Consider the following 66000-nt stretch of genomic DNA (forward strand, 5'->3'; position numbering starts at 1 on the left):
TTTGTCTGGCATCAGCCCTGGGGCCGTCCCGTGCTCAGCAGCAGCAGCAGCAGCAGCAGCAGCAGCATCCTGTGCTCTGGCAGCACTCGCTGCTCCTTAGGGAAGGCTTTGGCATTTCTGCCGGGCACAGACACTGAAGCTCACCCCGACCTGCCCCGCTCCCATTGCTGTCCCCTGGGCGCTGGGCAGCTGCTGTGCCAGGGCAGCCAGAGACACAAAGGAAGCCAAGTCCAGCCCAGCTGCCCGGGCTGATGCAGACGAGCCCCAGGGCCGAGGTCCTGCAGAGCCCCACGGAGCCCTGGGCTCCTCGCTGGGAACGGGCTGTGCTGCGGCTGCCACAGCGGCCACAGCGAGTCCTGGGGCTCCCCCGGCGCCGCTGCAGCAGCACCCAGGTTCCACCTCCTGTGCCAGGCCCTGGCCAGGGGCCATCAGATCCATGGGCTCCGTGCCGAGGGGGAACACAACAACAGTGGATCGGATGCAGCCCCCAAGGACCTCGAGCAAATCGTGCAGGAACATCCAGACCTGGAGCTGACGTTTGCAAAGCTGCAGCCGGCAGAGTTCTGTGGCGCAGGAGAGCCGGCACGGGGAGAGGAGACCTGCAAGGAGCTGCAGGAGAAACACCCTGAGCCTCAAAGGCCGCCACAGCCTGAATCTGTGCTGGGGAAAGTTCTTCCTGTCCGGGAAGAGATCCCGGGATGAGGCAAAAGCCAAGTTCATGGCTGGTGACACGATTGCCGTGCAGGGAGGGCAGAGGAGGGACTGCGGGCGGAGACTGGGAGCCCGGGAAGGAGGGAGGGGTGGGGAAGGTGTTTCTTTAGGATTTGTTTTAGTTCTCCTTGTCCTGGTGTGATTGGTTTGGAAATAAATTCCATTAATTTCCCCAGCTTGGGTCTGTTGTGGCCCTGGCAGTGAGCAATGAGTGTACTCTCCCTGCCCCGATCCCAGCCCATGAGCCTTTCCTTCAGTGCTCTGTGTGCTGCAGCTGTGAGCAGAGTGCCAGAGCGGCTTTGGTGGCCCCGGGCACCCGGCCAGGGCCAGCCCAGCGCAGCGGTGCCTGCAATTCATTCCCTCGGCTGCAGCGCTGAGCGGCCGCAGGGCGGGTCCGGCTGCGCGGGCAGGCGGCTCCAGAAGCACCAACTGCACCCCACGGGACAGGAGGAGGAGGAGGCAGGGGGTGCCGGGGGAATCTCCTTCCTCCGAGCCGGCAGGGCCAGGCGGGAGAGACTGGAGAGAAGGAAACGGAGAGGAGGGACGAGGCTGGAGCTGTGGAGAGCTGCAGGGATCCGGGGCAGCCGGGAATTTTGTTTTCCAAATCTCTGGGGCGAAAGGAAGCGCTGTGAAATCCGTCATGGAAAAGAGAGGAGAAATAGCGATTGATGGAAAGCGACACCCCTTGGGACTCAGTTTCTCCCTCTGCATTGCAAAAGCTGACAGACCCCGAGTGCCGACGGACACCCGTCCCCGGCGTCACGGCCCAAGGGATCGGAGCTGCGGCTGGCGGGGCTGGAAGCTCCGTCCAGCAGCTCCGCTGCCGCCCCCAACCCTCGGGCTGGACCGTGGGGTCTGGGACACAGCCCCGTGCTGGGGGGCGGCAGCGGGAGCCGCGGGGCCCGGCCCGTGGGGGCGGCCGGGCTGGAAAAGTGCGCGGGGCCCCAGCGCGGTGTCCCGGTCTTGTTCCTCACCTTAACTCAATGTCTTCAACTCCCTGCGTGCCCTTCATTTAATCAGCATTTCCTAAATGCTGACCCATCCCATCATCAGCTCTACCCGGAACAGAATTTCCCAGGCCATTCCAAGTCCTTTATAGTTCTGAAAATACTGGGGCCAAGCCCTACCCGTGATTTCCCCCACCCCCACCTCCATGCAGACCTTGTTGTCTGCCAGCACCAGGATAGTTCCCACTGGCCCAGGTCTGCATTTAGCAAAGCCAACAGTACTTCTACCACTGCTTTCTGCAAGACCCCAATTGAGTCTTTACATTTCAACATAACCAGATGATGTCTACTTAGCATGAAATGTAGTTCCTGTCCAAGAGTTGCATGTCCCAAGCAATTTCTTAGCAGAATAAATTTTAAATCCTTTGGGTTTCAGTGTTTGGAAATCATCTGCTAGCGTATATAGCAACTTCACTACATTCTTATTTTCATTATCTCTGTAGAGCTAAGGAATTCCGATTATGAGAGGCTCTATTCTGTAAGCTCATTAAAAGTTAATATCCACCACAACACTGTCTCTCTATTTCATTGGTTCTTTGCAATTGCTTAGCAAAGATAACAAGCACCAGGCTTTTTAAGAGAGACACACTTTCTTACATAGAAAGACACAATCTTGTTGCCACCAAAGCACTCACACAGGTGAAAGTCACAATTTTCCTGCCTCTTCCTTCCTTTCCAAACCAGTGCAGCATGAGAGAAAGCAGCTGTTTCCCGAGGCCGATGGGTCACAGACAGGTAAGGTGACATTGAGGCTTGTTCCTCAGAGGCAGTCAGCAAGCAGCAGATGATGATCTCAAGGATCCTGGTGACACCATCACCCTCCCAAGGGAGGAATCCTTTAAGCAAGCACATTGCTCATCACTTCCATCCTGCTTTGGTTTAATGAACCAGCTCTTCCTGGCAATGAGCAGCAAGGGGATCTAATTTGACTGTTGCTATCCTTTTACATTTTATTCAATCATTCCATCAGAACAGGCATTTTACTTTTGTTTCAGTTACTCCAGAGGACCTTGGCACAAAGCAAAATGAAGTCAAATGAGAAATAGCTAGCTTAAATTTATATACACCAACAAATCATGCTGTGTTTCAACAAGTGTAAGAGAGACGTGGGACTTTCCTTCCCTCTGAGCAGCTGCAAGCATAAAAAAAGCAATGATGCAACGTTCATTAATAAAACTTTCTTAGAAATCTCTTCTTATGGACAGATTCAACATCTGCAGGAGATACCCAAAACACACTCATTGTGCTGCACTTCCCCTTTTCCATTCACGTGTTATATATACTGAAAATATGTTACCGAGTAGCTATGAACACACCATGCTCCCAGATTTTCCCTAAGTAAAACATGTATCTGTGTATGTTATAAACGATCAAACACAAGGGAGAAAAGCCTGGCACAGATACTGCAGCAAAGGAAATTCATCACATTACAGATCTCCCCTGATACTGAGATTGGCCAGGACTTTCATCAGTGATGGGAAGAAATTTCTCATCTTCCCATTTACAGCACCTGAGGCAAGAAGGACCCAACGCCTTAAGGGGTGTCCAAGATAGCACAGAAATTTAAACAGAGCCATTTACAAAGGGCAGCAACTCATCTGGCCAGTTCACACCTCAGATAACTATCTGCAGAACCCAGAGCAACACAATACTCCAAGGAGCAGTGAGATAGCCAGAAGGTTCTCAGCTCAAGAAAATCAGGCAAGAACAGGATGTTCCTTAGCCTGGCTAACCCAGATAACATCTCCCAGCCATTAGCATGAGATGAAACAGAAAGAGAGAGGCTGAATCACTTGCAGTGTACAGATACTGCCCGAGGGAAATGTGACAGGTGACCTACAACATAAAAAATGCACTTAACTGTAAAAACTAGGAAGTGAAGCTAAAAATGAGAAAAATTAAAAGCTGTTCTTGGATATGCAGTAAAAAGCACACTGACATCATAAACGGGAGAAGGAACACAAAAGCACCCAGCTGTTCAAAAGCTGTGCTATTAAGGTACAAAGAAATCAATGTTTTTTTAAAGAAAAAATCCCTCACAAGGTGAATGAGCTCAGTAACACTCAAACCAATATTATTTGTTAGAAAAATCATCTGCTCCAGTGCCTGAAGCAAAAGGTTTGCCATTTATTCCATCATTCCTTCAAATCCAGGGATTAGTGAGAACTTCTTAACAAATTCCTGCCTTGCCTTATGGTCCTTCATCTTCACCAGGGCCAAAGCTTGCTGCTCAGAGTCAGTACACAAATCCCTGTGGTGTTACCATCCTCTCTGAGTGAGAAAAGCACTCGAGATGGTGAACAAAGAGATGGGGCAGTTTCCTGATGCCTGAGAAGGATGTTCTTAAGATAAACAAAATTGCCCAATCAAAATTTATAAAGAAATGACATTTATTATGCTACCGAAATATCGGTTTTAAAAGCCACGATGGAGAAAAGCAGCTCCGAGCCCGGGGTCGGAGCTGGGTGAACACGCATAGATCTGATCTCTGTCGCACCAGACCTCCCAAGTTCACGGATGCTGCTTTGGCTGGTCCCTTCTTATACATTTTTTGGGCAGAGTCCAAATTAATTCTATTCTTCTCGTCATTTTAGCATATTCATGAAGTTTTCTTGTCCCAGAGCTGGGCTGCGCAAAGCCTTTCCTGGATCCCAGGAATTGTCCATCCTGGGTGATGAGTGGGCCATTTCTGCTGATGAATGGGCCATCTCTGCTTCCTGGAACAGTTATTTTTAGTTCCCGGGATGTCCGATTCCTTATCAGATGAGATGTAGATATCAGAAGGTGGCAATCAAGTCGTTATGGTGCAAATGTCCCGGTGATAAGATCTAACCCCACCTGGGTGGAATCCTCACTTATTGTGAGAGAACTTCTTTTAGTGTTGTGAAATTTTTCTCTCAGCCGGGCTGGTGAAGGGATTTTGAAACTCGGTCTCTGTAGGGTCTGATTACACTCCAATTTTATACATAATAGCACGAATTACATACCTTATTTATAACGTTCTCAACTCAGTGGCACAAAGTCTGCTTTTGTTCAGACAGGAATGAAGAGGAAAAATGGCAGAAATTCATAACAGGGACGATGAGGAGAAACATTGGGCTGTGCACACATTCAGTCCAAGCAACATCAATGCCAGGTGTGGTTTAAAATTCACGTTTGTGCTTTATTAAAGCCACGCACTGTATTTATGGCTCTCAGTGAATTCTGTATCCAAAAGGGACACGTTAGATGATTCAAAATTAGTTGGATTTCTTTCCTTCTCCTGTAGCAGTGCCAGTAGGAGAGGTAACAAAGGCAGTTCCCTGGCCTTCAGACATTGCACAGAAGTGGGATCCATAGATACAAACTCAGGCAGCCAAACTGCAGGTATTTCATTCAGGGCCTAAGACATGAAGCTAGGCTTCTTTTAATAAATCACGGACAGGGATGAGCTCCTGACATTAATATTGCACTCCTCCCTCTTTCTGCTGAGACAGTCTGGCCAACACAAATATCCCTAATACAGACCCAGGGCTCTGGTATAACAGCCACCCCAAAAAGCCATAGTTCCAGCTACCTTTCCTTTCTTTGCATCATACCAGGAGGAATCAAAAGGAATGAAACCTATTTCATTTATTATTACAGGTGAGAGCCCCTCTAAGTACATAGGAAGAGAAGTTGTAGTTTGTAACCTTGTTCTCCATCTAGAAGTAAAACAGGGGCTGGTGTGAGGCAACGAGGGCAACAGAGAAAATGCTGAAAAGAAACTGAGGAATGTGAAGCCAAATTTTCAAGCATTCCAGGCAATCACACCACTCAGGGACAGTCTACAGCTCAGCAAATCACATGCTGGAATGCAGTGGAGTATGGAGTAGGGCAATAGGGAACTGCTGAACCAAATAGGTGCTACAGCCTCTTGTGCTCAGGCTCTTAGCCCAAAGTATGTTCCAGCTCCAACTGAAGGGCATTCTGAACCAGAAGAGCACTGACCTTTTGATTTTGGCAGTTCACAGTTCTCAGACAGCAGAACGTCTGTGGCTCCTCTCATCATTATTTTTGCTGTTTTCACTACTGGCCATCAAGTTTCCTGCAGTAGCCATCCATGAACCCCGGATCACTACTACATTAATAACACAGAACATGGCTCTCAGAGTGCATTAGTGAGGTACCAAGAGAAAACCCAAATGATGATCCTCCTCACTGAAAAGGTAACAGACAAAAAAAATGAAAGTGTGAAAATACTTTTTAAAAGATGGCTGAAATGAGGCAAATTCTTAAAATTAAGTAAATGTCTGAAATGAAATTTAAGCAAATTTAACTGTTGCAAAGTATTCTGAATACACATACAGTACAATATACTAGAGTCCAAAATTAGAAAAACTTCTGGTCATGGAAATATGGGGTAAGGGATATGTTTATTTGGAACAATGAGTTCAGCAGAGGTCTCTTTGCTACAAATATCTTGAATTTAATTCTTCTGCCTTGATACAATCTCCTGAGAAAATAAAAAAATAAAATAAAAATCCTACAGGAAAAACTTGTGTTGGATGCAATCTCTTCACTCATACCTGATACAAAAGTCTAATTTATTCTCTTGATTTATTGTCTTAAGGAGAATGAATTAATTATTCTTCCACTCAGAAGTCTATGGCATCAATCCTGGAGTTGAATCAGAGAAAATTCAATCTCTCATGAGTTCCCACTCCATTTACTTTTCCTGTAAGTGTTCTGTTTTGTTGAAGTGAAAGCTCCTCTGGACTCAGGCCCAGAGGGAAGCCAAAGCACAGGGGTTGAATTAAAACCTTTGGACAAGCTGAGATACATGAAGTCACACCAAAGTGAAATAGAAATACAGATTTTTTAACCTTTAGTAGAAATATATGCTAAGTGCCTTAAACATTGAAAAGCTGCAGCAGAGACCTTAAACACAGTTCTTACTGCAGCAGTGTTACCTTTTCACAGAATTCTTTACTTTAGACAAAATATGGATAGAATGACACTGTTCACATTTTTTAGATGGAGCATTCACGTAAACAATAAGAGCTGATAGAAACTGCATCCACAAATCTGTGTAATACCTGTGTAACACTGGTGTGAGGCTTACGACTGTTAGAATTAGACCAGGATAGGTTAAGAAAAGGAAAACTGGAATCGTGTGTTAATCTTATTGGCCAATTAACAAATATAATCCACACTTCTGTAAGAAAAAATATAGAGTCTAGAGTATAGAGCATATAGAACATATAGAGTGTATAGAGCATATAGAAGAAGAAGAAGAAGAAGCTGTTTTTGCCTGTTGTTGCTGTTGCTGCTTGCCTTTATCATGTAACCCCCTTTGAACTCTGCCTTCAAGAAAGCTGTGAGACTATGAAATACAGAACTCAGCAGAACAGCAGCCTCCTCTGCTCTCTCACCCTGGTCCGGGAAGGAAGGGTACCCCGTCCAAAGCTCAACAGCGCAGAGCCCCAAGGCTGCTGTGGGCAGCAGGGCCCAGGGGCCGTTCCCACCCGCAGCGCTCCTGTCCTGGGCTGGGCCTGCACAGGGGCTGGGGCACCATGGCTGGGGCAGCGGGGCACAGAGGGGCCACGGAGCCGCTGCCGGGGCTGACAGCGAGGCCAGGGACACACAGGGAATTTCTGGGCATTGCCTGCGCTGGGCAGGGCTGAGTGTGGGGAAGGCAGAGCTCAGCTGGCCTCGGTGGCTGCAGGAAAAGCCGAGAGCCCGAAGAGCCCCCGTGGCTGTGCTGGAGAGCAAGGCTGGAGGAGGGAAATGCGGGGCTGCTGCGGGATGGGGAGGGGGATTGAATTCCAGCAGGCACCGACAGGGGGCTGAGAGACTCAAGGGCTCCTTGGCCTGAGCCTGTCCTGGAAAGGTCTCTCAGCCCTCTATGCCCATGAAGGGCTCCAAGGAGGAGCAGAGCTCATCTTGGCAGGACCCTCATGGAATCCCTGAGGGACAAATGCCAGTGCCTGCCCAGCCTTCCCAATGTCCCTGACACCAAAGGCCTTTCCACATCCCTCGGTTCCAGGTCAGTGCCCAGAACACAGCACAGCCTGTCCAGGTCCTGGGGGCGATTCCCAAGGGAGGCAGCTGTGATTTCTCCCCACAGACCCACCACTCCGGTGTCTCTCTGTGCAGCCCTTGGCTGTCCTGAGCACTTTCCCTGGAGCCTCCCTGCCCTGGACGTTTGTCTCCATGCAGTTCTCAGCACAGCCCAGCAAAGAATTCAGGTGCTTTCCCAGAGGACATTACTCTGGCAGTGAAGTGGCCTCAGGGCACAGTTTGTGCCCCTGGAATTGTGCCAGCCCCGAGTGCTGCTGATGGTGTTTGTGCTCACTCGGGTTCATCTCCCCACACCCACTCGATGCACTGCTGAAGGCTCCTCAGGACACAGCAAACACGGACTGCTGGCCTGGTCACTTGGTGTCCCTCCGTGCAGGGACAAACAACCTCCTGCAGGGGAGGGCAGAGGCCAGTGCTGGGATTGCTGGTGGCAGGGGCTGGTGTGGGACACTTGCCCTGGGCACCTTCCCAGGCTGTGCCTGGAACAAAGGCACAGCCCAGGCCCTGCTCTGCTGCTCCCTCAGGTCCATCCCAGGAGCTCTGGCAGTGCCAGGACACTGCTGCCTGCCCCCCCTGCACACTCCCCCCTGCCCCTGGGCACTGGGGTTTGCTTTGCCAGGGCATTCCTGGGGCACATTCCTGACAGCAGCTCTGGAGGAGAGCAAAGCCTTCCTGCCCTGCCCCCAGGAGATGCCCTTTGCTGATGGAGCTGCTGTGCTGGAGCCCGGCTGTGTCCCAGCAGTGCCCGTGGCCTGTCCCTGCCTGTGCTCACAGCACGGACACGCAGCAGGACAGTGACCGAGCTGCCCGAGCACTCCGGCCTTGCACCCTCAGAAGGGCTGGGAAAGGAGTGTGGAGCTGGGAAGAGCAGAGGTGGGAAGAGGCTGGGCCATTGTCCCTGGCCGTGCTGCTGTGCTGGGAGTCTCTTCCCTCCAGCTCTGCCCACAGGCACTGCCCCTGCAGAGCCAGAGAAGGGCTGAGGAACAAACCTTGGACACAAAGGTCAGGACAGCCCCTTGTTTTTATTCAAATGCACAGGGAAGAAGCCTCTGGAAAGTCTTTGTGTTTCAAAAGAAAGGTAGATGTTCATGCAGAAATGCTAGGAGTAGTACTACAGTACTTTATAAGAAGCAGAATAACACCAGAAAAAGAATAAGAAAAAGCACCAATGAAAATATGGACAAAGAGGAAAAAGAGGCCAAGATTGTAAAGAGTTAAATTCTGAAGGTTCTGGAGCAGAAAAGAGAGAGTTTATTGCTTCTGAGAAGCATCCTAGTCATAATTTTCCTCGCATGGCAGAAGGAAATAGAAAGATTTTAACTTGTGAAAAGTATCCAGTCCTCACTTTCCTCAGGGCATCCCTGAGCTCCTGGTTCCTCAGGCTGTAGATGAGGGGGTTCAGGGCTGGAGGCACCACCGAGTACAGAACTGACAGGGCCACATCCAGGGATGGGAGGAGATGGAGGGGGGCTTCAGGTGGGCAAACATAACAGTGCTGAGGAACAGAGAGAGCACGGCCAGGTGAGGGAGGCACGTGGAAAAGGCTTTGTGCCGGCCCTGCTCAGAGGGGATCCTCAGCACAGCCCTGAAGATCTGCACATAGGAGAAAACAATGAACACAAAACAGCCAAAGAGCAAACAGGCACTGACAGCGATGAGCCCAAGTTCCCTGAGGTGGGATTTGGAGCAGGAGAGCTTGAGGATGTGTGGGATTTCACAGAAGAACTGGCCCAGGGCATTGCCCTGGCCCAGGGGCAGGGAAAATGTATTGGCCATGTGCCTGAGAGCGTAGAGAAAGGCACTGGCCCAGGCAGCTGCTGCCATGTGGGCACAAGCTCTGCTGCCCAGGAGGGTCCCGTAGTGCAGGGCTTTGCAGATGGACACGTAGCGCTCGTAGCACATGATGGTGAGGAGGAAATCCTCTGCTGAGAGGAAGAAGAGAAAGAAAAACACGTGAGCAGCACATGCTGAGTAGGAGATGTGGCTGGTGCCCCAGAGGGAATTGTGCATGGCCTTGGGGACAGTGGTGCAGATGGAGCCCAGGTCGGTGAGGGCCAGGCTGAGCAGGAAGAAGAACATGGGGCTGTGCAGGTGCTGGCCGCAGGCTCCGGCGCTGATGATGAGGCCGCTGCCCAGGAGGGCAGCCAGGGAGATGCCCAGGAAGAGGCAGAAGTGCAGGAGCTGCAGCTGCCGCGTGTCTGCCAATGCCAGCAGGAGGAAGGGGCTGATGGAGCTGCTGTTGCACATTTTGAGCCTCTGGCCATGGAGTGCTGTTGAAGGACGAGACAGTGAGGAGTCAAGGGAGACTTTGCTGAGCAATGTCCAAGCTCTTTCTCCTGGCCCTGCCCCCCAGTTTTCCTTTTCTCAGAGCCCTTCCCTCAGCCCCGTGCCTGGAGCTCTGCTGGGATCTGGCCCCATTGCTGTGACGAGCAGGGGCTGTGCCCATGGACAGCGAGGAGTCAGCTCTGCTCTGCTTCAGCGGGGACATGGGAATGGGGACAGGGGCCGGTCCTGGGGCTGGACTCCATCAGCCCAAAGTGCTCCTGAGGCAGATGAGCTGGGCAGCATCTCCTGTGCCAGGGCTAAGGAACGGTGACGGCCAAAGGCACTTTGAGAGGGTTTCCTGCTGTGCCCAGGGAGAGCAGAGAGAGCTGTGCAAGGCAAGAGCATTGGCTGTTAACTCAGAGAAGGGTGAGGGGAGCTGCTCTGTCGCTCCATCTGTCCCCAGCTGCCCCTCCTGAGATCGAGGGCAGTCACTGTGTTCCCCTGAAAATCAGCCTGGCACAGCTGAGAGCAGAGGGACCCACAGCAGAGCAAAGTGGCTCAGCCTTTCTCAGAGTCTCAGCCCCACTGCTGGCCAAGGACACTCCCGGCCCCAGTGTCCCCTGGAAGGCAGCTCACAGCTGGGATGGCATCCCGAGGGCACAGCGAGGGTCCTGTCCATGGCCCTGCTGGAGGAGAGCCGGCTCATTGCCAGCCTCCCAGCCCGGCGTGCCCAGAGCTCCCGGGGCACAGGGAGCTGGGACACCCCATTGCTGTGCTCAGCCTGCACAGGAGGAGCCCCAGGGCTGGGCCTGAGCCTGCAGCTGGAGCTGCCATTCCCAGAGAGCCCCTGAGCAGCGCCAGGAGCAGCTGAGCAGGGCAAGGAGAGAGAGCCGGGCCCTGAGGAAAAGCCTTTCCCTGCGCAGCGCTGCCCAGCCCCTCCCGGGCAGCACCAGGGCAGGACAGTCGCCCTCAGGCCCCGGGCAGCAGGAACGGGCCCGCGGCCGCAGAGATGCCCTTCATCTCTGGTGCTGCTCTGCCGGCCCAGGAGGGCACCGAGGGCCCCGAGCCCCCGGGCTGAGGGCCCCGAGCCCCCGGGCTGAGGGCTGTGCTGGCTGCGAGGGGACACCGGGGCTGCGCTGCTCAGCGCGGTGTCTGCACTGCAGGGCAGGCCCGGCAGCTGCCACAGCTCCCCTCAGCAGGGCTGCCCTCAGCGCTACCTCCCTCCCTCCCTGCCCACGGCTCTGCTGCTGGAGCTGTCCCAGCCGGGAGCTGCTCCTGCGGCCCGGGCTCCGTCCCTGCCGCTGCTGCCGGAGCCCGGCCCAGCCCCTGGGCCAGCCCTGCCCGGCAGCCGCTCGGGGCTGCGGGGATTAAAGAGCAGCTCCCCCGGGCCTGGGCACCATGGAAAGGTGATGCTGGCTGGATCTGGAGGCCGTGGAGGTGCAGGCACTTGCTGAGGCTCCCAGGAATCCTCAGTGGGATGGTTTAAGAGCCTCAGCCCCTGCTCCACCTGCACAGCTGAGTTTCCATTCCCACCAAGCTGAGCCTGGGAAAAGTGGGAGCACAAACTGAGGAAAGCAGAGACTCAAGCAGGAATCTCCTGCCCTGAATGTGCTCATGAAAATCCCCTCAGGAATGAGCTGGAGCTCTGAGCAGCCCTGGCCCCCACAGCAGCCTCTCCACAGCAGCAGGACCTGCCCTGCAGGAGTCACTCCTTGCAGCCACAGCTCCCCTGCACCGCCCATGGGGAGCTGCCAGGCAGGCTGAGAGCTGCCCCTGGCAGGTGGCAGATGCCCTGGCCTGGCAAAGAGCCCTCAGGGCTGCAGGAGCTGCTCTGCAGGACAGCCCTGGGCACCCCTGGCTGCTGCCCACCTTCACAGCCTGCAGCCGGCCCTGGCAGCAGGAGCCATCCTGCCCTGTCCCTCTGACGGTGCCCAGGGCAGCCCCGCTCTGCAGCACATCCTCCCCCAAGGCAGGAACAGCAGCAGAGCCATCCTCACAGCCATGGCAGCCGTGCCATGGGCCAGCTCTAGAGGATCCCTGCAGCCAGAGACTCACTGTGTCCCACGCTGGGAAGGTTTCTCCAGGAATGAGTTCAGAGCTGCCCTCCCAGCTGCTTTAGCCAGCTCTCTGCTCACTCCTCCCAGGTACCTGCAGGCAGTGCCCTCAGCCCTGCTGGGCTGGCAGAGGAGCTGCTCCTCAGCAGAGCTGCCTCTTTGAAGCTCTCCTTGGTTGCCAGGAGCTTGAGAGTTCCCTCTGTGCCAGGAGCCCAGCCCAGCTCAGCAGCACAGCAGCAGCACAAGGATTTTAATGACCCTCTCGGGCCTTTGGTGTTGTTCACATCAGACTCAGTCCCTCAGAGTGTCTTCAAAAAACTTCCCAAGAACTCAAAGTCAGATTCAAAGTCCAAAGTTTCTTTAACTTTTAATGGGTCCCAGTGAGGGACACGACTCACGTGAAAGTGTCCCCAGGTTCCAGTGAGAGCAGAACTCTGGAGGCAGCGATGGCAGGGGGGGACAAGCAAGGGAAAGGTGTCTCTGGTGCTGAGCAAAGCTGGCTGTGTTCCATGAGTGCAAAGGGCCAAGGCCTGAGCCCCAGCCCCTGGCAAGGCAGATCCTGTCCCTCCCTCAGTGCTCAGGGCTCTTGCCGGGGCACTGGGATGTGGGGATGGGCAGTGCCCAGGGCAGCACCCTGGGGCGGCCCCTGCCAGGCTGCTGGGCAGGGACAAGGAGGCCCTGAGGCCCCAGGGCTGCAGGGGTCACTTGTCCCCTCCTGGCCTCAAGGCCAGGGCCAGCAGCCGTGGCCAAAGGGCTGCACAAGTTGGCTCCGTCAGGGCCTTGCAGCTGCTGCCCATCCCTCTGCCCTCTGCAGCCCAGGCTGTCCCACGGTGTCCCTGCCCTGCGCCTCTGTCCCTGCAGGCTGTCCTCATCCCCCCGGCTGCCCCACCTGGCTGGCCCCTTCCTTTGCTGGCAGCTCTGCGTCCTGCCTGCCTCTGCCTGGGCACACAAAGCCTTGGGCTGCTCCAGACTCCTTCTGGGGGACGTGTTGCAGCCCAGCCCTGCCTGGGAGGGAAATTCCTTTCTCCTGGTGTCCACTCTGGGCCTCCCCAGCTGCCCTGTCACAAAGGCCCCTTGGTTCTTTGGGGCCAGCAGTGCCACAGTGGCCCCTTGGTTCCATGGAACGCCACAGGGTCACAATGGTCCCCTTGGTGCCACCAGCCCTGCAGGGTCACAACGGCCCCTGGGTTCCACGAGGCCACACAGGGTCACAGTGGTCTCCAGAGGAAGGGCAGCACCGAGCCCCAGGGTTTCAGGGGCAGATGAGACACAGCCACCAGAGGCCAAGGCCAGCCACATTTGTCTGTCCTGGCAGGTTTGTCTGGGAGCAGCCCTTGGATATTGGGAATTTGGGAGGTGGAATCCCAATTTTGGCCATGGGCACCTTGTTGAGAAGGATGGGTTTATTCCACATGAAAGAAAAGCACAAAGTCCAAGAGTTTTGGAAGAAGATGAGAGGTGGCCACCATGGGCGAGGGCAGCCAGACCTGTCTCTCATGGCAGCTTTTGTCTGGGAGCAATCCTTGGATAGAAAGAATTTGGGAGGTAGAATCTCAGTTTTGGCCATGGGAGCCTGGATGGGAAGGATGGTTCTCTTCTTTAGGAAGGAAAGCACGGAGCCCCAGGAGCCCCAGGGCTCCTGAGGCAGCCCCTGCTGCCCCGGGAGGGAATTTGGGGAGGGGGCAGAGGGGGTGCGCAGCCCCCGCCGGGGGATGACCCCGGCCCAGCGCCCTTCGTTCAGCACCGAGCTGGGCTTGGGGCCGCAGGAGGAAGAGGCCGATGGGAAGCAGATCCTGCAGGGGGGACAGGGCTTGGGCTCAGGGCAAGGTCCTGCCCTGCACACCTGGCTCAGGTGTGAGCCTGCCCCGGGAAGGGAGCAGGACATTGCCATCCCCAGGGATCAGGGCTGGGAGCAGCGCTGGGAGCACGGACATGGAAATCCTGGGAGCCACTGGGACCGCCCTGGGGGGGTGAATGATCCCCCCCAGCACCTTTCCAGGCCGCCCTGCGAGCTGAGAAATGCTCGCTGGGCCTCGGCCTTGGCCAAGAGCCCCCGGGCTCAGCTGCTCTGAGCTCAGGCGCTGCCGGCTCCCGCAGCCCGCCCAGGGCCGCCCTGCCCGTGCCGGGGCTGTGCTGGAATTCTCTGCTGCTGCTGGGCCACTCGGGGGCTCTGGCCCAGCAGGAAAGGTGACCCTGAGCCAGGAGCTTTCCTTGGCCGCAGCAAAGCCTCGGCACAGAAAGACCTTCCCAGCGCTGGGCCCTGGGCCGGGAGGGATTGTGCCACCACAGCTGTCCCTCCATTTCTTCTGCCAGGCAGCTTTAGCACAGGAGAAGTGGAGAAGCCAGAGCTGCCTCTCAGCTTTCCGCAGTCCTGCAGAGGAATCCTGTGTGGGAAGCAGCCTGGGAACAGGGTTGAGGTGGCAGGGCAGGGGAATTGAGAGCCCTTTCCTCCGCCGTGGGCCCAGGCTCTGGCCCTTGCCCTTTGCAATGGCCCTGCAGCTGCCAGAGGGGCCTTTTTGGCTCAGCTGAGAGCAGTCCTGCTGCAAGGCTGTCCTCGAGCTGCTTGGGCTGCACATGTGCCCAGGGAATGCTCATTGCTTGCAGTCTCAGGCGCTGTGGGTGTGCAGGTGTAACTACTGCAGGAGGGAACAGCTCTGCTGGGGGCAGTTCTCTTTTTCTTGGTGGTTTTTCTGTTGAAGGAACGTTCCCTGCCAGCTGTGGGCAGAGCTCTGTAGCTGTATGTGCCACTTGTGTGTGGCACTGTGGCTCAGGAGGTGGCCAAGGGGAGCTTGGCCGAGGTGTGGGCAGAGGAATGGCCATCAGGCCAGGCTGGGGGGTCAGCGGCCGGTCAGTTGCGTTGCGTGGCCGCGGCTCTGGAGGCTTGTGTGGGAGCGTGTGCAGGGCTGGAAGGCTGGGGCTGCCGCCGCTGTGTCCCAGAGCCGGGAAGGCCGGGGCTGGCCCGGCCCTGGCCCGGCCCCGCCAGCTCTGGCAGCTGCCGGCGGGGACACAAAGGGCAGCTCCGAGCTGCGGCCGCTGCGCTGCGGCCGCACAAAGGCAGCGCCCGCAGAGCTCCAGGGCAAGGTCCTGGCCCTGGCTCGGGGCTGGGCCGGGGCCAGCGGCAGAAAATCAACTTGCAGCTTGGGCCCCGCAGCAGGGAGGAGCAGCAATTGCTGGCTGAGAGAGACTCTTGCCAAGGGCCTGCGGGGCCGGGCCCCAGGGAACGGCTTCCCGCTGCCCGAGGGCAGGCTGAGATGGGATGTGGGGCAGCAATGGTTCCCTGGCAGGGCGCTCAGGGCCTGGCCCAGGCTGGCCCCAGAAGCTGCGGCTGCCCCCGCATCCCTGCAAGTGTCCCAGGCCGGCTCGGCCATTGGGGCTTCCTGCCCAGGAGGGCTGGGCTGGGCTGGGCTGGGGCTGCTGAGGGCGGGATGGGCTCTGCCTGAGACAGCTGAAGGCTGCGCATGATGAGGCTGGGGGGACCCCGTTCCTCAGTGGGTTCTGGGGTATCCCACATTCCTGAAGGGATCTCAGGGTATGTCCCGTTCCTGAGGCAGTTTTGGGGTCCCCCCAATGCTTTGGGAGGGGTTGTGAGAGGGGGTCTCTGTTCCTTGGAAGGGGGACCTATGGTCAGGGATGTGGGGAGCCCATTTTGGGAAGGATGCTGCTGTTTGTGGCAATGTTGAGAGGTTCTGAATGGGCTGTGGGGCCCTGGCTCTCATTTTGGGACTTGAGGTGAGCCCATGGGCACAGCAAGGGCTGAGGAGAGGTTCCAAGCTCCCATTTGGGATGGAGGGATTGAGCGGGTGCCTGCAATCAACTCAATGCCAGCCCCAATGTGTCGATGGCAGCCCCAAATGGCTCGATCCGTCAGCCCCAAGGCCCGGCTGTGGGGAGTCAGGAAGCACAGAAGGGGAACTGGTGTCCAGGAGGGGTGGGATGGGATGGGATGGGATGGGATGGGATGGGATGGGATGGGATGGGATGGGATGGGATGGGATGGGGTGGGGTGGGATGGGATGGGATGGGATGGGATGGGATGGGATGGGATGGGATGGGATGGGATGGGATGGGATGGGATGGGATGGGATGGGGGTGGCATTGTGGGGGTGGGATGAAGTTTGGGATTGATGGGGTGGTTTGGGCACTTGGAGTGGGGCATTTCAGGAAGGGAAAGAAGGAGCTGCTTTTGGGGAGGCTCCTGCTGCTTTTTGACAATTTTGGGGCCTCTAGGTGGCTTCTGGGAGGTTGCAGTGAATTTGGGGAAGGTGCCGAAACCCCCTGCAATTTGGGGGGCTGAGGTGAAGTCCCCACATTTTGGGAGGGTGAGGGGATCCCAATTGGGAGGGGGTCCTGCTGCTTTGCACCCCTTAAGTGGGGTGAGAATTGGGCAAGGAAGGAAGGAAGGAAGGAACAAGGAAAGGAAGGAAGAAAAGAAAAACAGAAGAAAGAAAAAAAGAAAGAAGGAAAGAGAGCAAGAAGAAATAATAAAAAAGAAAAAAAAAAGAAAAAAATTAAAAATGAAGGAAGGAAGCAAGAAAGATATAATAAAAATGAAAAAAAAGAAAAGAAGAAAGGAAGAAGATCAAAAGACATATAAAAAAGGAAATGAAAGTGATTAAAAATGAAAAGAATTAGAAAGAAAGCAAGACTAAATAACATGAAACCAACAAGGAAAAATTATTTAAAAAGAAAAGAAAAATCATTAAAAAAATGAAGCAAGGAAGCAAAAAGATAATAAAAATGAAAGAAAGGAAGAAAAGAGGAAAGAAAGAAAGTGAAAGAAAAGAAAAACTAACAAGAAAATGAAAAAAGTGAAGAAATTAGAAAAGAAGAAAGAAACAAAGAAATGAACAAAGAAAGCAAGAGTACATAACATGAAACCAACAGAAAAATAAAAGGAAAAGAAAAAAAAAGAAGAAAGAAAGAAGCAAGGAAGAAAGAAAAAAAGAACAGAAAGACACAAGAAAAAAACAAAAGAAGAACAGAAAGAAAGCCAAAAGAGAATGAAGGAAAACACAAAGCAACAAAAAAAATTTAAAAGAAAGAAAAAAAGATAAAAGAGTGAAGTATGAAGAAAGCAAGCTAAAAGAAATCAACACGAAAATTTAAAAAGCAAAGGAAAGTAAAAGATAAAGGAAAGACTCAATAATGTGAGACCAAGAAGAAAAATGAAAAAATAAAATGAAGAAAGCAGCAAGAAACAATTAAAGAACCAAGAGAAATATTGAAAAATGAAGAAATAAAGAAAAAAGCAAGAAGGTAATAAAAATGAAAGAAGGAAAGGAAGAAAAAAAGAAAGACTGAAAACATGAAACCAACAAGAAAATAAATGTTAAGAAAAGTCAAAAAAAGAAGAAAGAAACAAGGAAGAAAGAAAATGACAGAAAGAAAGACATGAGAAAAAATAAAAGAACAAGAGAACCAAAGAAAGCAGAAAAAGAAAGAAAGATGAAAAACAGAAAGCAACAAAGACAAGAAAAAGAAAAAAGGTAAAAAAATGAAGGAAAGAAAAAAGAAGGAAAGAAAACGAAAAGAAATCCACAAGAAAATTTAAAAAGTTAAGAAAAAGAGAAGAAGAAAGAAAGACTAAGTAATGTGAAACAAAAAAACTTTAAAAAAAAAAGAGGAAAGAACCAAAAAAGAAGGAGAAAAGAAAAAAAAGAAAGACACAAGAAAAAATAAAAGAAAGAAGAAAGAAAGAAAGAAGAAAGCAACGAAAAAATAGGAAAAAGAAAGAAAAAAGATGAAAGAATGAAGAAAGAAAGCAAGCTAAAAGAAATCCAGGAGAAAATGAAACCCTTGTGCCACTGCGGGACCTTGTGCAGCCAAGGAGAGCATTGTGAGAGTGCGGGGCCACGGAACCAAGGGACCATTGGGACCTTGTGGGGCCTCCTGGACTCAAGGGACCATTGCCACACTGTGGGGCCTCATGGAATGAAGGGTCCATTGTGCCACTGCAGAGCCAAGGACACCATGGTTACACTGCGGGGCCATGGAACCAAGGCACCATTGGGACACCCCGTGGCCTCATCCTCTGGAATTCCAACACATCTGAGGGATGGCAGCACCTGCAGGCAGCACGGAAGGATTCTGGGGAGAGCCTTTGATCCCTGCTCCAAAGGAAATCAGAGAGAGAGCCCTGCTCAGATCAAGGCACCTTTTCCTTTTCCTTTTCCTTTTCCTTTTCCTTTTCCTTTTCCTTTTCCTTTTCCTTTTCCTTTTCCTTTTCCTTTTCCTTTTCCTTTTCCTTTTCCTTTTCCTTTCCCTTTCCCTTTCACTTTTCCTTTTCCATTTCCTTTTCCTTTTCCATTTCCTTTTCCTTTTCCTTTTCCTTTTCCTTTTCCTTTTCCTTTTCCTTTTCCTTTTCCTTTCCTGGTGTAAACTGTTGACCTGCCTGTAAGGTGCAGCAAAAGCTTTGCAGGGTTTGGTTCAAGGTCCCCAAGGTGGGAAGAGGGAAGTGTTCGAGTCCCTTCTAAGAGAAGGCTTGGAGTCTTTGTGCCATGACTGCCTGGGATGCATGGAACAAGTGTGTTCTGGCAGACTCTGGGACCTCGAGAGCAATCCCATGCAGGAGCCAGCACTGGCCCTGCACCCTGGTGGGAGCAGCGTGGTGCGGATGGGAAACGGGCAGCTGGGTGTGCAGTGGCAACCTCGAGCCAGGTCCTAGAAGGCCAGGCTTTAGCTTTGAACAGAGCAGCACAAAAAGCAGAATGAATGACCTTGCCTAGAAATCCCTGAAGGACAAAGGGTGACCATATGGACTGATTTGAACTCTGGGTTTGCAATAATACACGCCCAGGGAGCCACATGGAATGAAAGGGCACAGAGGTCTCCAGTGAGCACAAAAAGAAATCAGTCCCCTACTGCAGAGTGTGCCAAAGCCAAAAGAAGTGGCCCTGCTGCCCTTGTAAAGCCCATGGGTTTGGAGACTCCCCAGGTAATCCAGGGAATCCATTGGCTGACCAAACAGCTCAAGAGGGTGCTGCAAAAGCTCTCCTTGCACTAATACCTAGCAAAAACTGGAATGTTCTGCAACAACAACCAGATTCCAGTGATCAGGACAGGCAGTCAGCCCCAGCAGCAGCAGCAGCTACGGAAAATCCCAGCAGGTGATTGGTAACCCCGTGTGGGCAGGTAATTGTAGCTCCACAATTAATGTAGAACGGAACTAAAACATCAGCAAACACAGGAGGAAATGGAGAATCTGGTGGCCAGTTTACAAAGGCATCTAGTAAGCACCAAAATGGCAAAAAATGATAGATCAGTTGTTGAGAAAGATGGGATTGGTTTTGAAGGAAGAAGGCTGCCTCCAGGGCTGGTTAAATGGGAATCACCAGGTGATTTTGGCCAACTGATTTTGCAGAAGTGCCCAGGCAGAAGGGCACTGGCACATTTTGGCATTGGTGGATCCTTTTTCTGGATGGCCAGAAGCTTTCCCATGTGGCACCAACAAGCCAAGGGAAGGCTCAGAAGTTTTGCAGAAATGAATATTTAATAGCACTGGGACTAACTCTTGTAAGCCTTAAAAGGTGCATGGTTCTCAACAGATCATTGGGGCTGGACTCGCCTGTGCATCCTTTCCAACCAGGAGATGCGGTGTGCAGCAGAACCTGGAATTTTGGAACAATCCAGCCAAAGTGGAAGGGACCATCTCAAGTCCTCCTGGTAACCTACCCTGCACTCAAGGTAGAAGGAATCCAACTTGGGGTTCATCACATGTGGGTAAAACCAGCGAGCACACATTAAACACAGCAGAAACAAGACTGACTGACACCGTGGGGTTTGGGGTTTTACATAAATCCTATTGTTTTAGGTATTGAATATGATTTTCTAAGGGGATACTATTTATTGGATCTAGATGGAGATGATCAATAATTGTGTATCTATAATAATAATAGAAACGATGTTCCTGACTTCTGGGAAGGGAAATGCGGTTTTCAAAGTCACTGCAAGATGTTGGCAGATGACAGAATGTAACCCCTTAACAGCTTGTTTGCCAACACCAACCTCTGCAGAAAATCCAGTTCCACGGGGAGCTTCAGTCAGCAATTTGACAAAAATCTGGGAACACGTGTGGGAAGGAAATAGCACCCAGGGCACCTGGACAGGGATGGAAGGAGAATATTCCTTACCATGGACACATCAGACCAATACTGCTGAGAACTGTAACATTTCCAAAGCGGATCTGGAAATTACCTCAGGAAATATTGATCAGCTGACAGATTGCACTGATACCCCCTGGGGCTGTCAAATTCCAGCAGTATGGAATGGCCCTCAGACAGGACACTGGGAATGTTTCCAGCCAGTTCAGGGGTGTCTGGGCTGGGCAGGGAGCCCAGGCCTCCCACAGGACCCCTTAGAGGTGGGTATAAAATATCCAGATTTAACAAGGTCAAGGCCAAAGGATCCCAGGACCAAGGAAAAGTGGGATTGCCCTGGGACAGACACTTGAGCTGTTTGGAATGCTGAGGTCCAGCGGCTCCTGGCTGTGGCCCAGGCTCTGAGGCTGGGCTGTGTTTGTAGAAATGATTCTGCCTTTCTCAGGGACACGTGGGCTGAGCCAACAAACAAGGAGCCTTGGAGAGGCACAGAGTGTCAGCAGGACACGGTCAGATCCTTAGGAGCCCCAGGATGGGTGGGAAGGGATGGAATTTGGAGCACACGTTTGCCCCTGGGAGAATCAGGAGCACCACGGACACTGGGGATATGAACGTTCCGTCCCTCGTGCAAGGAGTCACCACCGGGAACCCGACTGTGGGGAAAGGTTAAAGGGGATGGAACTGGGAAACATCCCAGTGCGGGAACTCCAGCGGGATGGATTTTAGAATCCATCCCTGCTCCGCAAAGATCTGCCTTTAGGAACAGACCAGCCACACACCATTGGGCTCTGCAAATGGGAACTTCAGTGAATGCAGCTCCTTTGGGGTTTGCTGAAATAAAGGAACAATTGCCAGCCCCAGCTAAAATGACCTTCCAGAGCAGATTGGCTTTAGCCCCATTGCTGCTACATGGACAGGGAGTGTGTGGATTCTTGAACTGAAACAGCAACACTTGTTGTGTGCACATTCCAAATGTGATGCTGGGTTGGATGATCAGGTAGAGAGGATAAAATCGGCTGCTGCATCCAGCAGGGAATTAAGGGGAGGGTTAGACAGTAACTGTTTGGATAAAATATTTAGAGGACTTGGATTTTCCCTGACTGATGGTTGGCCTCACTTTTGCAAAGTCTAACTGGGATCACAGCACTACTTGTGCTTATGACACTTGCTTTGAGCTGTGTAAAGAACATGGTTGTGAAAGCAGCTGAGGAACTCGTGGGATGTGAGTAAAGGAGCAGAGTGAGGCTTCTGAAGGCTTGAAGGGAAGAGAAGCTTCACAGCCCTCCAAGGGGGGGAAATTTGCCAGATGAAAAACCGTTTGCACCTGGTGGGTTCATACAATGCTTCTTCTCCAAAAGCCACTGGCCATGGAACTGCCCAAGGCTGATTCTGTGGGCAGCAACCAGCCCAGGTGTGCCAACTTTCACCAGTTCACCGGGCAGTCAGGGCTGGCTTTGGGGTCAGCGACCACCAGGGACCCCCAAGGAGACCCCCAGGGCAGAAGAAGGGATGTGCAAAGGGGTGGGGGAAATCTGCAATGATTTTGGGGCAATGATGATCGTGTGTGTGTTTCTGGTGGGACAATCTGGGAATGTGTCTGTGAAGCACAGTCTGCAAACAGGAACATTCCTGAACTCGGCACCCACGGCTTTGGGAGGGGCTCTCCCCTCGTGCATCCGGCCCAATAAAGAATGCTGCTGCTTCGTGCTGTGCTGGTGCTGAGGAGGTTTTGTTTCACTGAAGTTTTGGGAACACCTCTGTGCCTGTGTCACAGACCCCCAGAGCAGCTGTGATGTCAGGAAGGGGCTGTGTGACATCACAGAGTGGGTTGTGACATCACAGGGTGGCTGTATGACATCATAGAGTCTACTGTGACATCATGGAGCACCTTTGTGACATCACAGAGTGGTTCTGTGGCAGCACAGATTGGGCTATGACATCACAGGGCAGAGGTCAGATATCATCTAGCAGACTGACATCACAGAGCACTTGTGACATCACAAAGCAGGTTGTGACATCACAGGGTGCTGGTGTGACATCACAGAGTGGTCGTGTGACATCCCAGAACAGGCTGTGACATCACAGGGTGGCTGTATGACATCATAGAGTCAGCTGTGACATCACAGAGCAGCTGTGTGATATCACAGAGAGGACTGTGACATCACAGGTGGTGTGACATCACAGAGTGGCTATGACATCACAGGGTTGCTATGTGACATCATAGAGTGAGCTGTGACATCGCAGATAAGGCTGTGATATCACTGGGCAGAGGTCTGACATCATAGAGGAGACTATGAAATCACTGAGTGGTTGAGAATGTCCAACACCAAAGCTTCGAGCCAACAACAGCTCCTGGAGGGGATTCTGCCCCCTCTGCCTGTCCTGGGAGCCCAAGGGCAACGCCCCGGGCACAACAGCCCAGAGTGCTGGAGCACAGTGTCCCTGCGCCAGGCCGTGTTCCCTGGCTGTCCCCTGTCCCTCGGCTGTCCCCTGTCCCTCGGCTCTCTGGGGCCGGGGGTGGCAGCAGCCCTGGGGGAGAACAACCCTGAGCCCCGGCTGGGCCAGTTCCTCCAGTTCCACCCAGGGTGGGGCCCAGGTCACTCCCAGCATGGGCCCTGGGGCTCCCAGTCACTCCCAGTATGATCCCAGTCACTTTCAGTTACACTCAGTATGATCCCAGTCACTCCCAGGATGATCCCACTATGATCCCACCATGGTCCCAGGTGTTCCCATTCACCCGTCTGTGCCCCCCAGATTTCTTCTGCAGCCGCCCCGTCAGAGTGGGGGGTGGGGGCCAAGTGCTGGTGCCCCCCTGCCTGCAGCAGATCCAGCGGTGAGGGGAGTTCAGGGGTCCCTCAGCATTTGGGGTCCCCTGGGATTTGGGGTGAACCCCCCGGGCCCCCCAGGATCTCCCTGAACACGCTGACGCTGGCCGTGCGCAGCGAGAAGGTTCATACCCGGCACGGGGTCCCCAGCTCTGTCACCGGCATCGCCCAGGTACCCCAAAACCTCCCGGGAATCCCCAACACCCCCCCGGGGAACCCCAACTTCTCCTGGGACCCCGAAAATATCCCCGGGACCCTCCAAAAACTCCCCAGGACCGCAAAGCCCCATACAGACCCCCCAAAACCCTCTCAGGACACCAAAATTCCCACGGGACCTCCCAACACCCCCCGGACCCTCTTGAGAAGGTTTATACCTGGCACGGGGTCCCCATCTCCATCACCGGCAGGGACCCCAAAACAGCCTTGGGACACCCAAATATTCCCCTTGTGATCGCCCAAACCCCCACTTTGAGACCCCTGAAAACTCCCCTCGGGAACCCCAAAAGACCCCGGGACGCCAAAAACCCCCGGGACCCACAAAACCCCCCCAGGAGCCCCTCGCGAATGTTCAGACTCAGCACGGGGTCCCCATCGCCATCATCGGCACCACCCAGGTACCCCCAAACCCTGCCGGGACCCACAAACCCTCCCGGGACCCCCAAACCCTCCCAGGAGCCTCAAACCCTCCCGGGATCCCCAAACCCTGCCGGGACCCCCAAACCCCCCCGGGGCTCCGCTGCCGGAATCAACGGGAGTGGTGTTGCCCTTTTAACGGGAGTTACAGTGGGCACCGACTTTACCGGGGCATCTTAAAGCGCCGATGGTAGAGCGAACCCCAAAAATTCACCCGGGGGGCACTCTCCCGTTTGCTGCACTCGGGGGAGCCCCGAACGGCGACGGCTCCTGGGCTGAGCCCCGCACTCAGCCGGGGCTGGGGAGGGAACGGGGAGGGCTGGGACGGGCTTTGGGGTGCTGGGCTTAACTGGGGGACCCCACTGGAAGCCCTTTGCCGCTGTCCCACCTGCCCGGATCCCCCCTCTCGCACCCCTTTGCCGCTGTTGCCCCAAAGCTCCGCTGCCCCAGCTCGCTCTGGGGTGACCCAGCCCTTTCCCATCGTGGCCCGGCCCGGCCCCGCTGCCCCGAGAGCTCCCGGGCCGCGGCCGCACGCACGGAGGAAGGGCAGGAGGAGGAGGAGGCGGGCCAGAGGAGGAGGAAGAGGAGGCACGGGGGGAAGAAGGAGGAGCCGGAGCAGGCGGAGGAGGCTCCAGGTGCGGGCAGCGCTCTCTGGATCCGCAGCCGCTCGGGCCGGGAGCATCGCCCGCCCCGCATCCCGCAGGTGCCCGGGGAGGGGGAGCTCGGCCCAAACATGCCGGGCGGTGTTTTTGGAGGGGGGAGGGATATTTGGAGCTCGCAGGGAATCGATTTGGGGCTCGCTGTTTCATGCTGTCTGTCGGGGCGGGCGGCGCGATGTTTGGAGCTTGCGGGACTCCAAAGGCGAGCCGCAGATGCCCCGGCGGGGGCGGATATCGGGGGGTCCCGGGAGGTGTTTTTGGGGGTGGCGGTGGCGGCAGAGCCCCGGCGGGGGCGGGGGGATGCGGGTCCCCCCGCGGTGGGGGTTGGGCTTCCCGGGCCGGGCCCTCCGAGCTCTGCCGGGGCCCCGTGGGGACGGCGCGGGGCCGGCGGGGGCGGGGGGACACCGGTTTTGGGGAGCCCCGGGAGAGCCGCGGCTTCCCTAAGCGGGACCCCGGAGAGAGGAGAGCCCCAGAAGGCCAAAGCGGGGAGCCCGAGAGGGGGGACCCCTGGGATTGGCGGGACCCCGGCGGGGGGGTCTGGGGGCTGCAGGGGCGGCACGGCCGGGAAAGGGGCTCGGGGGTCCCGGGCCGGGAAAGGGGCTCGGGGGTCCCGGGGCTGGGAAATGGCTGCTCCCAGTATGAGCCCAGTTCCCTCCCCGAGTGGTTCTAGTTTCCTCATCAGTCCCAGTATGAGCCCAGTCAGTCCCAGTATGATCCTGGTCACTTCCCCTCACTCCCTGCAGAATCCCTGTTACTCCCAGTATGAACCCAGTCACTCCCAGTCACTCCCCATTATGATGCAATTTGCCCCCAGCACAGTCTCAGTTGCTCCCAGTTCTTCCCACTTTTGTCTGGTGTGTTCTCAGTTCTCCCAGTTGCCCCAGGATAGTCCCAGTCACTCCCAGTATGATACCAGTCTCTCCCAGCAGGGCCCCAGTCACTCACAATTGCCCCCAGTTTCCCCCAGCATGGTCCCAGTTCTCCCCGGCACATTCCCAGTCACACCCAGTGTGGTCCCAGTCACCACCCACATGGTCTCAGACACTCCCAGTATATCCCAGTTGCCCTGACCATTCTCGTGGTCATTCCCAGGCACTCCCAGTTACCTCAGCATGGATCAGTTGCCCCCAGATTTATCCCAGTCACTGCCAGTACATCCCAGTTGTCACCAGCATGCATCCTATCATTCCCAGTTCCTCCCAGTGCATCCCAGTGCATCCCCAGTAGGCTCTCAGCATGGGCCTGGTCGCTCCCAGTAACCCCCACTGACACCCACGCTAATCCCAGCAAGGCCCCAGTCACTCCCAGTATGATGCCAGTGGCCCCCAGGGTGTTCCCAGTTGCTCCCTGTCAATGCCAGCATGAGCCCAGTAGCCTCCAGTATGATCCCTGTGACTCCCTGTCTCTCCCAGTATATTCCAGTCACCCCCAGCATGCTCCCAGTCCCTCCCACTTCTTCCCAGCTGCTTTCAGCACGATTCCAGTTGCTCACAGCCACTCCCAGTCAATCCCAGTATGATTCCAGTCACCCTCAGTATGATGCCAGTCTCACCCAGCATGGACCCACTGTGATTCCGGTATGATCCCAGTTGCCCCCAGCATAGTTCCAGTTGTTCCCAGTTCCTCCCAGTATGATCCCAGTTGCCCCTAGAATAGTCCCAGTCACGCCCAGTTGCCCCCAGCATAGATCCAGTTGCTCCCAGGTGCATCCAGCGTGGTCTCATTTCCCCCCAGCATGATCCCAGCTGTTCCCAGTGTGGTTCCAGTCACCCCCAGTATGGTTACAGACACTCCCAGTATATCCCAGTTGCCTTCAGCATGTTTGTAGTCATTCCCAGGCACTCCCAGTTGCCCCAGTAAGGTTCCAGTTACCGCAGAATGATCCCAGTCTTTCCCAGTTACTTCCAGGGTCTTCCAGCATGATCCCAGTTTCTGTCAGTTGCCCAAAGTGTAGTCCCAGTTGCTCCCAGTATGATGCCAGTTGTGGTCTCAGTCCCCTCAGCGTGGTTCCAGTACCTTCCAGTTGATCCCAGTTACTCCCAATGTGTCCACATTTTCCTCCTAGCATGGGCCCAGCAGCTCCCAGTAACCCCCAGTCAGGTTCCATTCACACCCGCTGTAATCCCAGTGGCTCCCAGCATGATCCCAGCAGGACCCGCAGTCACTGCCAGTATGGTTCCAGTCACTTCCAGTATGGTCCCAGTGTCCCCAAATGTGATCCCAGCTGCTCCCTCTCAATGCCAGTATGATCCCAGTTGTACCCAATCACCCCCAGTATGATCCCAGTCACTCCAGGTACTCCCAGTATTATTCCAGTCATGCCCAGAGTGCCTCCCTGTCACTCCCAGTGTGGGCCCAGTTGCTCCCAGTATGAATCCAGTCACTCCAAGTTCCTCCAAATACGATCCCATTTGCTCCCAGCATGGTCTCTGTTGCTCCCAGTCACCTCCAGTATGGTTCCAGTCATGTCCAGCACCTTTCCAGTCCCTCGCAGTCTGATTCCAGTATGATCACAGTCCCTCTCAGATACTCCCAGTATCATCCCAGTCAGTTCCAGTAGGATCCCAGTATGACCCCAGCATGGGCACAGCTGCTCCCATTATCTTCCAGTGTGGTTCCAGTTGAACCCAGTTGCCCCCAGTTCAGACCCAGTCACTCCCCACATGAGGTTGAGCGCTCCCTGAATTCACAGCCCCCCACCCGTGGGATCATCGCCCCCCATCCCGCAGGTGCCCGGGGAGGGGGAGCTCAGCCCAGATATCCCGGGGGGTTCCCTGGGTTGGGTTTTTTGGGGGGATGTTTGGAGAATGAAGAACTCCAAAGCTGAGCAGAAAATGCCCCTTGTGAGGACATTGGGGGTCCCCAGGAGGTGTTTCTGGGGGTCCCGGTGGCGGTGCCAGCAGAGCCCTGGCAGCGGGCAGGGGGATGTGGGGTACGCCCCGTGGTGGGGGTTGGGTCTGCCCGGGTCAGGCACGGCCACCTCCAGCCCGGAGCCAGGGGGCTGCGGGACCCCTTGGGAGAGCCGGAGGGGGAACCTCGCGAGCCCCAGAGTGGGACGAGCAGAGAGGGGCAGTACCGGGAGCAGGGGAGCCCCGGCAGTCTGGAGGAGCGAACCCCTGTGACCCCCAGGGCCCCAAAGTGGGGAGCCCAGAGAGGGGGGAGCGCCGCCATTCGCGGGACCCTCAACAGCCTGGAGAGGGACAGGGGGGACTCCTTGGACCCCCTGCACCCCGAAGCAGAGAATAAGGGGAGAAGGGACCTGGGGACCCCATAACCCCCAGCATCCCTAAGTGGGAAGACCAAAGAGGGGAGCTTTTGGATTCCTGGACTCCCAGCAGCCTGGGGAGGGTGGAGACCAAGGAGAGAGGAGGACTCCCAATGAAAGAGGGACCCCAGCAGCTGGGACAGAGGGGACCCCCAAAGACAAAGGGGAGAGACCAGAGACAGGGAACTCCTGAGAGGCTTTTTCAGAGCAGATTTTTATGGACACACTGTGCCCAGTGACTTCTAGAGATGGACTTGGGCAGAGGGACCTTAAACTCAATGTGCTCATCCCTTGTTTCTCCCCAAACCAGGATTTCCCACTCCCAACCCTTGGCCAGATGGAGGAGGAGGCTGTGAGGAAGAGGAAGATGCCCCGGGAGCCCCAGGCAGGTGAGGAGGAAGTCAGTGCCCCTTTCCCCTCTCTCCTGCTCCATCTCCCAGCCCAGCATCGCCCCCGGCTGCAGGACAACCCCGCTGCCGACGTCGTCCTGCCGGGGACGGACTGGGGGGATCTCCTTGCCCTTCCCTGTGGCCCGGAGGCAAATCCCATCCTCTCCTTGTCCTTCCTCCCCAGACAAGGAGCTGAGCACAGAGCCCAGGGAGGACAAATCCCCGCGGCAGAACCTGGTAGAAGAGGCCGTTTTGAGCGGCTCCACAGCGCAGGAATCCAACGGGGAGGAAAAGCCCCGGAGATCCCGCAGGAGGAGGGGCTGCAAACGCAGCCCAGGGTGCTCTGAGGAGGAAAGACCCACCCTGTGCCGGGAAGGCGGCCGGAGATGCAGCCAGAGGTCAGAGCTGGTGGTTCATGAGCAGCTTCACGATGGGGAGAAGCCCCACAAGTGTGGGGAATGTGGGAAGAGCTTCAGGTACAGCTCTCACCTGATCCGCCACCAGATGATCCACACCGGGGAGAGGCCCTACGAGTGTGGGGAGTGTGGGAAGTGGTTTCAGACCAGCTCCACTCTCCTCCTGCACCAGCGGATTCACACGGATGAGAGGCCCTTCCGCTGCCCCGACTGCAGGGAGGGCTTCAAACAAAACTCCCACCTCGTCAGGCACCAGCGCATCCACACCGGGGAGAGGCCCTACGAGTGTCCCCAGTGTGGGAAGAGGTTTCACACCAGCTCCACTCTCCTCCTGCACCAGCGGATTCACACGGATGAGAGGCCCTTCTGCTGCCCCGACTGCAGGGAGGGCTTCAAACAAAACTCCCACCTCGTCACCCACCGGCGCATCCACACCGGGGAGAGGCCCTACGAGTGTCCCCAGTGTGGGAAGAGCTTCTCACAGAGCTCTACCTTGACCAGACACCAACGGAGGCACCGCTAAGGGAAGCCCTGCGAGTGCCCCAACTGTGGGAAGAGCTTTGTCCTCTGCTCCAACTCCATCTCCCATCAGAGGAGCCACGTTTGGCAGAGCCCTGGTGACCCACATTCCCTGTGATCCAGGTTGGGAAGAGCCCTGGCTGGTGCTCTCCACGTTCTCCTGGATCCCCGTAGGCACCTGGGTGAACGCAGGGGCAGGAACATCCATCGGGACTCAGATCAACATTGGAAATTCACTGGGAACAGCTGATTTTTTACCTTTACACCCTAAAAAATTTCATCTGCTCTGTCCAAATGTTTCTTCCGGTGGCATCAAGCCACCCTGGATGATCTTGGAGGTCTTTTCCAACCTAAGTAATTTCCATTCCATGTTTATCCTGTCAAAACAATCAAAATTGGAGTAAAAATAAAGAAATTAAACGAAGAGATCTAAAGCTCCACCATTTTCCTGAAATTTGGGGGTGAATTTGTGGTTCAGGGGAATATTCGGGAGTATAGTTGTGAAGCCATGAAGCCAGGCAGATTGGGGCCACCATCTCGTAGTTCTGGGGGCAGAACGTGTCCACCTGAGCCCATCTGTTCTCCAGGAATTCCAGTTGTCTGTCCCAGTCCCTGGCCTGGGTCTCCCCCTTTGGGGTGTGCCCCTCAAAGTGCCCAAATCGCTGCTGAAGTGCCTGAGGTGCTCTGGGCTGTGGATGTTCCTGTCCCCCAGCCTGTCCTGGTCGGTGCCATGGGGGATGGGAGGAGGTCTGGGGGCTCCTTGGGGGACTGGGAGGGACTTTTGTGGCCCTTGGAGCCACTTAGTGTGCTGGCACGGGGTTTGGGGGACTTTTGAGGCAGTCTGTGAGGGAGTTTTGGGCTGCTGGCAGGCCTGTGTGACTTGGAGAGAATTTGGGTGAGTGTTGGGGGAGATGGAAAGGGGATTTCATGGCTTCTGGGGCCATTTCTATTGCAGGGAGTGGTTGGGGGAGTCCTGGCCGGGAGCTGTGGGGTGGTTTGAGGGGTCTGAGAGTGGCTGTGGGGCTGGGAGGGGGTTTTAGGGCAGTTGTGACCTCCCCCCCAGACCCCCAAAGCTGCCACCAGACCCCACCCCCAAGATGCTGCCAGGGCCACAGGCTCCATGTTGGGGTTCATCCTCCTGGCACTGCGGGAGAAGGTGAGGGGGGGTCCCCAGGGGCCGTGTGTGTCCCCCCAGACCCCTCCTTAGACCCCCTTTCGTGGTCAGCAGTTCTGCCTTTTTCCCTGGCCTTCTAACCACAGATGTCCATTGTTTTGCTGCCAAAACCTAACCTTGCTGGCTCTGCAAATAAACCCATAGTTCAGCAGTAAGGCTCAATGGTGGTTCAGTTACTGAGCAAGATACATGTAATATTCTGTAACTTCAGTTGTTACACAGGATGTGTGGTGCATTGTCTTATGAGACCTTGCTCAGCTGGCTGCAAGGGTCTATGTGCCCGTTCTCACGTAGCCAGCTTCTCAGATCAGTAAGCTGCAAAGAATCTGTATATCCCGAATCTATATGTCCCTTTTCACGTAACCAATCTCTCACACCACCCCATTCCTCCCAAACTTCATCCCACCCCAACAATGCCACCCCCACCCATCCCATTCCATCCCCATCCCATCCCATCCCATCCCATCCCATCCCATCCCATCCCATCCCATCCCATCCCATCCCATCCCATCCCACCCCTCCTGGACACCAATTCCCCTTCTGTGCTTCCTGACTCCCCACAGCTGGGCCTTGGGGCTGACGGATCGAGCCATTTGGGGCTGCCATCGACACACTGGGGCTGGCTTTGAGTTGATTGCAGGCACCCGCTCAATCCCTCCATCCCAAATGGGAGCTTGGAACCTCTCCTCAGGCCTTGCTGTGCCCATGGGCTCACCTCAAGTCCCAAAATGAGAGCCAGGGCCCCACAGCCCATTCAGAACCTCTCAACATTGCCAGAAACAGCAGCATCCTTCCCAAAATGGGCTCCCTGACAATAGGTCCCCCTTCCAAGCACCAGAGCCCCCCTCTCACAACCCCTCCCGAAGCACTGGGGGCACCCCAAAACTGCCTCAGGAACAGGACATACCCTGAGATCCCTTCAGGAATGTGGGATACCCCAGAACCCACTGAGGAACGGGGTCCCCCCGGCCTCATCATGCGCAGCCTTCAGCTGTCTCAGGCAGAGCCCATCCCGCCCTCAGCAGCCCCAGCCCAGCCCAGCCCAGCCCTCCTGGGCAGGAAGCCCCAATGGCCGAGCCGGCCTGGGACACTTGCAGGGATGCGGGGGCAGCCGCAGCTTCTGGGGCCAGCCTGGGCCAGGCCCTGAGCGCCCTGCCAGGGAACCATTGCTGCCCCACATCCCATCTCAGCCTGCCCTCGGGCAGCGGGAAGCCGTTCCCTGGGGCCCGGCCCCGCAGGCCCTTGGCAAGAGTCTCTCTCAGCCAGCAATTGCTGCTCCTCCCTGCTGCGGGGCCCAAGCTGCAAGTTGATTTTCTGCCGCTGGCCCCGGCCCAGCCCCGAGCCAGGGCCAGGACCTTGCCCTGGAGCTCTGCGGGCGCTGCCTTTGTGCGGCCGCAGCGCAGCGGCCGCAGCTCGGAGCTGCCCTTTGTGTCCCTGCCGGCAGCTGCCAGAGCTGGCGGGGCCGGGCCAGGGCCGGGCCAGCCCCGGCCTTCCCGGCTCTGGGACACAGCGGCGGCAGCCCCAGCCTTCCAGCCCTGCACACGCTCCCACACAAGCCTCCAGAGCCGCGGCCACGCAACGCAACTGACCGGCCGCTGACCCCCCAGCCTGGCCTGATGGCCATTCCTCTGCCCACACCTCGGCCAAGCTCCCCTTGGCCACCTCCTGAGCCACAGTGCCACACACAAGTGGCACATACAGCTACACAGCTCTGCCCACAGCTGGCTGGGAACGTTCCTTCAACAGAAAAACCACCAAGAAAAAGAGAACTGCCCCCAGCAGAGCTGTTCCCTCCTGCAGTAGTTACACCTGCACACCCACAGCGCCTGAGACTGCAAGCAATGAGCATTCCCTGGGCACATGTGCAGCCCAAGCAGCTCGAGGACAGCCTTGCAGCAGGACTGCTCTCAGCTGAGCCGAAAAGGCCCCTCTGGCAGCTGCAGGGCCATTGCAAAGGGCAAGGGCCAGAGCCTGGGCCCACGGCGGAGGAAAGGGCTCTCAATTCCCCTGCCCTGGCACCTCAACCCTGTTCCCAGGCTGCTTCCCACACAGGATTGCTCTGCAGGACTGCAGAAAGCTGAGAGGCAGCTCTGGCTTCTCCACTTTTCCTGTGCTAAAGCTGCCTGGCAGAAGAAATGGAGGGACAGCTCTGGTGGCACAATCCCTCCCGGCCCAGGGCACAGCGCTGGGAAGGTCTTTCCGTGCCGAGGCTTTGCTGCGGCCAAGGAAAGCTCCTGGCTCAGGGTCACCTTTCCTGCTGGGCCAGAGCCCCCGAGTGGCCCAGCAGCAGCAGAGAATTCCAGCACAGCCCCGGCACGGGCAGGGCGGCCCTGGGCGGGCTGCGGGAGCCGGCAGCGCCTGAGCTCAGAGCAGCTGAGCCCGGGGGCTCTTGGCCAAGGCCGAGGCCCAGCGAGCATTTCTCAGCTCGCAGGGCGGCCTGGAAAGGTGCTGGGGGGGATCATTCACCCCCCAGGGCGGTCCCAGTGGCTCCCAGGATTTCCATGTCCGTGCTCCCAGCGCTGCTCCCAGCCCTGATCCGTGGGGATGGCAATGTCCCGCTCCCTTCCCGGGGCAGGCTCACACCTGAGCCAGGTGTGCAGGGCAGGACCTTGCCCTGAGCCCAAGCCCTGTCCCCCCTGCAGGATCTGCTTCCCATCGGCCTCTCCCTCCTGCGGCCCCAAGCCCAGCTCGGTGCTGAACGAAGGGCGCTGGGCCGGGGTCATCCCCCGGCGGGGGCTGCGCACCCCCTCTGCCCCCTCCCCAAATTCCCTCCCGGGGCAGCAGGGGCTGCCTCAGGAGCCCTGTGGGCAGGGAAAAGGGGGTGACACCGGGATGGGGGGGGTCACACACACTCTGGGGGGACACACACAGCTCCTGGGGACCCCCCCTCACCTTCTCCTGCAGCGCCAGGAGGATGAACCCCAACATGGAACCCCAGCCCCGGGCAGCATCTTGGGGGTGGGGTCTGGTGGCAAGTTTGGCTATCTGGGGAGGAGGTCACATCTGCCCTAAAACCCCCTCCCAGCCCCACAGCCACTCCCAGACCCCTCAAACCACCCCACAGCTCCCAGCCAGGATTCCCCCAACCACTCCCAGCAATAGCAATGGCCCCAAAAGCCACAGAATTCCCAACCCATCTCCCCCAACACCCACCCAAATTCTCTCCAAGCCACACAGCCCTGCCAACACCCAAAACTCCCACACAGACTGCCCCAAAAGCCCCCAAACCCTGTCTCAGCACCTCAAACCGCTCCAAGGGCCACAAAAGCCCATCCCAGTCCCCCAAGGCGCCCCCAGACCCCCTCCCACACCCCATGGCACCGACCAGGACAGGGTGGGGGACAGGAACATCCACAGCCAGGAGCAGCTCAGGCACTTCAGCAGCGATTTGGGCACTTTGGAGGCCACACCCCAAAGGGGGAGACTCAGGGCAGGGACTGGGACAGACAACTGGAATTCCTGGAGAACAGACTGGCTCAGGTGGACAAGTTCTGCCAGCACAACTGTGAGACTGTGGTCCCAGTCTGCCTGGCTTCGTGGCTCCACAACACTCAGATCCTCCCGAATATTCCCCTGAACCCCAAATTCACCCCCAAATTCCAGTAAAATTAAGCAGCTTTAGACGTCTTTGCTTAATTTCTTTATTTTTACTCCACTTTTGGTTGTTTCAGTGGGATTAACACAGAAATTACTTAGGCTGCAGAAGATCTCCAAGAGTTTTTGAGGGGCTGTGAAGGGCTGTGAGGTGCCTTGAGGGTTTGTTAGGGGCTGTGAAGGGTCATGAGGAGTCGTGAGGGGCCATGAGGGGCCCTGAGGTGCTGTGAGGGGCCATGAGAGATTGTTGGGGGCTGTGAAGGGTCATGAGTGGCCATGAACTGTGAGGGGCTATGAGGGACTGTGAGCTGCCATGAGGGGCCATGGGGAACTGTGAGGGACATTGAGGGGTCATGAGGGGCTGTGAGGGGCCTTGAGGGGCCATAAGGGTCTCTTAGAGGCTGTTGGAGGCCAGGCACCTGATGGAACCAAGGGTCAGTTATGACACTGTGCAAGCAAGGAGATCATGGTTGACAGTACAGAACTTCATGGAAGCACAGGCCCATTGTCACACAGCAGGGCCGCAGAACCAAGGAGATCCTTGTGACACTCCACAACCTCATGGAGTCAAGGCGTCCATGTTACGCTACGGAGCCTCATGGAGCCAAGGGTCCATTGTGACACTGCGGACCCAAGGAGACTGTTGCTGACAGTACCAAAGTTCATGGAACCAAAAGTCCATTGGGACATTGTGGGGCCTCATGGAACTGTGGAGAGCATTATGACACTTTGTTACTATCTGATTTACACCCAGAAGGGCAAAGAAAACAAAATCTCTGAGTATAAAAGGAAAGAACTTTGAAGCTTCAAAATATTCCCAAAGACGAGATTAAAACCAAACGAGATTAAATGTTGGTGCCAAAAAAATGGGTATCTGTTTATCTAATGGTAAGAGAGGCAAAGAGAAAGAAGGAGAAAAGTGGAGAAAAGTTAGAAAAAGCCAAGGTTACTCTAAAAAGCATAGGATAAGTCAGCACCACACTGTGCTACCTTTGTTGCTGCTGAGACAGGGTGGGGGAAGTGGAGAGGTTTTTGCCTTTTTTTTCCTGTTGTTTGAAGGGTCCTATCTGCCTCTTCTGATGTCTGGAGCAGTTTGGCTGGAAAGCGGCGGCCCATCCTCCGAGATGCAGGCTCGATGCTTGCAGCTGAACCTGGGTCTGCCTGGGACGAAGGAGCAGGGCTAGGGGTTGCACAACTCCCTCGGGATTTCAGTGCAGGGGTGAAGGATTGGGGGGTGCTCCCCAGGTGTGTGGCGTCGGCTCCCGGAGGCCTCAGGGTGTCTGGCAGCAGGTGATGGTGGTGGTGGGGGGAAAGGCAAAGGGCAGGGATTCTACCTCTTGCTTTCACCTCCACATTTTGCACCAGTTTTGCCTTCCTTTTTATGGGCCTCAAGGCGGGCTATGCACGGCCCGTACGGCACGTAGTTTCCAGGCGTTCAAGAGTGATTATGATAAGCAGCCATAATGACGAAGCACTTTTGAAGCCTTTCAGGTGTTGAGCAGTGATAATGACGAAGCATTTTTTGGCGCCTTTCTCTTAGCATTAGGCTCTTGCACACTTCAGAACCAAGGGGCCATTGTGACACTGCAGGGCCTTGTATAACCAAGGGGTCATTGTAGCACGGCAGGGCCTGGTGGAATCAAGGGAATCGTAGTGACACTGTGGGGCTCCAGGAGGCCCCGGGGCCATTCTGACTGTGTGGAAGCAAGGATACCATTGTTACGCTACGGGGCATCATGGAACCAAGGAGGCCATTGTGAAGCAGCGGGGGAACCCGCTGAGACTATTATGGCACTCCAAGGCCTTGTGAGACCAAAGGGCCATTGTGGAACTGCAGGGCCTCGTGGAACCAATGAGACCATTGTGACATCACAGGGCCTCATGGGAGCCAGGGGCCACTGTGACACAGCCGGGCCTCAGAGAACCAAGGGGCCGTTGTGACACTGCGTGGCACCATGGAGCCAAGGAGACCACTGTGACACTACAGGGCGTCACAGAACTAAGAACTATGTAACAGTAAGAGGCCCAATGGAATCAAGGGGCCATTGTGACACCACAGGGCCTGATAGAACCAAGGAAACCATTGTGACACTGCAAGGTCTCATGGAAGCAAAGGGCCAGTGTGACACAGCCAGGCCTTGTGGAAGCAAGGGGCCATTGTGATCCTGGGAAGCCCAATAGAACCAAGGAGTCACTGTGACGCTGCAGGACCTTATGGAATCATGGAGACCACTGTGACACTCTGTGACCTCATGGAACCAGTGGGCCATTGTGTTATTTTGCAGCCCCATGGAACCAAGGAAACCGTTTTGACACAGCCAGGCCTCATGGAAGCAAGGGGCCTTTGTGCCGCTGCAGAGCCAAGGAGACCACTGTGATATTGCTGGGCCTCAGGGGAACAAAATTGTGATGCTGCAGGGCCCCAAGGCTGCAAAGAGCGTGGAACAGGTCTGGTTGGCTTGGCCTCCTGGGGGCCACCTGCCTGGTCCAACTGACCTTGGCATGTTGAGGGTTGCTTCTCCTCTGCCCCTGAAACGCTGGAGTTCCGTGCTTTCCTTTCTGTGGGAAAGAAATGTCCTCCTCCAGGGACCCATGGCTGAAATTAGGATGCTACCTCCAAATTGGATTCTATCCGAGGATTGTTCCCATGTGAAACCTGCCAGGACAGACAGCTCAGGCTGGCCTTGGCCTCTTAGGGGCCACCTCACATCTGCCTTCAAAACACAGGGGGGCTGTGCTTTTCTTGCCATGGAAAAAACCATCTTTCAAGTCCAGCCATCCATGGCCAAAATTGGGAATCCACCTCTGAAATTCCATCTATCCAAGGAATAGCTCCCAGACAAAAGCTGCCAGGAATGTCCAGCTTCCCTTGGCTTCCTGAGGGCCAGCTCTCATCTGCCTTTGAAACACTGGGGCTCCTCACTTTTCTGCCAGTGGAAAAGAACTGTCCTTATGGGTCAGACGTCCATGGACAAAAGTGGGATTTGGCCTCCCAAATTCCATCTATCCAAGGATTGCTCCAAGACAAAAGCTGCCAAGACAAACAGGTCTGGCTGGCCTTGGCCTCCTTGAGCCACCACTAATCAGCCTTTGAAACACTGGGGCTCTGCCCTTTCCTTCCTGGCGAGAAGAACTGTCATTCCGGTCCAGGCACCCACAGCTGAAATGGAATTCCACCTCCAAAACTCCCCATATGTCCAAGGGTTGCTTTCAGACAGAAGCTGCAAGGACACACAGGTCTGGCTTGCCTTGGCCTCTGGTGGCTGCCTCTCATCTGCCTTCAAAACACTGGGCTTCTGTGGTTTCCTTGCTGTAGAAAAGAACTGACCTTCTTGTCCAGGTGCCCGTGGCCTCAAGCACATGATCACTACACAGGGACAAAGGAGCTCTGTGCTCAGTGGAGTGGAGACTGAGGACAGCGGAGGAGAGTCCTGGGAGGGCTTGAAGGGTGGTTTCAGAGATGGTGGATCCTTTTGACACAGTAGAGAACAGCCGGCAAAAGAAAGAATTAATGCAAAGGGCAGCTGGGGAGGTCCAAACTGGACACGAGGAGAAAGGAATTTCTCTCCCCGGGCAGTGCAGTGGTGCAACGTGTCCCCCAGAAGGAGTCTGGAGCAGCCCAAGGCTCTGTGTGCCCAGGCAGAGGCAGGCAGGACGCAGAGCTGCCAGCAAAGGAAGGGGCCAGCCAGGTGGGGCAGCCGGGGGGATGAGGACAGCCTGCAGGGACAGAGGCGCAGGGCAGGGACACCGTGGGACAGCCTGGGCTGCAGAGGGCAGAGGGGTGTGCAGAAGCTGAAAGGCCCTGACAGAGGCAACTTCTGCAGCACTTTGGCCAGGGCTGCTGTCCCTGGCCCTGAGGCCAGTTGGGAGACAAGTGACCCTTGCAGCCCTGGGGCCTCATTGCCTCTTTTTTCCTGCTCAGCAGCATGGCAGGGGCCACCCCATGGTCCTGCCCTTGGCATTGCACATGCCCACATCCCAGTGCCCCGGGAAGAGTCCCGAGCAATGAGGGAGGGACAGGATCTGCCTTTCCGGCGGCTGGGGCACTGCCTGCAGCCAGCCCGGGCACAGCACAGAGGCACAGAGGGGTTCCATCCGTTAGGGCTGGGAAGATGCTGAGAAGTGACCGGGGGAGAATCATTCCCAGCCCTTGACACAGGAAGCCTCTGGCTGCAGGACAGTGCAGCTGCAGTTCCTGGAGTGATCTCCTCAAGCTGGAACATGCCACTGACTGTGGATTCAGGAAGTACATTCTCTGAGTATCTCTGGTGTAGAACATGAGGACATGCTCAGGCCTTCAGCTCAGTCCAGTAGTATTTCCAACACAATCCTTTCTATAGGGATGAAATTTCCTGAGACTGTTTTCAGTCTCCTACTCTTGGGGAATGGGAGGGGGGAAGTGATAAAGGCATTCATCATTTTTAAGAGTCCCTAAGGCATCGGAACTGTATCTTGAGTGCTCTGCAGGAGTTTCCTAAAGTGCTTTCAAGACACTCCTCTGCCCATGCACCGCACCAGCATCACCTTTGCTGGACCCACCGGGCTCAGTCTGAGCTGTCCTTTCTCCCAGCTGCAAACAGAACCTGTCCCCAGCCAGTGCCCTGCACACAGGCAGGTTTCTGTAGGGCCAAGGAGAGTGCACAGAGATTTGGGGTCTGTGAGTGCTGGCAGGGAGAGATCAGGCACAGGGAAACACCTCCGGGAGGAAGATCTTCAGCAAGCAGAGAGAAGATCAGGCAATGAGAGAAAACAAAAGGCAGAAATGTTGTGGCAGGGAGAGCTTAGAGACCTCCACAGGATGCCCTCGAGTGCAGCCCCTCCCTCTGAACAAGCCCCCTCCCCTCCTCTCTCCCTCAGCCAAGCCTCTGCCCTCAGGGCCGGGGCTCCAAGGCGTGAAGCCCCTCCTGGGCAGGCAGAGCTGCAGCAGAGCCGTGGGGCAGCTCTGCAGCCCCGGGCCCAGTTCCCTCTGCAGAGCACAGGGCTGGGAGCAGCTGCCCGGCCCTGGGGGCTCTGGGAGGGGGCACAGCTGGCTCAGGGTGACGCTGGCCCCAGAGCCCGGCTGTGGGCAATGCAGCCAGGGAAGGAGCTCCATCTCCCTACATCCAATGCCATCATTAGGACACTTGGCTTTCTTCTTGAGGATTCCCCCTAAGCTCTGAGCTTGCCTCCAGGGCGCAAACAGGTCGTGTAGCATCTTGGTGTTACCTGAAAGCCCCACAGTGAGACACAAAAGTTTTATGATGGAGAAAGGGCTGTTGGGTTGGTGAAACGAGCCATGTGTGTATTTGGCTACCAGTGTGGGGCTGAGAGCTCGAGAAGGGGATGGACATTTGATGGGCTGTGGTGGATCGATCTGCTCTCAGCAGCATTGGGATGGTTTTTAAGGGAAATATGGGAGGGTGATTATCCTCTATCTGAGAAGGGTGAAAGGCCAGAGGATCTTGGAACAGGACAGAGTGACAGACCACCTCCCCTCACTCTCCACTCACCACCTTGCCTCACAGAACTCGCTCTATTCTCCCCGAGGGCAGCAGAAATGCTGAGTGTTTCTGGCATCCAAAAACAGTCAGCAGGGGAGATGAAGAGGAGCTATAAAAACCTCTAGAACACTTTAACAGCTTTTGCCATTCCTGTTCTTGGGCCCTGGGAGTGCCCTTGTGTTAGCTGGGCTTTCAAAGTGGAACACCAGGACAGGTCCCTGTCCCCCTCCCACTTCTGCACAGCAAGGCTGAATTATAAAAACCCCCGGAGCAACTGCCCTGAAACTCATGTCACACTCAGCCAGCACCAACCAGGGCTGCGGCTGGAGCTGAAGGAAGATCTGCTAGAAAAACAGAAGAGTGTTGTCGGTGATCGAACACGGACTTGGCCGGCTGCATGCAAAGCCAAATTCTATTGCACAAGTCCCATCTTTATATACTGTTCCAAACCAGCAGTTCAGCAGCTACAAACTTCAGCTGCTAAGGTTCTATGTTTTACATCTCCAAGGGCTACAGATTACCATCTCCTCGCCCAATCTCCCATTAACTATCCTACTCTTTGTCTCGCCTCTTGCTCTTTGTCTCGCCTCCTGCCAGACACGGCCCCGGCCCGCCCCGTCTCTCGCAAGGCCCCACGCCAGCCAAAGCCCTTCTCTGTGGCCACACTCTGAATCCCCATAAGGTGTCAGTGTGTGACAGGAGAAGGATTTGTGGGGCATGTCTTTGATTTTGCTGAGAGACGTTTCCCTTAAGCTGTCACTGACTTCTCCATGAACAGGTCCCCATGGCCAGACACGGCGAGTGTCCAACAGCAGCTCCATCAGCCCCTTCCTCCTGCTGGCATTGGCAGACACGCGGCAGCTGCAGCTCCTGCACTTCTGCCTCTTCCTGGGCATCTCCCTGGCTGCCCTCCTGGGCAGCGGCCTCATCATCAGCGCCGGAGCCTGCGGCCAGCACCTGCACAGCCCCATGTTCTTCTTCCTGCTCAGCCTGGCCCTCACCGACCTGGGCTCCATCTGCACCACTGTCCCCAAGGCCATGCACAATTCCCTTTTGGGACACCAGAACCACCTCGTAGGCAGGAGGTGCTGCACAGCCTCTTTCTCTTTCTCTTTTTCATTTCAGCAGAGTTTTCCCTCCTCGCTGTCGAGTGCTACGAGCGCTACGTGTCCATCTGCAAAGCCCTGCACTACGGGACCCTCCTGGGCAGCAGAGCTTGTGCCCACATGGCAGCAGCTGCCTGGGCCAGTGCCTTTCTCTACGCTCTCCTGCACACGGCCAATACATTTTCCCTGCCCCTGGGCCAGGGCAATGCCCTGGGCCAGTTCTTCTGTGAAATCCCACACATCCTCAAGCTCTCCTGCTCCAAATCCCACCTCAGGGAACTCGGGCTTGTTGTGTTTTCCATCTGTTTAACTTTTGGTTCTTTTGTGTTCATTGTTTTCTCCTATGTGCAGATCTTCAGGGCCGTGCTGAGGATCCCCTCTGAGCAGGGATGGCACAAAGCCTTTTCCACGTGCCTCCCTCACCTGGCCGTGGTCTCCCTGTTCCTCAGCACTGGCTTTGTTGCCTGCCTGAAGCCCCCCTCCATCTCCTCCCCATCCCTGGACCTGGAACTGCCAGTTCTGTACTCGGTGGCGCCTCCAGCCCTGAAGCCCCTCATCTACAGCCTGAGGAACCAGGAGCTCAGGGACGCCCTGAGGAAAGTGATGACTGGATGCTTTCCAGAAGCAAAAACCTGCCTGTTTTCAGCTCCATAGGCTAAAGTGTAATCATTAGAGGCCCAGCCTGCCTTCTCAGGTTGTTTTGGTGGTGGTGGTTTTGGTGGCTTTTTTTTCTTCTCATATGTTAAGGTTGTATCCAAAAGATTTTGTTATGCATCTTATTCACTGTTTACAGGCTGAATGTGACTGTTGGCAGGGACTGTGTCAATAAGGAGTCTGCTCTGTGGGTATTCACATTAAATAAAGGACCCATCAGCAAGGTGTCTGTTTGAGATCCTTTGGTTGAGTCCATCCCTGGAGCTGGAGGGCAGGGCCAGTGTTGCAGGCATTGGGGGGGAAGAGTCCCAGCAGAGCAGCACAGCCAGGGAGCAGCAGAGCTTGGTCTTTTCAGAGCTCCTCTCTTATTACTTCCACTCTCTCCTTTGGAGCCGCTGTGATGGTGTAAGGCCAACAGCTCTGTCCGGGTGGTGCGAGTCCTGCTGCGTGTCACAGGCAGGGACAGGCCATGGGCACTGCTGGGACACAGCTGGGCTCCGCCACAGCAGTTCCATCAGCAAAGGGCATCTCCTGAAGGCACTGCAGGAAGGCTTTGCTCTCCCTCCACAGTCACTGTCAGGAACAGGCCCAAGGACCAGACTCTAAAGAGGCTGCCTGTGTTCCTTGTTCTCCCAGGGCTCAGTGGGATGAGATCAGGGTCCCAGTGTGGCCTTCAAGAGACTCGGGTGTGCTTCAGGTTTTGCTTGTTGGTGGCCAGTGCCCACCAGATGGTGAATGGTCTGTGATGAACCTTCCTGGGGCTCTGCAGCTTGTGCCAGGGCTGATGGCAGGGGAATGTTCTTCTAGAGGGACTTGGGAGCTGCCAGCAGAACACGGGGGACCTGCAGGGACAGTGTGTGCCAGGGATCAGCAGTGAGTGGAGCTCACTGGGCACAGGCCTGTCCAGGGTGGGCTCACCCACAGATAAAGGACTGAATGTTTCCTGTGACCCATGAGAGCTCTGCAGCCCAGGGGAACACAGCAGGTACAGGGAAAGGAGTCTGGGCAGTGACTCGTCTGACCCTCGGGGAACTTGCAGAGGAGGATCCAGGGCAGCCCCAGCCCATGTGCCCGCCCTGGAACAAGGCAGGCACCTCTGAGCACCCTCCATGGCCACAGCAGAGCCTGTGTGGGAGGGGGTCAGTGCAGGGAGCACCATCAGCTGCAGAGCTCTGTCTCCCAGCTTGAGCAGCACAGTCCAGCAGAGGCAGCCCATGGCCCTGGGCAGCACAGCCCCCATGCTCTGCAGAGCAGCACCCCCAGCTCGGGGGCTCTGGGCAGTAGGGCAGAGGCTACAGCAATGGCTGCTCAGGCCAGCACAGACGTGTTCCCCTGGGAAAGGCCCTGTGGGGAGCTGGCATGGGCCAGGAGAAGAGCAGGAGCTCGTGTGTGTGCAGAGTGGGAGCCCTGGCAAGAGGCTGCCCTGTGCCTGGGATGGCAGCAGGAGCAGCCTGAGGAGCCCCGGAGCCAACTCTCTGCTGCTGTGCTGGGCAGCGGGGCCCTGGGGCTGCACGAGCTGCCCGAGCTGAGGATCTCCTGAGCATCCCAGACACAGAGTCACTGTCCCGGACCTCCAGTGCCTCCAGTTCCTGCTGCAGGGCCAGACAGGACTGGGCTTCTTTGCAGGGCTGGGGCCGGGGCAGGGAGAGGAAAACAATGGACCCTTGATTGTAGGAGTCCCCACAGTGTCACAATGCTCTCCATGGTTCCACGAGGCCTTGCAGTGTCACGCTGGCCCCTTGGTTCCTTTGGGCCCCACGGTGTCACTATGGCGCCCTTGGTTACACGAGGCCCCGCGGTGTCGCAAGGCCCCTTTGGTTCTCCCAGGGCCCTCAGTGTCTGTTTTGCCAGTGGGCAGGGTCAGCACCAAAGACACAGACACCAAGTTCAGGAATAGTGGAATTTATTATAATGCAAAACTGCAAAGAATCACAAAAGGAGAAGCCCAGCAAAGCACCCAATCATCACTACTCAAGATTGTGTACAGTAATCAAGAAAGAGACAGCACCAGTCACCCTCAGACCTTGCCATCATCCACATCCTCACATCAGCTGGGGGAAGCTGTCCCAGCCAAGGACTGGAGAGCCATTCCCAGACCCTGGGAATTCCTGCAGGTACATCCAGCTTTGCGGGCACCGAGGCTTCAACCTCGCTGTGAGAGGGCCCAGCTTTGACAGCGTTGAACAAACAAGCTGACATCACTTCTAGTGTGGGAACATCTGGTTTCATTCTCCTCTTTGGTTTCTCCCAAAGCCTGGCCGGGGCTCAAGGAGGAACCGAGGGAGTTTGATCCTAAACCCCCAAACAAGGCCAGATGGGGCCCTGTCCAGTTTCTAAATACAGAAAGGTAAATCCGTGTTTCACCAATGAACATAGAGCATATTGCTAATAATGCTCTGTTAATGAGCAGATAGAAATAGAACATTTGGTTGGAAGGTTCATGTAGATGTCAACTTTAGCTCAGAGCCTGTTGTTCAGGCCTCAGTCAGGGCCTGTTGTTCAGGCCTCAGTACTTCAATCAGTCCTTTGACCTAGAGACGAACTACAACCTTCATAACAATCCTTTTGATACTACAATCTTTTAGATTTAAGCATTTGAATTACTTTGTTGACAAGCCAAAATATCATACGGGAAGTGCTTTAAGGGCATCTTTTCACAATCTTCATAGGAACGCTTAACCCAGCCATGATTAAAGAGCTGTACGTGACTTTGATTCCATTTCCCTTTATACTGGGTGCAACTGAACAGTTCACAGTGTGGGTGCATACAACCTATTCCAGGAGACAACATCCATCCACAGACACTTTTTCCTACATATATTCCTCTTTATCCGATTTAGGCAAGAAATGCCTTTTCTACGAAAATGCAGCGGTCAGGGATCGCCACCCTCGGTCTAGAACCCTGTTTTTATCATGAACTGTGCTCAAGTTTCTAACCCACCGTTTGGGTTGGGCCAGATGGGCCAGCCAAGGCCAGTCATCGAATCCTTCTGGACTTCCACGCACCCAGCAATTACTGAGGTTAAATGAGTTCCCTATCTCTGCTCCTACTGTTAGAAATCTGTTTTCCCAACCAGTGCTCTGATTACAATGACAACATTAAACCAACAAGATCAACCATAGTTTCACTGTTAAGCGGTCCCTTTCTGTCTGCAGAAGTCACTCAGTGGCACATCAGTCTTCACATCGAGCGCCGTGGATCAGAGCACTTTGCAAAGGGACCATTGGGGCAAAGAGGGAGATTTGGTCTGGCAGGCTCTGCAAAACAATATCCTGTAACATCTCTTTGTTCTCACATAGAACACTTGGCTGCAGGGACATGTTCCCATCTTTCTCACCCAGGTTTCAGGATTCAAACAGTGTTGTCTTTGCCTACAGCTCTTCCTTCAGCTGGCTCGGGCGGGCCATTTGGCCTCTGGACCCACACTCTGGCTCCATGATTAGGACTGGTGGATCCAAGCCCTTTATCTCCAGGAACAGTGGTGATGTGAGGTGGATGTTCTTTTTTCACGGTTGTTTTAAAAACTGGCAATATCAATAATTGTGCTACCCTGCCGTGGGGTTGAAAAATCCAGTGTTGTTCACTGTTGTTTAACAGAACTACTTTAATTTCTCCTTGATAATCTGCACCAAGCACTCCTCCCACCATATGAACACTTGTCAAGGCCAAGCTTGAGTGAGCAGTTATCAAACCAGTGTCCCGGAGGAATCTGAATTCCTGTGCCGGTATTGATAACTCTCATTTGCTTCTGATTTATCCTAATTAATTCTAATGCGTAAAGGTCCAGCCCTGCAGCCTCTGGGATGGCCCTGTCAGGGGCCATCACCCCCAGAACAATTTCCCAGGAAGTCAGAGTGTCACTGTCCGTGGTTGTATTTCCAAATTGGGTGCAGCCACGCGCATCGAGGCGGTTTCCATTTCCCCAGGGGGCCCATTGTTAAGGATATGGAGCACATCTGTGAGGTGGGTTTTTCATTGCAACAGCTTCCCATCTCCTACATTTTTCAATTGCTCTTTTAACAACCCCTTCATCTGTTCAATCAATTCTGCAGCTTGTGGATAGTCTGGTATATGAAAAACCCAGCAGTCTTACTCACTTTATTTTGCACAGGAACAGACAAAGCATTCCACGTCCTGGCATCAGCAAACACTATCAAAACAGCCAGTTTCATCCCTTCCTCCTTCATCTCTTGTATACAATCTCACACAGTTTCCCAGCAATGTTGGGGTCCTGGCCAATCATTTTCTGTAGAGTACTTAGTCTTATATCCCTGAGCAGCCAAAGCTAACAAATTGGTATTTGGAGCATTATTTCACAATGTCATTATATACATGTGAAAACATAAACATACAATTTTTATTATATTATATACATGTAGATAATTCTTTTTATTTTTATTCTTGTTGTTATTATTATTATTTCCTTTGCTCAAACAAATCCAAGCTCAAGATTAAAAACTTCTTCTGTGGCTCCATGTGGGAGCGTTTCAACAACAAGCGTTCCTTCTGTTGGTGCTGTTTCCGAGATGCTGTTAACAAAATTCACCCTCATCTTCCCAAACCCACAAGTTCTTTTCCTTTTTCCATATGCAATTTTTGGATGCATTCTAATACATCCAGTGCTTCAGCTTCTTTCAGTTGACGTCCTCATTGCTCGCACGGTGCTCCGACCTCAGCCCACGCCACAGCCAGCAAACCCTCGGGAAGGTCTTCCCATCCGGGAATTTTGGATGGCACTGATTCCTTACACTTTCATTTAAAAAGCAGCATTTTGTTGGGATCCGGCCAGACTATACCAAATTTGTTTTACCAGTGGGCAGGGTCAGCACCAAAGACACAGACACCAACTCAAGGAATCAGCGTCATTTACTGTAGTTCAAAGCAGCAGAGAATCACAAAAGGAGAAGCTCAGCAATGCACCCAATCATCACAGCCAAAGATTGCCCGTAGTGATTAAGAAAGAGACAGCCCCAGTTCCCCTCAGACTTTACCATCGCCCACATGCACACATCAGCTGGGGGAAGCTGTCCCAGCCAAGGACTGGAGAGCCATTCACGGACACTGGGAATTCCTGCAGCTGCCTCCAGCCACAGCTGAGGCTCCAACCCCGCTGGGAGAGGGCCCGGCTTTGATAGTGTTGAACTGACAAACCGACAGCACTTCTAGTGTGGGAATATCTGGTTTCATTCTCCTGATTGGTTTCTCCTCAAGCCTGGCCAGGGCTCAAGGAGGAAGCAAGGGAGTTGACTTTGACCATACAGCCCCAAACAAGGCCAGATGTCAGATTTCATGGCCTTGTCCAGCTTCCAAATACAGAAAGGTCAATCCATGTTTCACTAATGGGTGGATACATCTATCAGAGCGCTAATGACCATGCGCATTTCATTAATGAGCAAGTTCAAAGAGAACCTTTGCTGGGAAGGTTCTGATGGTGCCCCAAGCCCCGGGACTGGAGGGGCCCCTTGGCTGCGGGGCTGGCAGGGAGCTGCCCCTTGTTCTCACTCTGCCTCACGCAAAGCTGGGCCGCTCACAAGTGGGGCAGCACAGCAAACAGGCAGCCTGCGAGTCTCTTCCATCCTCGTCTCTTGGGATTTTTCACCTTTGAGCTTAAGGTCTACAAAGGCAACTGCTTTTGGTCCCGCTGGGTATCGCCACGTTAAGCAATGCTGCTCAATCCGTCTGTAGCACAGCAGCAGGGGAAAGGCCTCAGCCCTTCAGTGTCAGGAGCTGCCGGGCTCTGCCTGAGCAGCTCAGCCAGCAGGAAGGGAGCTGCTCCACACGGGAACGAGGAGCAAAGGACTGCAGCACCTCCTCCTTGGGCAGAGCCCAGATTCGGTGGGGCAATAACAGAGTTATTCTCGTGCACTGGTGCATCAGCACTGCAGCTGCTGTGCCCGCAAGCACATGGTTCGAGATCTGCAAAAGAATTCTGCAACTCTTGACTGGGTCAGGATGTCACCAGTGCTGAACTCCACTTTAGTCCAAAGCAACCAGTTTACACCTCTGCTGGTGTCTGCTAGGTTTTTTTCTTCAGGGTATCCAGACAAAAGGAAACAGAGGAGGAGGCTACATTTTCGTTGTTGAGCAGAAATGCATCTCATTTTGCTGTACAATCCTTTTTTAAGACGTGTTATCTCTTTAAAAAAAAAAAGAAAAAAGAAAAAACAGAAAAAATATGAAAGAGGAAAAAACCAAATGTGTAGTGAAAAATCTTTTGTAACTTTGGTTTAAGTGGTAACTGATCCTTTTAAAAAGAGAACTAAGTTATTTACTTTGCAAATGTGCTGATGGCATGGATCCATCTCACTGACCTCAGCAGCCTTTTTTTAAAGGTTTTGGGGTTTGTTGCCAATATTAAGTTATTTTAAATTGTGGTTGAAGCAATAGGAAATTGAAATATGGATTGTGCATGACCGTGTCTTGAGTGTAAAAATATTGCAGTTTGAAACTTGGACCTAAAGTATTGCAAAGCAAAGTTATAAATACCAATGGATTGTGTGACAGCAACAATTTCCTATAGGATGTGCAGCATCAGAAAGACTTCATCAGTGTGGCTGTGGGTGCTTTTAGCTTTGTCCTGTGCCACTCTATGATGACATGAAACAGGACTTAACCTGCCACCAGCCCAGGCCACCCTTTGCCACCCCAGCTCCTTGGACCTTGTGTCCGCACAAGCAGACACAAAGTGTTTCTGCTGCTTCCCCCTTTTGCACAAATCCACAGAGAGCTGGGATTTTCCCCGGTCTCGTGTCTCCATTGTGCCATATTCCTAAAGAACCAGCAGCCCCTCCCAATGAATACGGTGAGTTACACAGATGCTTGTCAGCTCCACTGCCTGCCTAGAAATCTTGAAACTGCTTCTAAATGCTGCTCACTTCAGCTCTTGGACACCTACTCACACAGAGCTGGGACAAAAATGCCCCGGATGCCAGCTTACAAGGTGAGTTACGCCAAAGAAGGGCTATGTGGGAAATCTCTATCCCTGCCTATCCTTTGAAGAGATCTGTACCCGGGGGTGCGCACAGATGGGTCTTGTATCTAAAGGAAGGAATGTGCCAGCAACGTGACTGACACTTTCCCTCTCCGTGTTCGTTCCGCAGCCACGGGTACAAAGACATTCTGGGAACCCTTGTGCAGCCAGAGCCTTCTATCCCTGCAGAACGGAGCGCGGCGGCTGGGGGCGGTTGGCGGGCAGCGAGCCCCGGGCAGCAGGCGAGATGCGGCTCCGCACCTGCCGGGCCCTGCTAAGGCTCAATGCCGGCTCCTCTGCAACAGCAAAGACCTTCAGCCTTGTCACTGCCCAGAGGGGCAGTGCTGGCCCGGCCGCACAGCTCGTTTTCCCCACAAGCTGCAGGAGGTGAGAAGGCAACACTTGCAAACACTGACTGCGAGCCACAGCGCCGGCTGCGCACCATTAACCTCAGCTCTGGGACCACTGTCTGCCCCAAGCTCCGGGGGATGCACTGGGAGCCCGGCTGGGCTCTGCCCTGGGGCCATCCTCCAGTGACAGCTGCAAACAGGGAGCATTTAGTTGCCACCAAGAGCCCAGCCACGCGTGGAGGGGAGCTGGTGCAGCTGCGGCCTGCGCTGTTGCCTGCTGTGCTCTGGGGCTGCTGCTCCCCGCAGAGGGAACTGCACTGCCGTGCCAGAGGAGACAGAGAAGCTTCAGCTTAAGCCGAACTGAGCTGGATGGCTGGGCTGGCAGGAGTGGCGAGGGTCAAGGGGATTCCCAGAGCTCATCCTGCTGCAAGGACGAGCAAAAGTGGCAGTGGGAAGCTAACAGTGAGGAGAGCTGAGGCCTGGAGGGCAGCTCTTGAATGACGCTCAAATCTCACCGGACCTCTGAGACATTGCTGTTCTTCTGCCAGTGAAAGGATGAGTCCCTAAACCTGGGGCTCGCTCCTCCTCGTGGTCAGGGGCATCAAGGAAGGCTACAGTGCGACAGAGACTGCCCTGAGCTGGCAACTCACTGGGGGAAAAGAGGGAGCACTTGTGAAGTAAAGGCAGGTGGGGCAGAGAACTGTGCAGAGAAGGGCTGAGCTAAAGCTTGAGCAAGATGAAAAATGTCATTTGGGCTCATCCCAGACTGATTTCATTTCACAAGTTATTGAACAAGTTTATTTTGGGCAGGGGGGTGTCATGTTTTCCCCTGGAGGCGTGCACTCTGCAGGCTTGAGCTGCGTTGCCGAAATGCTCGGGCACGTCTCTGCTGCAGCTCACACCGGTTCTTCTTTGGCTTCTTCCGGCCCGGTGCTGAGCCGCAGCAGAGCCCTGGCGGAGCCCAGAGCAGCCTCAGCATCCACAGAGCCCGGCTGCAAGGAGAGAAAGCAGAAACCGCCCGTCAGCTGAAGGCTCCCGTCCCCCTTGTCCCAGCCGCCCGCGGTGCCCAGGCCGCGCTGGCCGTGCTCAGAGCGGTGCCCGAAGCCGCCCGTCCCTGCTGCCTCTGGCAGGAGAGCAGGATGGCAGGACACGTGCCCAGCCTGCAGCCGGCCGTGGCACAGCCACCTCCTCAGCAGCTGCCCAGAGCGGGATGCTGCTGTGCTCGCTGCCATCTCCCAAAAGCCCTTATCCCAGCCGTGCCAAGAAGACGGGGACCCACCGCACGCCACCCGCCGCCGGAAGAAAAGCTGCTCCCAAGCCATGTCCTCGGCCTTCTCCAAGGCCATGTCCCATCCACGCCGCAGCTGCTCCCAAGCACTTCCCGATCCAGACTGGACACCACCTACAACGCTTCCTTGAAGAAAAACAAACAAATTAAAGAAAAGGCATTACAGACAAAAAGGAGAAACAAGAAAAAAGCTAAAAAATCTTCTCTCTGTCAGGGGCCTGAGCAAGGCCCAACCTTCCCTACATGCTGGGGAAAAACCCACCCACAGGCGAGGGAAGCCCACGCTTTCTCCCTTCCCCCCTGCACTGCCCCCCAACAGGCACGGCGAGCCCAAAGCAAACAAGGGCAGTGGAGCAGCCCAAGCCCTTCCTTTCCTGCAAAACAAAGCAGCCCGTGCACAGCTCCTGGATTGCCACCTCTGCTCCTGCCATGGGGGCTTGTTTGTGTCGGGCTGCCAGCCCCAGCCCCAGCCCCAGCCCAGGGAACAGTGGGTGGTGGGGGCTGTTGGCAGGGCCAGGGGCTGACTCCCATTTCGTAAGCACCCCAGCCCATCCCGCCCACCCTGCCAAAAAGCAGCTTGGCAGCCGGCTGAAGGATTGGTTGCATCTGCCCCAGCAAAGGGAGGAACCTTTGCTTCCTGGCCAGGCCGTGCAATGCCCAAATCTGGGAGCATCCCCCTGGGTGTGGACTCATCTGTAAATTCGCTGTGGAACCTGGCTTTGAAGAAGGTGCCACAATTGAAGTCCATCATCTTCAGCTTGCCAGGTGGAGGAAGAGCTTGTCATCCTTGATGTCACCCTACATGTCTCCAGCAGCAGCAGCCGCACCTGGCACAGCTTCTCCAGGGGCTTCTTCTTCCCTGGGGCTGGAGCAGGCTGTCAGTGCTCTGCCCAGGGCCCCGGCTGTTGCTGAAGCAGGACAAGCAAAAGCAGCTGGCACGGGGGCCACCAGAGCTGGGAAGAGCAGCTCAGCTCCAGCAGCAGGGCTGCGCGTGCCCAGCTGAGGAGCCCTGCGCAGCGATTCAGGCAGGACAAAAACTCTGCCTTTCTTTGCTGCTCCTTGCCAAGGCGCGTGTGCAGCTGGAACTCACCGGCTCCCTGGCTCAAAGCGTGCGTGTGGCTCTCTCCCTTCTCCTATGGCACGCGAATATCCTGCATCCAAGGAGCACAGGACAGGTCTTCTAATGAGGGCCTTTCCGAGGAGAGCACGGATAAACACCGTCGGATGAGATCCTGGCACTCTGCGCAGAGAAAGCAGAAAGCACCAGTCAGTCACAGAAGGCTCCTGTCTGCTTTGCCCCACTCTTGCCATGGCCAGGCCGTGCTGCATGTGCTCAGGGCTGTGCCTAAACTTTGCCACCAATTCTTTCTTTTGGAGGAGAGCAGGACATTGCCACCTCCTCAGCAGCTGCCAGTGTGGGATGCTCCTGAGCCCGCTGCTGCCTCCCAGCACTGCTATTCCCCCCGTGCTGCAGAGACGAGGATCCACCTGGAGAGAGCCGTCGTGGGAGCGAGAGCCGGCCCCAGGTGCTGTTCCAGCCCCTCCTGAAAGGGTGCTCCCCGCAGACCATCTGGTGCAGCACGATGCCCAGGGACCAGACGGTCGCTGCCTCGCCGTGGTACCAGCCCAGGTGCGTCCATTCCGGCGGGCTGTAGGACGGTGTTCCTATGGAATAGAGATGGAGTTCTTCAGGGGGACGCTGCCTGCTCCCAGAGCCTCGCCCCAGCATCCCCGGGCATGCGGGGGCCGCACCAGCGGCACGCGGCCTGACCCGCTGCCCTCTCGCCAGCACCTGGGGCTTGTGTACAGACTGGGGGTTGGAAAAGAAGCCGCCGGTGTCGCAAGAGGGCAGCGGAAGCCCTGGCAAGGCCCGAGCATTCCATGCAAAGGAAAAACCCACTTGGTGCTGGGGAAAAACCACGCTTTCATCCTCCCTGCCTGCACTGCCCCAGAAACCATTCTTAAGCCAAGGCAAGCACGGGCAGCAGAGCAGTCTGAGCCCTGTCTCGCCTGCACACCAAACGGGCTGGAGCACAGGTTCTGGCCCCCCCTCTCTGCTACCCCCTCCCACGGGTGTTTCTGTGGCGCTGGCTGCCCCAGCCCCAGCGCCAGTCCTGGGCAGAGGGGCTGGCAAAGGCTGCCAGCAGGGCTGGAAGATGGCCCCTCAGCCAGCGCCGCTCAAAAGCAGCAAGGCTGAAGACTCCGGCTGCCATGACTGGCAGCAAAAGGGAGAATCCCCCCTGCCACAGCCGCCTTGGGCTGTGAGCTGTTGGGCTCTGAGATGCCGCTCCCAGGAGCCTCCCCCTGCGTGGGCTCACCTGCAAAGCTGGTGTAGGCTGCGGCTTGCAGGTAGGTGCCACAGCCAAAGTCGATGAGTTTGGCCTGCCCGGTGGCCAGGTCAACCAGGATGTTCTCTGGTTTGATGTCCCGGTGCAGGACCCCGCAGCTGGTGCAGTGCCGCACGGCCTCCAGCACCTGGCGGAACAGGTGCCGCGCCACCTCCTCGCACAGGAAGCCCCGTGCCCGAATGAAATGAAGGAGGTCCTGAGACCGCTCCGGGCGCTCCAGCACCATCACCACGTTGTTGGGGAGCTCCAGCCACTCGTGGAGCTGGACGATGCCAGGGAAGCCAGCGGACACCTTGGCCAGCAGCACGATCTCCAGTGGTGCTCGGGTGCCGTCGGGCTGTGGGAGGAGCACGATGCCGTCAGCGGGGCCCATGCCGTGCCGGGGCTCGGCAAGCCCTCAGCCAGCCGGGGACGCTCTGCGCGCTCCGCTGGCCCCACGGCCGCTCTCCCCCGAGCCGTTCTGGCGGCTTCCACCCTGCCGGGCCTCGGCTCATCCCCGCCCGTCGCGCCCCGGCTTCTCGCGCTGCCCCTCGCTCACTCACCAGCTGGCCCCAATGGTGGATGCGGTTCCGCGGCACACGTTTGATGGCCACCTGCAAGGCAAGGGGAGCAGCGGGCTGAGCTCGCCGCCCGCCCTGCCGAGCCCCATGCTCCTTCTCCTCCTCCTTTGCCCCCCGCCTCCCGCGCCCGCCGCCGGCCCCGCCACTCACCGGGGCTCCGTCCGAGAGCCGCGTCGCCGCCAAGACGCTGCCGAAGCCGCCGCGCCCCAGCAGCGAACCCAGCCGGTAGCGCTCCTTCAGGCCCTGCTGCGCCTTCCGTGCCGGCGAGACGCGGCCGTCAGCGCTCGGCCCGGGGCCAGGAACGGCCCCCGAGCGCCGCTCAACCGCCCCGGGCCGGCCATCCCCACATGTTGCCTCTTTTGAAGCGGACACCGGCGGCTCGGGGCCGGCGGCCGCGCTCAAGAGCGGCGGACTTCGGAGCGGGGAAGACGCTGCCGAGGCGGCGGGAGCGGCCGCGCCGCCTGTGTCCCCGGCGGGCCCCGGGAGGAGCCGAGGCCGGGGCCGGGGTCGGGGTGGGGGTCGGGCTCGGGCCAGCTGGAGCCAGGGGCTGGCGATGGTGCCCAGGAGCCAGGCACTGATGCCCGCCCAGCAGCGCCACAGCCAGGACGGCGAGAGCCGGGCGGAGGCGGGACCGCGGCGGGACGCCCGGGGGCGGGGAGGGGGCAGCCCCGCCCGGGGCCGGGGCCGGGCCGGGGGCATGGCCCGGCCGGGCACGGGGAGAGGGAGGCCGCGGGACGGGGGGGTTGGGGAACGAAAGGGAGAGCGGGAGAGGGTGCGAGACCCTGGGAGAGGGAGAGGAGGAGCAGGAGAAGGGACTTAGCAGAGGGTTCGTGGACTCGCTGCTCTTCTGCTGCTCTTGTGCTGCTGCCGCTGCTGCCGCTGCTGCCGCTGCTGCCGCTGCCGCTGAAGCGCTGGGAGCGTTTGTCCGCGTGTCCGTGTGTCCGGTGCCCGTGTGTCCGTTGCCCCCCGCGCGCCCCACGGCCGAGCCCCGCGCGCCCCGGGGCAGCACGGGCCGCTCCGCTCCGGGGCCGAGGCGGAGTCCCGGAGCATCTCTTCCTCCCGCAGCCACAGCAAACCCGCTCGGCCTTTGGGAGCATTTTTGCACACGGTTCCCTTTGAAGGGCTCCTCTCTCCTCCCATTTCCAAGGAGTCTCCCTGGGGTTTTGGCACCTGCAGCGACAGGGTAGCGATTGGGCTTCAAACTTCAAGAAAGACATGGAGGGGCTGGAGCATGTCCAGAGATGGGAATGGAGCTGGGGAAGGGTCTGGAGGACTTCTGAGGGGCAGCTGAGGGATCTGAGGGGGCTGAGCCTGGAGGAAAGGAGGCTCAGGGGGGAGCTGGCTCTCTCCAAGTCCCTGACAGGAGGGGGCAGCCAGAAGGGCTGGGGCTCTGCTGCCAAGGGAAGGGACGAGAGGAAATGGCCTCGGGGGAACCTTTGGGGTGGATGGTGGGGAAATTCTCAATCTCCATGTCTCGACAGAGCGGGAGAGGGGGAGGGGTGGGGCGCGACCTGGGGACACGGGGGTGGTGACGGTGGGCTGGGGACACGGGAAAGGGCACGGGAAAGGGCACGGGAAGCCAAAGCCCCGCTGAGCGCTGGCGCTGGGCTGGCACGGGGTGAGCCGGCAGCAGGGCCCCAGAGCCCTGAGGGACTCGCCCTGACGCCCGGGGAGTATTGATCCTGGTCTCTAAAAAATGAGACTCAATAAAATACCATTAAAAGATGCTTCCTTCTCCTCCTCCTCCTCCCCCATCCCTTCTCCTGCTCCCCCCGGGCCCAGCGCCCACCCTTGGTCCCCCGTTTTCCCAGCGCGGTCGCATCCCGCGGGAGGAGCCGGGATGGAGGCGGGGCAGGTCGGGCTGGGGCAGGGCTGGGCTGTGGGCCCGGCCTGGGAGCCCCCCACGCGCCCCCTCCTCAAATTCCCCTGGCGGGGGGCGCTGGGGGCGAGGGGGGGCGCAGGTGGGGTCCGGGGGGGGAGCGCTGGGCGCTGCGGGTCTGCCTGGCAACTGGTGAGTCACCAGCGCCGCGCGCTCTGATTGGCTGAAGGTTGTTCAGCGCCTTCTCTGATTCTCTGACACTTGCGCGGAATTTTGGTTGGTCCTTGGGGGCTGTGGGGCGGCTTGGGGGGGGGGGGTCTCTGCGCCTTTGGGGTTCGCTGGGTGGCGATTTGGGGTTGAGGTGCCTCCCAAGGACCCCCCGGGGGGGGCGACACACGGGTGACACACGGGGGTCCCATTCCCGATCCATCCTGGGGCCGGTTCCGCCCCCTCCACTCTCGGTCCCCGCGCGGGATCCCCCAAAGTCCCTTCCCACTGTTCCCCAATAAACGGGACCGGGGCGAACTGGGAAGCCTTCCTGGGAACACTGGGAGCAGCCGGGCAGGGGCAGAGTGACAGCGGGGCTGGGGGGGACACACGACCCCCCAAAATCAGTTCAGTGCCGCAGCGTGCTGTGCACAATTTCTATGCTGCTAAGAGAAGGGGGTGATTTTGGAACGTTTTCCTTCCTGACACGTCTGTCTGTGGGAGCTTCAGGTGCTTGGGCTCAGGGATACGGAAGGTGTGTGAAAGTGACTGGGCTGCGAGAATCATGTTGCACAGGGAAGAGGGAAGGTCAGCAAATGTTTCCTGTCCTGGCACATGTCTCAGTCTGAACTGCAGCTGGAGATGCTTCACTTCCACCAAGGACTCTGCCACCTTGCGAGAAGGATGTGCTAGATGGAGTTGAGAAAGAAAGTGCGTATCACGAGCTTGTTTCCTCTAGTTCCTAGAGAGCAAAGGGGCTGTGAAAGGCAGCACTGGCTTTTTGTTCTAGGACTTTTTCTTGACAAGCAGCTGCTGGATGTTTGGAAGGGGGTTTGGGATATGCAAAAATGAGAGGGTAAGATGGTACACTGAGCTTGAGAGAAAAAGCCTATCTTCAGGGATTTGGATGCATTTCAGAGGGTGTGAGTTCCATGCTGAGCAGCTGATGGCACAGAAAAGGTTCTAAAGAAAGAGGCCGTGCTGGAATTGCCTTTTCTTTTGCAGCCTAGAAACTGCACAGCCAACAGCAAAAACGATTCCTCCTCCCTCCCTGCAACATGCAGGATCCCATTCCTTTCTGTCTCCAAGAGGCAGGATGCACAGCCGAGCTCTTCCACCCACTGCTCACACACGACTGGGGCCACGCCAGCCAAGCGCTTGGCTTTTTGCTGGCCACTGTCAGCGCTCATGGAAACAAGCACACGATAGCGCTGCCCACTTGCAGGAGAAGGAATCACTGCGAGCCCAGCTCGAAAGCACCCCAAGGGCAGAGGCAACTTGGAAACTTCCCTGCTCTCAAATCAACGGTATCAGGACAAAAAGATTTCCCTCATCTTCCCCTTGCAAGTGCAGACTCCTCTTTGCACCCACACTCCAAGAGCAAGATGAACTCCTTTGCCCTAACTTGCACTTTCCTTCTCAGCTCTAGGCACCATCCGAAGCCTTCCCTCTGCCAGAGTCAGGATCCAAAGACAACGGCACCAGGGACTGCTCACACACGAAAGGCACCAGGACAAAAGGCTCCCGAGCTTGGCCTTTGCATTCCCGCTGACAGCTCAACAGCTCTAAGCCAGAGAAGTGCCTGGTGGGAGGAGCCTTTAGAATCACTCCAAGCACCTCATGACAAGGAGCTGCAGCGTGTGGGGATGAATCTCCAGCAGCCTCCTGCCCCAGAGTGTCCCCCGGGAGCAGCCATGCTCCAGGCCGTCACTGCCAGCTGCACAGCCAAAGGAGCCGGTGTTCCCCACCACGGCTGTGCCTGGGACAGAGACACGAGTGGCCACAGAAGTGGCCATGGCACTGTCCGCATGCTGTCCCTGCTGCTTCTCGCCCAGCCGCTGGCGGGGCACCAACTGCCAGCCAGCCACTCCTAAAGCCACGGGCCCACTGGGACACTGCGGGGGCTCGTGGAAGCCAGCGGCCATTGTGACCCAGCGGGGCTGCCCAGAACCCACGGTGCTTTGTGACCCGTGGCTGCCAGGAGAGCCTTTGTGATGCTGGGGACCTACCCGGAAGCCTGGCTCCACTGTGACACCAGCACAGAAGCTCGGGGAGCCCTGCAGACCGTGGGGATGCTGGGGAAGCTGACGGAAGCCTGGGCACCACAGTGACGCTGTGGAACCTGGTGGAATGGAGGGGCTACAGTGACACTCTGGGGCCTTTTGGAAGCAAGGAGACCCTGGTGGGAAGCCACGGGATGATTAATGCTGGCAGGAACCTGCTCCAGCTGGGCTCCTCTCTCCCAGCTTCCACAGGTACTGCTAGGATGCCCCTGCGGCACTGGCTTGTCACGGGCTCACGGCTTCCTTTGGGAATGGCTCTGCTGCAGGATGGCATGCTGCAGAGAATGCAGGTAGATTTTGTGCTCCCTCCTGGCATGCAGGTGGACAAGAAAGCCTGATCCAGCCCCCCATCAGCCCGGCTGTGTCATTGGGGCAGGGCAACTTTGGCAGCAGCCCCAGCCCTGCTCCTGGTCCTGGCTGGGCACGCAGCTGCTGGGACACAGGTGTGTCCTGATGGCCGCCGTGTACTCGTTTGAGAAGGGAAGGATAGAGTGCATCAGTGAGTTTGGCGTGGCTTACATGCGGCAAGGAGAAGCTGCAGCCCAGAACTGGCTTTCACTTCTAGAACCTTTTGCTATTGCGGGAGCAGCTGGTGGACATTTTCACCCGAGCTGCAAGAGTGAAAAGTGTGATGGCATGTCTATCTGAGAAGGAAGGTTCAGTGCTGCAGCGTGTTGTGCACAATTTCTATGCTGATAAGAGAAGGGGGTGCTTTTGGAACGTTTTCCTTCCTGACACGTCTGTCTGTGGGAGCTTCAGGTGCTTGGACTCAGGGATACGGAAGGTGTGTGAAAGTGACTGGGCTGCGAGAATCATGTTGCACAGGGAAGAGGGAAGGTCAGCAAATGTTTCCTGTCCTGGCACATGTCTCAGTCTGAACTGCAGCTGGAGATGCTTCACTTCCACCAAGGACTCTGCCACCTGGAGAGAAGGATGCGCTCGATGGAGTTGAGAAAGAAAGTGCGTATCACGAGCTTGTTTCCTCTAGTTCCTAGAGAGCAAAGGGGCTGTGAAAGGCAGCACTGGCTTTTTGTTCTAGGACTTTTTCTTTCTTTCTTTTTTCTTTCTTTTTTTTTTATTATTTCTTCCTACTTTCTTTCTTTTTTCTCTTTCTTTCTTTCTTTCTTTCTTTCTTTCTTTCTTTCTTTCTTTCTTTCTTTTCTTTCTTTCTTTCTTTCTTTCTTTCTTTCTTTCTTTCTTTTCTTTCTTTTCTTTCTTTCTTTCTTTCTTTCTTTCTTTCTTTCTTTCTTTCTTTCTTTCTTTCTTTCTTTCTTTCTTTCTTTTTCTTTCTTTCTTTTCTTTCTTTCTTTCTTCCTTCCGAATTCCTTCCGAATTCCTTCCTTCCTTCCGAATTCCTTCCTTCCTTCCTTCCTTCCTTCCTTCCTTCCTTCCTTCCTTCCTTCCTTCCTTCCTTCCTTCCGAATTCCTTCCTTCCTTCCGAATTCCTTCCGAATTCTTTCCGAATTCCTTCCGGATTCCTTCCTTCCTTCCGAATTCCTTCCTTCCCTCACAAGCCGCTTCTCACCCCATTAAAGAGGTGCAAAGCAGAAGAATCCCCTCCCAATTGTGGTCCCTTCACCCTCCCAAAATGTGGGGACTTCTCCTGAGCCCCCCAAATTGCGGGGAGTTTATGGCACCTTCCCCAAATTCACTGCAACCTCCCAGAAGCCACTTAGAGGCCCCAGAATTGTCAAAAAGCAGCAGGAGCCTCCCCAAAAGCAGCTCCTGCTTTCCCTCCCTGGAGTGCCCCACTCCAAGTGCCCAAACCACCCCATCAATCCCAAACTTCAACCAACCCCCATCCCATCCCATCCCACCCCTCCTGGACACCAATTCCCCTTCTGTGCTTCCTGACTCCCCACAGCCGGGCCTTGGGGCTGACGGATCGAGCCATTTGGGGCTGCCATCGACACACTGGGGCTGGCTTTGAGTTGATTGCAGGCACCCGCTCAATCCCTCCATCCCAAATGGGAGCTTGGAACCTCTCCTCAGCCCTTGCTGTGCCCATGGGCTCACCTCAAGTCCCAAAATGAGAGCCAGGGCCCCACAGCCCATTCAGAACCTCTCAACATTGCCACAAACAGCAGCATCCTTCCCAAAATGGGCTCCCCACATCCCTGACCATAGGTCCCCCTTCCAAGTACCAGAGCCCCCCTCTCACAACCCCTCCCAAAGCATTGGGGGGACCCCAAAACTGCCTCAGGAACGGGACATACCCTGAGATCCCTTCAGGAATGTGGGATACCCCAGAACCCACTGAGGAACGGGGTCCCCCCGGCCTCATCATGCGCAGCCTTCAGCTGTCTCAGGCAGAGCCCATCCCGCCCTCAGCAGCCCCAGCCCAGCCCAGCCCAGCCCTCCTGGGCAGGAAGCCCCAATGGCCGAGCCGGCCTGGGACACTTGCAGGGATGCGGGGGCAGCCGCAGCTTCTGGGGCCAGCCTGGGCCAGGCCCTGAGCGCCCTGCCAGGGAACCATTGCTGCCCCACATCCCATCTCAGCCTGCCCTCGGGCAGCGGGAAGCCGTTCCCTGGGGCCCGGCCCCGCAGGCCCTTGGCAAGAGTCTCTCTCAGCCAGCAATTGCTGCTCCTCCCTGCTGCGGGGCCCAAGCTGCAAGTTGATTTTCTGCCGCTGGCCCCGGCCCAGCCCCGAGCCAGGGCCAGGACCTTGCCCTGGAGCTCTGCGGGCGCTGCCTTTGTGCGGCCGCAGCGCAGCGGCCGCAGCTCGGAGCTGCCCTTTGTGTCCCTGCCGGCAGCTGCCAGAGCTGGCGGGGCCGGGCCAGGGCCGGGCCAGCCCCGGCCTTCCCGGCTCTGGGACACAGCGGCGGCAGCCCCAGCCTTCCAGCCCTGCACACGCTCCCACACAAGCCTCCAGAGCCGCGGCCACGCAACGCAACTGACCGGCCGCTGACCCCCCAGCCTGGCCTGATGGCCATTCCTCTGCCCACACCTCGGCCAAGCTCCCCTTGGCCACCTCCTGAGCCACAGTGCCACACACAAGTGGCACATACAGCTACAGAGCTCTGCCCACAGCTGGCAGGGAACGTTCATTCAACTGAAAAACCACCAAGAAAAAGAGAACTGCCCCCAGCAGAGCTGTTCCCTCCTGCAGTAGTTACACCTGCACACCCACAGCGCCTGAGACTGCAAGCAATGAGCATTCCCTGGGCACATGTGCAGCCCAAGCAGCTCGAGGACAGCCTTGCAGCAGGACTGCTCTCAGCTGAGCCAAAAAGGCCCCTCTGGCAGCTGCAGGGCCATTGCAAAGGGCAAGGGCCAGAGCCTGGGCCCACGGCGGAGGAAAGGGCTCTCAATTCCCCTGCCCTGCCACCTCAACCCTGTTCCCAGGCTGCTTCCCACACAGGATTGCTCTGCAGGACTGCGGAAAGCTGAGAGGCAGCTCTGGCTTCTCCACTTCTCCTGTGCTAAAGCTGCCTGGCAGAAGAAATGGAGGGACAGCTCTGGTGGCACAATCCCTCCCGGCCCAGGGCCCAGCGCTGGGAAGGTCTTTCCGTGCTGAGGCTTTGCTGCGGCCAAGGAAAGCTCCTGGCTCAGGGTCACCTTTCCTGCTGGGCCAGAGCCCCCGAGTGGCCCAGCAGCAGCAGAGAATTCCAGCACAGCCCCGGCACGGGCAGGGCGGCCCTGGGCGGGCTGCGGGAGCCGGCAGCGCCTGAGCTCAGAGCAGCTGAGCCCGGGGGCTCTTGGCCAAGGCCGAGGCCCAGCGAGCATTTCTCAGCTCGCAGGGTGGCCTGGAAAGGTGCTGGGGGGGATCATTCACCCCCCAGGGCGGTCCCAGTGGCTCCCAGGATTTCCATGTCCGTGCTCCCAGCGCTGCTCCCAGCCCTGATCCGTGGGGATGGCAATGTCCCGCTCCCTTCCCGGGGCAGGCTCACACCTGAGCCAGGTGTGCAGGGCAGGACCTTGCCCTGAGCCCAAGCCCTGTCCCCCCTGCAGGATCTGCTTCCCATCGGCCTCTTCCTCCTGCGGCCCCAAGCCCAGCTCGGTGCTGAACGAAGGGCGCTGGGCTGGGGTCATCCCCCGGTGGGGGCTGCGCACCCCCTCTGCCCCCTCCCCAAATTCCCTCCCGGGGCAGCAGGGGCTGGCTCAGGAGCCCTGTGGGCAGGGAAAAGGGGGTGACACCGGGATGGGGGAGGTCACACATGCTCTGGGGGGACACACACGGCCCCTGGGGACCCCCCCTCACCTTCTCGTGCAGTGCCAGGAGGGTGAACCCCCACATGGAGCGCCCCGACCCCCAGCAGCATCTCGGGGGGTGGGTTCTGGTGGCAGCTTTGGGGGTCTGGGGAGGAGGTCACAACTGCCCTAAAACCCCCTCCCAGCCCCACAGCCACTCCCAGACCCCTCAAACCACCCCACAGCTCCCAGCCAGGACTCCCCCAACCACTCCCTGCAATAGAAATGGCCCCAAAAGCCACAAAATCCCCTTTCCATCTCCCCAAACACACACCCAAATTGTCTCCCAGCCACACAGCCCTGCCAGCACCCAAAACTCCCTCAGAGACTGCCTCAAAATCCCCCTAAACCCCATCCCATCACTGTAAGTGGCTCCAAGGGCCACAAAAGCCCCTCCCAGTCCCCCAAGGAGCCCCCAAACCCCCTCCCACCCCCCATGGTACCGACCAGGACAGGCATGGGGAAAGGAACATCCACAGCCCAGAGCAGCTCAGGCACTTCAGCAGCGATTTGGGCACTTGGGAGGTCACACCCCAAAGGGGAAGACCCAGGCCAGGGACTGGGACACACAACCGGAATTCCTGGAGAACAGATGGGCTCAGGTGGACACGTTCTGCCCCCAGAACTACGAGATTGTGGCCCCTATCTGCCTGGCTTCATGGCTTCACAACACTCAGATCCTCCCGAATATTCCCCTGAACCCCAAATTCACCCCCAAATTCTGGTAAAATGGCACCGCTTTAGACCTCTTTGTTTAATTTATTTTTACGCCAATTTTTACTGTTTCAATGGGATTAACACAGAAATTACTTAGGCTGCAGAAGATCTCCAAGATCATCCAGGGTTGCTTGATACCACCAGAAGAAACAATTGCACAGAGTAGATGAAAATTTTAGGGTGTAAAGGTAAAAAATCAGCTCTTCCCAATGGATCTCCAATGTTGATCTGAGTCCCGATGGATGTTCCTGCCCCTGCGTTCACCCAGGTGCCTACGGGGATCCAGGAGAACGTGGAGAGCACCAGCCAGGGCTCTTCCCAACCTGGATCACAGGGAATGTGGGTCACCAGGGCTCTGCCAAACGTGGCTCCTCTGATGGGAGATGGAGTTGGAGCAGAGGACAAAGCTCTTGCCACAGTCGGGGCACTCGCAGGGCTTCCCTTAGCGGTGCCTCCGTTGGTGTCTGGTCAAGGTAGAGCTCTGTGAGAAGCTCTTCCCACACTGGGGACACTCGTAGGGCCTCTCCCCGGTGTGGATGCGCCGGTGGGTGATGAGGTGGGAGTTTCGTTTGAAGCCCTCCCTGCACTCGGGGCAGCGGAAGGGCCTCTCATCCGTGTGAATCCGCTGGTGCAGGAGGAGAGTGGTGCTGGTCTGAAACCTCTTCCCACACTGGGGACACTCGTAGGGCCTCTCCCCGGTGTGGATGCGCCGGTGCTTGATGAGGTCAGAGTTGTACCTAAAGCCCTTCCTGCAGTCGGGGCAGCGGAAGGGCCTCGCATCCGTGTGAATCTGCTGGTGCCGGAGGAGACTGGAGCTGGTCTGAAACCTCTTCCCACATTCCCCACACTCGTAGGGCCTCTCCCCGGTGTGGATCAACTGGTGGCGGATCAGGTGGCAGCTGTACCTGAAGCTCTTCCCACATTCCCCACACGTGTGGAGCTTCTCCCCATCGTGAAGCTGCTCATGAGCCACCAGCTCTGACCTCTGGCTGCATCTCCGGCCGCCTTCCCAGCACAGGGTGGGTCTTTGCTCCTCAGAGCACCCTGGGCTGCGTTTGCAGCCCCTCCTCCTGCGGGATCTCCGGGGCTTTTCCTCCCCGTTGGATTCCTGTGCCGTGGAGCCGCTCAAAACGGCCTCTTCCACCAGGTTCTGCCGTGGGCATTTGTCCTCCCTGGGCTCTGTGCTCAGCTCCTTGTCTGGGGAGGAAGGACAAGGAGAGGATGGGATTTGCCTCCGTGCCACAGGGAAGGGCAAGGAGATCCCCCCAGTCCGTCCCCGGCAGGACGGCGTCGGCAGCGGGGTTGTCCTGCAGCCGGGGGCGATGCTGGGCTGGGAGATGGAGCAGGAGAGAGGGGAAAGGGGCACTGACTTCCTCCTCACCTGCCTGGGGCTCCCGGGGCATCTTCCTCTTCCTCACAGCCTCCTCCTCCATCTGGCCAAGGGCTGGGAATGGGAAATCCTGCTTTGGGGAAAACAAGGGATGAGCACATTGAGTTTGAAGGTCCCTCTGCCCAAGTCCATCTCTAGAAGTCACGGGGCACTGTGTGTCCATAAAAATCTCCTCTGAAAAAGCCTCTCAGCAGTTCCCTGTCTCTGGTCTCTCCCCTTTGGTGTCCGGGGGTTCCCCCTGTCCCAGCTGCTGGGGGTCCCTCTTTTATTGGGGTCCCCCTCTCTATTTGGTCTCCACCCTCCCCAGGCTGCTGGGAGTCCAGGAATCCAAAAGCTCCCCCCTTTGGTCTCCCCACTTAGGGATGCTGGGGGTTATGGGGTCCCCAGGTCCCTTCTCCCCTTATTCTCTGCTTCGGGGTGCAGGGGGTCCAAGGAGTCCCCCCTGCCCCTCTCCAGGCTGTTGAGGGTCCCGCGAATGGCGGCGCTCCCCCCTCTCTGGGCTCCCCACTTTGGGGCCCTGGGGGTCACAGGGGTTCGCTCCTCCAGACTGCCGGGGCTCCCCTGCTCCCGGTACTGCCCCTCTCTGCTCGTCCCACTCTGGGGCTCCCGAGGTTCCCCCTCCGGCTCTCCCAAGGGGTCCCGCAGCCCCCTGGCTCCGGGCTGGAGGTGGCCGTGCCTGACCCACCAGCATGGGGTGGACCTGACATCCCACCACCCCCCACTGAGGCTCTGCCAGCAGCCAGCACAGGGACCCCCCAAAAACACCGCCTGGGGACCCCCCAGTATCCCCTCAAGGGGCACCTACAGCTCAGCTCTGGACTCCTGCAAGATCCAAACATCCCCCCCACAAACACCGGCCCAGGGACTCCCCAGGATATTTGGGCCAAGCTCCCCCTCCCCATCACCTGTGGGATGGGGGGGTCGATGCTCCTTGGGGTGAGGGGCCTGCAAATTCTGGGACCGCTGGACCCACGAGCTCCCTCCTCTTCCTCCACCTTCTTCTCGTCTTCCTTCATCCGTCCTCCTCCTTCTCCCTAATCCCACCTCCTGCTCCTCCTCTCTCCATCCTTTCTCCTGCTTCTTCTTCCCCCCTTCTTGTCTTCCATCCCTCCTCCCCTGTTCCCCAAGCCCCTCACATCCCACGGGAGGAATGGGAATGGAGCCAGGACAGGTCGGGATGGGCAGTGCAGGGCTCTGGGCTGCTCCCACGCCCTGGGGTAACCTGGCCAAGGGAAAAGATGCAAAATTGGTGGGTGGAGATAAAAACTTGGTGTTGTGGTCACCCTGGGTGGGGACTTCCACCCCTCTGGTCTCATGTCAGGATGGAGAGGGGAGCGGGGAATGCAGAGACTGATGGGAGATCCCAAGGGATTTTAGGGGCAGGACGAGGGCTGCTGTGAGTTCTTGTTGGGAGAGGTCAGCCCGGAGACCCCAGAGTGTTCCCAGGGCCCTGGGATGGAGAGTTGTCACCACCTTCTGCTTCAGGTGGTGGTTCTGGAGGGACCTGGGCTCCTTGGGGCTCTTCCTGCAGCCGAGAACTTGTAGGGACCCTCCTCCAGGTGGCTCCTCCAGGTGTTCCAGGGGCTTGGGGCTCACGGTGAAGCCCTTCCCAGAGTCTGGGCATCCATAGGGGCTCCCCAGTGTGGATCCCCTGGTGTCTGGGGAGGCTGGAGCTCCTATGAAAGCTTTTCCTGCCCTCCTGGCCCCTGTAGGGTCTCTCTCCTCTGAGATGGCACCTCTGGGCAAAGCTTGGGCAGACACAGGACTTCTCCCCCACTTGGATCCTGTGCTGGGAGATCAGCTCCGTGCTCCGGCCAAAGCTCTTCCCACAGGAGATCAGTCCCCTGCAATGATGGCAACTTTGGGCTTCTCCAGAACCCCTCCCACTCCTCTGGAGGTCCCACCCCCCATCTTTCCCCTCCTCCACCCTTTTCCCATCATCCCCCAATCCTCATCCACCAACGGACCCCACGAAGGGGAAGGGTCCCACTCCCTTTTTCCTCCCTCTCTCCAATATCCCCCTCTCCTTTCTCATCCTCCCCCAAAGCCTCCGTGTCCCACGTACCTGGTTTGGGGCTCTCAGTTCCCTCTCCCACTCAGTCTGGGGAGTCCGATCCCCTTTTCACTGCTCTCCCCCTCTTTAAAACGGGTCTCCCTTCCCCCCCCCCGCCCCTCACCCCAGAGCTCCTCGCCCGCGGCCGGGGGGCTCCCAGCACCACCAGTGCCACCAGTGCGGCCCCAGCTGCCCCCACACGCCCCATGCCCAGCGCCGGGCGCTGCCCACAGCCCCAAAGCAGCCGCGCTGTGCCCTGGGGGGTCCCCAGAGCGGCCCCGCCCCGCACGGCACTGGGAGCACCAGTCCGGACCAGTGCGGAGCGCGGGCGGGCGGCATCAGCCGTGCCCGGGCAGGGCCGGGCCCCGCGGGGCTCCCGCCCGCACTCGGCCCCCGCCGGGACAGCGCGGGGGGGCCCGGCCTGGCCGCCCCCACCTCCCCCTCCCCAAATTCCGCTCCGGGGGGCGCTGGCGGCGGGGGGGGCTCAGCTGGGGCCAGAGCTGCCGGAGCCACGTGTCCCCCGCTGCCGGCACCACCCCCTCAGGATTAGGGGTGCCCCAAAACTCCCTCCGAGCTGCCGGATACCCCGCACGCCCCTCAGGAGTGGGGTCCCCCCGGCCTCATCATCCCCAACCTTCGACTGCCTCAGCCCAGGCCCCATCCCGCCCATCCCCCTCCGCCACACTTCATCCCACCCCCCAATCCACATCCCACCCTTCCCGGGCCCCATCCCGCCCCATCCCATTTCTCCCGGCAGCCGCCACCGGGACCCCAAAAACCCCGCGTGCCGGGGGCTCCCCAATATCCCCCAAGGGGCATTTCCGACTCACATTTGGAGCCCTGTAAGATCCAAACATCCGCCTCCCCCCCCCGCCCCACCAAACCCCCTTCCCCCAGGAACCAACAAAGATATTTGGGGCTCGGTGCTGGAGTCCTCCAAGCTCCAAAAATCCCCTCTCCCAAAACAACCCCAGGCACCGCCCGAGATATTTGGGGCGAGCCCCTTCCCGGTCACCTGCGGGATGGGGGGAGCCGAGAGCTGCGGACACAGAGAGCGATGGATGCACGTGGAGGCTCCTCTTGGAGGCTCCTCTTCCTGCATCCTCTGTCCCGCCTCCTCTGTCCCGCCTCTTCCTCCCGCCCCTCCCCTTTTA

At 56.8% G+C, this 66000-nt stretch overlaps 2 pseudogenes across 2 annotated transcripts; one reads left to right on the forward strand and one right to left on the reverse strand.

Annotated features, from left to right (window-relative positions):
* Window positions 1-9105: 9105 nt before the first annotated feature.
* On the reverse strand, window positions 9106-10007 carry LOC309585837 (olfactory receptor 14J1-like; annotated as a pseudogene). The gene has a single exon. The product of its transcript is annotated as an olfactory receptor 14J1-like (transcript).
* Window positions 10008-38924: 28917 nt separating this feature from the next.
* LOC309585836 (olfactory receptor 14J1-like) lies at window positions 38925-40889 on the forward strand (annotated as a pseudogene). The gene is made up of 2 exons: window positions 38925-38946; window positions 39908-40889. The product of its transcript is annotated as an olfactory receptor 14J1-like (transcript).
* Window positions 40890-66000: the final 25111 nt, after the last annotated feature.

The sequence above is a fragment of the Coloeus monedula genome (genome assembly GCF_965178545.1).
Source record: "Coloeus monedula genome assembly, contig: HAP1_SCAFFOLD_534, whole genome shotgun sequence".
NCBI lineage: Eukaryota > Metazoa > Chordata > Aves > Passeriformes > Corvidae > Coloeus > Coloeus monedula.